Consider the following 54,931-nt stretch of genomic DNA (forward strand, 5'->3'; position numbering starts at 1 on the left):
GGATTTCTCCAAGGGCTGCAGCATTCACCCAGGATTCTGGACACCTCATAGCTTAAACATAGCTGAGGGAAACTGCAGTTCAAAGTATATGAATGTATTTTGGACAGACTTGTGTCGCTTCACATGCTGCCTGCAACCACAGTTGTTACTTTTCTTAGAGGAAACAGAGAGAGCAGAGACAAACTGCAGCAGCTCTAGGAGTGTGTGACACCAGTGCTAATCTTATCTGTGCTTCTTGCAGTTAGATATGTGCCTTTGATGTGTGCCATTGTCCAAGGTCCTATAGGTCACAGATTGAGTTTCTGTTATTGCTGTGTTAATTCATTGAAAGACTTTCCCTAAATAACCCTATGGCTTGCAAGCAGCATACTTTCCACAGAACCTGCTGATTGCAGAAAATTTAAAAAATTAAAACTGAAGCTGACATGTTAAAATCTAATGTTGATCAGCTTTTGCTTGCTTAATTGTATAGTGAGGAAAAGAGCCTTTACCTGAGTCTATCTTGTGTATTTTATAGGCAGGAACATCACATGAATCAATATTTCTACATGGAACAGTTTGTTCTGTTTCAGTAGGTAACAAAAGCTGTGGTTTTGCTGAGATCTGCATTAAGGTACTGATACATGACAGGGAAATACATAATTCCAAAATTAAAAGTTCTTTATTATGCTAGTCCATCATCATTATTAGTAATCTCTGTAAATTACCAATAAATATGTATTATTTCATTCAAGCAATGATTTTTGATTTAAATTCCCTGCATTTTCTGAGCATCCCAAAACATGTGGGTGTTTGGAGGGCTTTGCTGGCTGCTAAGTGTGGAAGTGGTCAGAGAAGCTGGCTAATCCGCCTCTCCTCCGGCTGCACTTCCAGCTGCAGGGTGCACGGTGAAACCTCTCAGAGGTTACAACATTTTTACCAAGTGCTGACTTTTCTGGGCAATCAAGAATCCTGGCAATCACACAGGGAATGAAAATTCACCACTGCCAATGATGCATAATATTTCTTCCCTTGTCCTACAGCTCTTTTTTCTGGGAAATGCTGGGTCTCCAGTGACAGGGTCTCCAATCCAGCCACTGGGGGGTTTCCCTGCAGTGGTTCTTGTTTCCTCTTCCCCAGGTCTGAGCTGCTCAAGCAGGCCCAGGGAATGGCTGATGTCCTCCTTCTCTGGGTAGTCTCCCACTGTCAGCACTGCCCATTGCAGTGGTGTTCCTCAGGAATCCTGGCATGCCATGGATTGGGCTGCTGTAGGACAGTCAGGATGGTCAAGACTTTGCTCCATCCACATGCGTGGGGCTGGGCTCTTTCCTGGCTGGACTCAGAACTGGGGGCAAAGCAGCACCAAGGGCTGGGTTCTGGCTCAGAAATGATTAACTGGAATGTCCCTGTCAGTGCTAAGCAGGGCTGTAACTGAATTCAGGTAACCACAACATTCTTATCTCTCGGTAGGGATGTTTTGCAACAGACTCTGCTGTGGTTCATTGACCTGCAGGTGCCTGTGAGCTCAGGGGACAGCCCAGGCTTTGATATTCAGTACAGCTCACCCTCTGCTGAAAATCACACAGGCAGTGATAGATGAATAATTTCCTATTCATTTTTAATTTACTACATCAGGCTTTATCATGTCAAGTTGTGACCATAGTAACCTTCCCTGAACTAATTGAAGATTATCAGGGAAAAGAGTGAAAGGCAATTTTAGAGAGGTACACTGGTATGTTTCTGCTGTGGGACTGTATAATTTTTGACATTGTAATTAAAAAGCAATTACTTTTAAACTGGCATGATTTGCCATGCTGCACATCCCGAGATCATCCTGATCATCTCCCAGTAAATTGTCTCTGCTCCTCTGAGACAGTATTGAGAGACTGTGAACACAAACAGTCCAAACCAAAAGGACATCAAATATTAAGCGATTTTGCTCCTCTTCTTTGAAATGTAGATCATCTCTTTTTGTCTTCAAAGTTCAATCCTATCCCACAGTCCATGTGCTGTGCCTTCCATTTAGCTTACTCATGGACATCTCTGTTTTACTGGAAAACTGAGTTAAAATGGCATACCCGGGAAAAATGTGTAGAGTTATGGCCAAAGGGAACACTTACAGACACAAGTGTGACACTGAGCAGGGTTGGAAAGTTAAATATGACTGTAGAGCATCATCAGGTCTACAGCTATGTTTCCATGTCTGTGCTTCAACTTAGTTTTCAAACCAGGAAATAACTCAGACATTGGTAAAGAGGTCTTTAATTTCCCAGGATTACTGTTCTTCTCCTGGTAAATTGAGACAGAGAAATGTTGATGCTGGTGAAATCTTTTAGCTCTAAGGAAAGCTAATGAGTAAAGCTTGATACATATAACTTGTACTTGAAGGTAGAATTCTTTTTCTCAAGAAAGATGGAGTGACAAAAGGTCTGGATTAGGAAAAATATCAACTTGTTATAGATCTCTTAAACTAGAATGTTTGGGCTAATAATTAAAGAGAAAGGTTATTTTGTAATCAATTAACCATGGTCAAATGATAAGAGGGTACTCTGCTGTAAGTTTGAAAAAAAGAAATCTTGCCTTCTACAATGTGTTAATTGATGCCATGATGTTACATTATGAACAATAATGTGTGAAATAGATAAAATGAAAGACACACTTGAAAGAGAGGTTCCCTGAAACATCCCTGCAGCCAAGTATTTTAACGTCAATGTCCACCCACTTTTGCTGGTTATTGTAGCAGCTGGGTTGGTTTTACATGGCAAAGAACCATGTGAACTGGGTTGGTTTTACATGGCCTCTCAACTTTGCCCCAGCAAACTTGTGAATACTTTTGTAATCATTTTATTATAACTCATTACTGATAAACACAGTAAAAGTAGGGAGTGGATTTCAGTCTAGCTGTGTCAGCCAGCAGGCCACAGGAAATACAAGATAAATCTTTATACTAAAAGAATAATAAAGAATGGGAGAGGGTGAAGAAAAAAGACACAGATTCTAGCAAATGTATCATCCTGAAAAATTTACAAAGGTTGATCTCTCTAATTCACCAGGAAAAGAGCAGGAGAAGTGCCTGGATTAAGAATTCCTGTCAGGAGGAAAAGCTGCCCTTCCCCACAGAAGAAATTATCTTTAACCCAGGATAAAAGAGGAAGTTGTTAACACCTGAGTACAATCACAGAATGAATCATGGAATGGCCTGAACTGGAAGTGACCTCAATGATCACCTAATTCCAGCTGCATGCCAGGACAGGGACACCTTTCACTAGCCCAGAGCTCTGCCCAACCAGGCCAATACAGCAAAGTATAAATTAATTTCAGTAATGGTGGAACAGCCTGTGGTGAAAAGTGCTTCACTTCCTCGTGTTATCAGAGAGCACGAGAGCAGAGCTGCTCTGCACAAGCTGTGTTACCTAGGGCACAATTTGTGGATGAAATAGAGGCATGACACAGGAGGAAACTAAAATGCTGTAATATTCATAAGAACAGTTTAGACATTATGATAACCCTTAGGATCTTAAAATATTGCAAAATATCAGCTTATCATGCCACCCATTCAGGCAGGAAATGTAAAATTTGAAGATTAAATTGTTTGCCCAGTGTCCCATAATAAGTCCCTAGTAGCCATAGAAGTTAATCCCTGGCTGCACAGTACATTCAGTACAGCTACAGCTCAAACAAAAATGTAGTTGATTAATGAAAAAAATATTTAAACATAACAGGACCTGCTTTAACTTCTCAAGACATGTATTATTATTTTACTCCCTCACATGAATCAGCCCCACATATCACAGTGTCTGATATTACTCAAGAAAATTTGGAACATAAAAAAATGTGGAGACTGTAACAGTATTCCTGCTTCCTATTTTTAGTAGCATTTTAACACAGGGAATGAGTAATCTGAATTACAACTGTGTTTATTTCTATAATTTACCTCTGTCTTGACCACTTAGTCTATGTTTCCCTGCTGTAACCCAAGCACATAACCACAGACTGATGTTGTTGAAAGGCTGCTGTAGGGAAGAAAAGCTGGCTCCTGGTCACCTGGGGCTGGATGTAGCCTATTAGAGCACAAAGTTATGCCCTGTGTAGGGTCTCACCATCAGGAAGTCCATCATCCATCCCAGTGTGGCTCCTGTTCAGTGAGTTACACACCCCTCTGTGCCTGACCCCCAGAGACCACAACTTTGCTGATGCCTTCACACAAGAGGCCTCTTGTCCATTCCCTGAAGGTTCAGAACTCAGCTGCAGAGGCCCCAGGTCTAATTGCAATGGAGAGCTATTGATTTGATTATTATTCCTAGAAAAGTAGGAATGGAAAAATGTTTTCCCCCAGAATTTCCCAGTCCTCTGCAAACCATTATTGTCACTCTCTTGTGTTGACTAATTTATAGATTCATCTAATAGATTTATAGATTCATCATTATAGATTCACTAATTCATAGAAACACTCCCTCACCCCCCATTTTTAAGCTACCCTTTAAGATATTTATAGTGTAAATATTAAGATATTTATAGTGTAAATATAATTTACACCTGTTGCATTTTTACTCCACTAGGCCATAGGAAAGAAATGGTAAGATTTTTTTCCATGGCAGTTCCATCAAGAAATTTTGGCTGTGCTCCTGTATACTAAAATGAGAAAAAAACCCCAAAAATCTAAGCAAGTATGGCATATGCAGCAAAAGAAAACCCTAAAGCAAGCAAAGATCTCAGTCTTGGAAATTCAGGCAGTCAATAGAAAACAAGATATGACCTAGAGTGAACAGATTAATAACAATTTATTTTTCTCTAGCAGAATGCAGATTTTCTAATTGACTGCATATGATGTGCTCCAAAGATTTCATTATCACACAGTCAGTTCCTGAAATCATCAGCAAATTTTAGGACTGTGGCTTTAGATGCTCAGAAAATGGATTGTGAAATTATAATTTTTAAATATTTTGCAGAAGCCTTTTATCTGCTGCATTTGAGAGGATCCTTAGATGTCCTTTCCTGCTTTATAATATTTCTCACAGGGAAATATATTTGAGGCTAATTTTACACAACTTTAACCACCTGGAAGCTAATTTTATGAATTTGAGCTGATAATCTGGGAAACTTTCACAGGCAGTGGAGAGAGATAAGGATCCTGTGCTGGAGTGCACATCATCCCTTCTGTGCTGCCCTCAGTGCTGCAGAGCAGGATGAGTGCTCTCAGGGGTCCTCGTTTGTCCCTCTGTTTATAGAGGAGGTCTGTGCAATCAGGTGACTGACCTCAAGTGATAAAAAGCCTATCTAAAATATTTAGCATGGATTTTAACCCTCTCTGCTCTACTCTCCCTCCATGCACACCCAAATCCCAGGAATTAAGTGCACTGGGGTAGAGCAGCTGCATTGCTGTGGCATATGCTGGTGTGGAGCACATGCTGCTCCATGTTCTTCATTAATAAACATGCTCTTCAAACTAAACCACTTTTTTCCCATTAGATATAAGATCTTTTTTTCTTTTCTAAGCAAGGAAAAATGTATTATCCCAGACTGTTTGCCTTTCTTGGTTCATCAGGAATTTAATGAGATTCCTGCTGGCAAAGCAGAGGGATAACCACTCAGACGTACTACTTGTTTTTAATCTTTTCACCAGCCTCCATATTTTACATTTTTTCTTTGAATCTGCTATTGCTCCTTTCAAGTTATTTAATAGGAAGGATCAGTTATTTATTGGGAAGGATCACTTAGTCCATTCAAGTGTCATTTTAAGCCTGTAAATGATACTGCTGTTAAGAGAAAGTTTCTGAGATTCAGCCTGTTCATCATGTTTCCTACCTGAACACTTGCTGGTCTCATTTTTCTCTTCTTTCTCCTGAGCTCTTTTATGCAAGACAATGGCTGAGGGTCACTCTTTTGAGTATCAGGGAGTCTTCCCAGGTACCTGCATGAAGGGTAGCCCAAAAAAAAAAAACTAAGGAGAAATTTCAGCCTCATACTGAGTGGTGCCACTACATCAGGTTCCATCCAAAACCACTCCCCTGCTGCCAGAGCCCAGGGGGACCCAGACCCACTGCACAATATGCTGCCAATACAAGATAAACAAATCAAAACCCCTCTCAAAGATTTTTCCCCATCTTACAGTGCTCAGGCCAGGCTGAATGGGGCTTTGAGCAAGCTGGTCTGGTGGAAGGTGTTCCTGCCCATGGCAGGGGGGTGGAACTATGTGAAATTTAGGGCCCCTCCCAACCAAAACAATTCTTTAATACATGAAATCAAACATGAGGCCAAGTGCTGGTTGCAAAGGAGAACAGATCTTTCTGTATTTCATTTGTTTCCTCATAAGTTTATTGATTGCTCTGGTCAGGTGGAGTACATCAAAGACCAGGGGAGCAGCAATGCTGTTGTGACAGGGTCAGAGAAGTGGCTTTTGCAGCTCTGTGTGGTTCTGGGAGTGATAACATTGGCATCACCCTGTCACACAGTAACTCAGACTCCTCTTGTGTTCCTGGGCAGCACTCAAGCAGTGTTTGATGTGGGCCTGAGGCACAAGCCAGCCTATTTACCTTGAGCAAATTATGAGTTAGCTTTTTCAGACTAAAAACGTATTTTCAAAACCCAACCTTTTCCAAACCATATCAAGAAACATTTTTTCCAAAGAGTGGGAAAAATGCATGGTTATTTTTCCTTTTATTTGTTTTCTGTGGGTTTGGAGCACTTTGTATTGGTTTGGAAGGGTTTTTTGCTTGATAAGTCTTTAGCAAAGCAATAGGATTTGCAAGTACACTTTTCTGGTAGGGCATGTCTGCACAGCATTTCAGATGTGTGATCATGCATAATAAAAATGTTTGTTGGAAATGAGCTGGCTCATGTTCTGCCATGTATGTGATCCAGGCAGCCCAGACTTGCCAGCCACCTGCATTTCAAAGCTATCACTTACTCCAGCACAGCTGCCCATATTAATTGTGCACCTCAGCTTCCAAAAGCACAGCTGGCTTCTTAGCATCCTACTACATAACCACTGACAAGAACAATCATCTTTGTTCACTGTTATGGCCAAGAACAATCTATGCTCAAGATAAGGACTCAGGATGCTTCACTTCCAGCCACCTACAAAGACAATGACTTCTCTGTATCAGATGGAGAACACGGGCTGGGGGGGATGTGCTCTGTTTCTCTGCTCTCCTGGGTGGTTGCATATAGTGTTTCATACATTGAACAGATTTCTGAGTTGTTTTTAGGAAGTGGCCTCTTTTGGTCTTCTGAGAATCTTTCTTTCTTAACTTTCTGAGGTTCTGTACAATGTGAAACTGAATTAAGAACATTTCTCATCAGCAATTTTATTATAGATCTTGATTTTACAGTCAATATTTTATATTGCAACAGAAGAGGTACAAAAGTGAGCAGTAAGAGAAACTTGTAACTGATAGTCAGAAATAACCTATTTGAATGTATTGGTTTGTGTCTATGTTGGTTCACCTAAGTAGTTACATAACACCTTGCAAATAAAAATACATTTCACTTAATGTAAACATAATGGGTGAGGTCTTGGGTTGGTCCAGCCAGGCTCAGTGCAGGCTTCTATTGCTATTGAAGAGATGAGGCTTATCTAGAGATGCTCACAATTACACCAGCTTGTGCAGTTCCATAATGATGCTTTGCACTCTGGGCACTCACTAAAACTTGTGGCAGTGCAACCTTGTCCCTGTGGGACCATGGAAACCCCAGTGTGCCTGAAGGTTTGGCAGCTGCTGCTCACACTGTCACCCCAGCACCTGGGAACATGTCTGCAGCAAAGCCTGCTCTGCTCTCTGGGTGTCAATGGCACTGACAGAGGCACTGCAGCCATGGCCACAGGCTGGCCTCAGACACTTGCTGTGCTATAAACACTGCACTTGAGACTGGTAAAATAGAAATCAAAGGAAACCAGTGAAAGCTGCTCTTTCAGTGCACCACAGCACGTCAGTGCTTGTGAATTCTACAACCCAAGGCATCACCTTTCACCGCAGAAACTGAGGTCAAGAGAGACTCCTTATTGTGGCAACCATTTGATGTTTGTTTCTATTCCAGTGCATGGCCAAGTAGTGGCCTGGGGGACCTTTTATGAAAGTTGGAAGGCTGCTGTTTACTGCTATATTAAGAACAAAATGTAATCTGACCAGCAATGGTGTATCCAGTAGGATTTTAATGGAGCTATCTGAGTCAGCCTCACTGTTTTCTCTCCCAGCTGCATACTAAGCAGTTTTTACAGGTGCAGGCAGCCCTCTGAGCAGGTTCTGGTTTTTTCTTAGCTCAGCTCAGCTGTTTACACCAGCTGCTTACTGTGATACCCATTAAAAGGCAAGAACTCCTCTGCCTATTCCATTGCTTGCTTTACCTGGTCAGAAGTGTCACAGTACCTGGGAAAGCCATGATTTATACCATGTGCCAATGGGCAACATTCCCCTCTGGGGAAATTTGCACTGGGATGCAGGGACAATGTAGCATGCCCTGGTCATTTCCTGCTTAACCGTTCAGCAGGAAGGAAGGTGAGCACTGATCTAGGCAAGTTCTGCCTATCCTGGAAAGTCTCTTTCTTCTCTGTGCATGCCCCAGGGAATCCCTGCTCTGTGCCAGTGGCAAGCTGTATAGGAGGGAGCAAACCAGGGCAAAGCATCTGCCTTCAATTGCTGACCACAGCCCCAGTCCATCTGAAACAGTGTCTGTGTGTGTGTGTGCACAGCATCACAGCTCAGGTACCATCTCCTGCTATTTGGCTGTTAGTATCACAGCAAGGATTTCTGGTTATGGACTCAGCACACACCATGCTACTGTTATCACTCTCAGCTATGCAGCCACATCTATCTTCTCCAGATTTGCACACAAGTCAGGGAATTCTTCAGTAGCACAGAGAACTCTGTTTCAGGGAATTGCTGAGCTGTTGGTGCAAAGCCTGCAGTCTGTGTGGTCTGGGTTATGCACACACTGAAGGAGCTGAACGGGCCTGAAATAAGACACAAAGACAAAGAAATATTTAATAATCAATTTGCAAGTAGAACAGAATTACTTCACAGTTACTGAATGCAATGTGAAAATCAAAGTGCATGGTACATCCATGCTTATTAGGCAGATGGATTTTCTTAGGGGATTTTTTTTTTGATCTTGCTGCAGAAAGGTGACTTTGGTGTTTTTAGGGACAAGGGCAAATCAGTACAAACCAAAGTAGGATCTGACCTCACAGCATGTCAGCTATGCTGAAATATAAAAAATAATTAAGAAAAAGAAGAAAGATCTCTTGCACAGACTGTGGAATTCCTGCCATGCTGGAAGTTCACCATCTGTCTTACTTACTGGCAAACCCTACTGCTACAACAGAAAGCTGTTGCTGTGAATGTCACATATGATGGGATTTTTTTCTAATGCATCCACTGAATCCATTTTTAAACTTACTTCTGGAAGATACTGTTGAGATGGACAAAAGCAAGAGACCATGACCAGCAGCAGTTGCCACATGGTATGCAAAGGCAGATGCTCAGCTGATACAGACCCACACAGCTCTGTTTGCCATAGACTTACACAGTCTATCCTGAACTTTGGCTTTACCTGTACATCTCTTATTTTATTATTATTCTGCATATAAAATAGAAAAATTAATTGTCTGTGTTGCTCAACCCAGTTGTTTACATATGTGTTAGTTGAACTTTGACAAAAAGCCCTACTTGTCACTTTACCTTCAGCCCTGAGTTGTGAGACACAGCAATGAGGGTCAGGTTCCTCCCTGTGCTGGGCCACAAGGGCTCTAAGCTGTGATATATTTCCCCTCCCCATCCTAGGCTGAAATAATCTGTACCTACTTACAGGTCCTGGGAGTATTGGTTAAAGGTTCCATTTACCCAAAGAGAAAGTAAGCACACACTTTGGCAGATTTATGCTCCACACCAGAGCTAATTTTTTCACAAAGTGCAGAGCACCCATTAATCAGGTTCAGCAATACCCAGACAGGAATATATTGCTCTGCCTTCAGACTTAAAGACCTATCATTTGTCTCCTTTGCAGACCAGTTTTTCCTTACTTAAACTATTGTCACAAACCCAGAAGTTCATAGAAATCTTTGTTTACTTTGGAAATGTTCTTATCCAAGTATGAGTCCTTGACACTGAAAAGCTCTTCCTGACAGATAAGATATTAGCAATATTGAATATTTGCCACTTTTCTAATGTCTCTAAAGAAAAAATTTGCTCAGTGTGAAGGTCTCTGAACCCACACATAGGGATAAAGGGTCTCTGGTTTTTGTATTTCCTCATCAGGAAGTTGGAGATTTCAGGCAAGTCAGGACTTTGGCTGCTGTTTCACAGACTTCTCTTTTTTACTCCTGACAATGGTAAATTACAGTAATTAGTAATGCTTATCATGTCTCATGCCTCAGTCTCTGACAAAGCAGCAGGACAGAAAGCATGCTCAAACCATGGTGAAGGAAGTAAGGACCACCCTTGGCACCCTGTGCTAGGCAGCAGGGAGGAAAGCTGCCTGTTTGGTTCAGAGTATTTTAGGTAAAAGCCCAGTCAGAAGAAAATCTGGTGGCTGGATTGCTGGATTGGTCCCTTCCTGAAAACAACTGAACCTGCTCAATGGGAGGAGAGCAAGCCCCAGCCCCAGCCAGCCTGGCTGGAGCCCCTGAGAAGGACCCAGCCCCACTGGAGGGATGTCATGGCAGTAAGGAGGAAGTCTGCTCTAGCTGGATGCAAACCTGCAGTATTAGCTTTATGTTAGCAAAGTCATCACCAATAAGAGAGGATAATTACCTGTAATTGTCTTCACAGATGATCTTAAAGTTTCGTTCTTCTAAAATGCTTATTAACCTCTGAATGGACTGGCCTGAGCAGGATTCACTGTGGAGAGAAGATTTCAGTTACTTGGTGTTCCTTGTGTGTACAAAATGCTCACCTGAATTCCACACTATGGCACTGCTTTATTATAGGGAAGATGCTTTAGAAGCTTGGTTGCTAATGTGCTGGGAAACCCAGTGGGGTTGTGGAGCTTTGGCCTTGTTGGCAGAAGCTCTGTGATGTCCATGTGATGTCCAGCTGTGCATCTTGCAGGAGAGCTTTGTGCAGCAGGACATCTGTGGGACATCACTCAGTCCCATTCCCAGTTCAGGGTGCTCCAGAACTGCTCCATTGCTGCTGGTGCTTCCACAGCAGCACAATACAAGGCTTACTGAAATCTGTCCAAGGGCAGAAGGGTCAAGTCCTCTGTGTGATGAGAAAAGGCCAACCATGAAAGCCAGCAGTGAAGTCCCAGGTAGGAAGTGAGACAGGAGGAAACTGATAAGAAAGCAGGGGATGGAGCAGGCTATGAGCACCTCCTGTATGTTTGACTCAGTTTACAGCTGCTGCTGCTGCTCTGTTTTGGAAAGTGGATGTTTCAACCATTTTTGCATTGGTAGGAGCCCTAACTTGTGTATTTCTTTCCCATCCAGATAAAGGTTTCAAGAAGCATGTAGCACTCATGACTTCAACATCTTTCTGTTTAATTTAACTAAATAGCCCAAGGGCCCCAAAGCTGTAGTGAGAGGTTTGACAAATGTCATAGGCACTGACAGAGACCCAGCAAAAGCCTTGTTACCTCAAGGTAAAAATCATCTCCTCATCCAGAGTATAGGACTCACTTCTACTACTGGGGACAAGTCCAGTTCCTAACATATGACATTAGCAGAGAGCACTGCCAGCTCTTTTTTGTTCACTAGACTTGACAAGTTATCAGTGATTCAACATGGAATGGAAATCAGAAGATACAAGGAATGCACACTACTGGGGCTACCCCCCACTCTCTCCTTAGAAGCAAGTAGAAAATGAAAAGGAAATTGCTCTGAACTTGTCACAGGAGGAGGATGTGCCCAGCAAGAGGGCTGGCAGGGCACTGCTTGTTGGAGCTGTTGATGGGGAGCACAGCAAAAATGTCTGATCTGGGAAATCATGGGACAAAGGATCCAGTGCCATGTGAGGGGAAACTGATGTAAAGATTACTCAGTGTCCTTTTCTCCAGCAAACCTTTATGCAAAGGACCACAAGAGCAAGGCTGGTGTGCTGACCCCAGGACAGATGCACACCGTGAACCATGGCAGGGGTGTCAGCTCACGGGGAAAGGGAACACTTCTGGCTGTCTGGGCTGAGGGAGGGGCTGCAACACGAGCTGGAGCTGTGTCAGAGAGTCAGGCAGGCTGAGCAAGGTCCACACTCCTTCCTGAGCTGCTCTGCACCATCACAGCCTCCTGATCCATGGCACCAAAGCTTCTGTTGTGGACATCATTAAGAATGGGAAAAACTGTGGCAGGGCATTATGGCCACAGAACTGGCTCTGAAAGGAGGGGTCAAAGGCACAGAGCCTCATGCTTAGTGTTTCAAATGTGGCAGATCTGCAAATGAATCTGAATGGGATGAAAAACATCACTCAGAAAAGCTCAGATGTGCTTTGAGGTTGCTGTTCTGGTATCAGTAATTCCATGGTAAGCATTTCAACTACAGATTTGTTATTAAAAATCACAGAATTATTTAGGTTAGAGGAGACTGCTTGAGATCAAACCAATATGAGCTGGAAAAGGTTGCTCAGGTCCCAGTTAGGTTTTGAGTATGTCCATAGATGGAGACTCCACAACCTGATCTGTCATTCAAAAATGGCTCAGCACAATTATACTACTCCTGTGGACAAACAAATCCATGCTTGGATGGATACCTGGACATGTTTATCCTTGCAGACATAGCCTGGTCTCTGACTGCAGTGCTGCACCCATAGCAAAGGTCTGTGGACCTCAATGGAGCTGAAAGGAACTTAAAGGTCATGAAAGCAATGAAAATGTCATTGTGTTTTACCTGTAACTGTTCAGCAGTACCTACGAAAAATACTAGGAGAAACAACAGTAAAAATGTCATTTTTTCCCTGCAAAGTAAGCACCTAGAAGTGAGTGTAAGGGAGATTTCATGAGTTTAAGGCAGTGTTGTTGCCAGACCTGAGCTGTGCCCTGTGCCTTCCCCACACTGCTCGTCACTGTGACTTACCTTTGAGGTCCACCAATGTTTTGCATGAGCCAAATGTGCACTTCAGTGACTTTATCTGGATCCAGGTTAAAGATCTCAATACTTCCAAAGATGCTAAAAATGAGAATGGAACATAAAACAGCAAAGCTCTCTTAGTTATCTCAGAAAGGTGTATGCTCCCTAAATACCAGTGCTTATTAGTGCTGCTGTTGCAGTCTGTGACAGAGAGAACATTCTCTTGCCAATGGATTGTCACAGACTATTTAATTGCCTTATGGTCAAATGTTGTCCCCTCGTTCTTATTTCACTTTCAGGAGAACTTTTGAAACTGCCTGCAGGCAGAAACAAGCTGAAGTTTTGGCATCTTTAGTGCCTCTTCTCCTGTTCAGTTTCCTGGCTGTTGGTGTGGTTTGGTGCCAGGAAAATAACCATGGCTGTCCCCCCAGAAAGAATATTCTTCATATTTTGATATTACTCATGACTGCACTTCCAGCCAGGTAGCCAAGCCTAGTGAAGTAAAATCAAAGAAACTGCAATAATCAATTGAGCAGTAAGAGCACCCTGCATATCCCCCCCACACCCTCTGAAGGATTTCAGGTACAGTCTCTGAACAGAAGGAGTGAAAAGAATCAGCTTTACAACATCCAGAGGTGTGTTCACCAAAATCCCTTCTGCTCTGGGACTCCCAGGCAGACAGGCACACGCAGCCCCACAGGAACATGAATGGTTTTGTGTTGAGTGAGTACCTGCTGCTCCTGAAAGCTCCAGCTTCTACTGATCCATTGAGCATCACTTGAACCACACCACATGCTGCTTCTGCAAACTGAACCACACCAAGGGACATTACACTCTGACACTACAGGCAGTGCCATGGCAGACTTGGGGCTGGTAGAATTCACTGATGTCCTCAGAACTGCCTAACACAAGCAGAGGATCTGGACAATATTTTTGCAGAATATTTCAGTGCCAAAAAAAAGAAACATCTCTGAAGCTATGGCAAAACTGTGTAAATCCTCATTAGTCAGCTATGAACTGGCAGTCTAAGGCTGCATGGGACTGGTACAGCAGCTTGTCTGGTTTCAGTTTTATGGGGCTTTCCAGAGCCCTACAGCTGCAGCTGTCTGTAGGAGCTCACAGTAATCCTCAGAGTGCTTTAGCTCAGAAAGTAAGGACAAGCCAGAGCAGAGGTGTCCCTAGTTTAAGGACACACAGACCACCACGTACTTGTTTCCTTGTGACTCATGCTCTGTGTTCTTTTGTGGCTTGGGATTTTTCTCTCTTGATATTTTAGTAAAATTATCACTGAGGTTTTTTTTAAATTTGATTTTTAATATACTGTATCATGTAATCACTGGTTTTTTATTCTTTGAAACCCATGTCCAAATATTTAAAGTCTACTGAGGTCTATAAAGTACCTATGCTAGATATATAAGCCATTGTTAAGGCAAAGAGTTTTTAAGAAGCTTAATGCAGGTGAGTGTGCTTATCAAATCTTTCATGTCCTCATAAACAATGCATCTCAAATTCAAATCTTGAGAGCTGCAAAGTTTCAGGAAGTTTCATTTTGTGTAACTTTGAAATGTATTAAGCATGAGTTTTAGTAGATCTTGAATTCACATGGCAAGGAAGCCTGCAGCTGAGCAAACCTGGGTCTGCATGTGGTTCTATCTCTCACAGATACTGGAACTCAACCATTTTCACTCCTAGTTTACTCACAAAACATCTTTTTTTTTAATATGATGAGTAGACTTTTTCTTACATACAAGAGAACTGGAGCATACAGGAATGCTTGTTTTCCACCTGGGTAGTCATCTGCTAATAATCATACCAAGGGTGAAATCTTGAGAGACAGGTGAAATTAAAGTAATACAGGACATCAGGTTTTTCTCTGGCAGCTTGTTCCTGTAAAGTGCTGATTCAACAAAGGCAGGCCAATTGCTTAACTGGGGCTAGCAGGATCTCATTCCTGTGATGGGAGTTGGATGTGTCTGTGGGTGGGGACATCACAGGAACCTTGCCAGGCACTGATGTGGGAGGATGTGCTCTCCAGGTTTATGCTGGGAAGTGCAAGGGGATTCTCAGCCTCTTGGAAAATGTCTGTGCCAATCTGGGTGCTGTTTTCCACACTGGCATGCTAAAATAGATTTTACTGTAGCAATTTATGTTCTGTGATTTAATTAAGGTGATTGCTATAATTGTGAGTATTACTTGCAGAGCTCCAGGTCTCTGCCAAGGGCTGTTCTAGTCACTGACACTCAGCCTCTGTCCACAAAAAGAATGCCTGAACTACAAGGGCATCAAATGTTGTAATAACATTTATAATAATAAAATATGGGACCTTGGATTCCAACACCATGATTTTTAACACCTGGAGCTAAAGCTTTTGTCAACTTCTACTATTCCATCTTTTAAGTCAATCTGCAAAATCATATTTTTTTGAATGTCTCAAACTTAGTGCCTTCCCTCACTTTTGGATTCAGGGAGATTTAGTCCAGATCTTACCATCTTGGATGCCATTTTCCAGAACACAGAGCCAGGGTTGCTCTCACATTCATTTCGTTTTGGACAAGATTCATAGTTGATTCCTGAGAAAAAATACATTTACAGAATAGCTAAGGTTAGAGTGAATATATTTGCAAGGCTCATGTGGCTTTGTGGGCAAAAAGATTTGCCCTGTACCAAAGCAAGAAAGCAAAATGGGGAGAGGGCTCTGAAAGGAAAAGGAATTTGCATCTGCTCAAAGGTCTTCCTGTTTGCTCACAGTATTTTCAGGGAGGCAGTTGCAGATCCCATATCACAAAGAATTCTCAGAAAACAGAGAAGGGAAAACACACAATCCCCAATGTGAGAAACAGGCTGGCTCTTGACAAGTACTGTCTGATTGCATTGAAAAATTAAACTTTGCCCAACATTTTCAGTAATTCCAGCCCAGTTTAAAGGTTCCTAGCCTTAAGCACCAACCCAGGAGCCACGAGGGCAGTGGTCCCCCCAAGGCACCTGCACACTGCCCCAGCACTTTGATGTGTCCAGGTCCTTCTTGAATGACATTCCTGCAGTTTGTCCCATAGGAACCACAGGGTAGAAGCAAGCAAACAAAGCACAGGGCAAAGGGGGATTGTGACCATTAGGTCAAGCAACAACTTGGTGTTAAAATAACATCCAAAGCTGTGAGAAATAGGTGCTATTTTCAGAATTCCAAAATATTGGACAGTTAAGATTTTAAAGTAAATCACTAGAAAATGATGTGAAAATGATTGTGTTTAGGTGTAGATTACCTGGGGCAGAGGGGTCTCCACACCATGAAACTCTATCAGCCATATAACCCAGCAAGGTGTCCTCCAAGGTAAGGAAATTTTGATTGGATTTTGTATAACGATGAACGAGGTCGCCTGTCTTGCTCCAAAACAGTGACTGTGAAATAAGGTACAATGTCTGGTGAGTGATAGCTATACTACAGCTGGTTAGAAAATTTTTCTGGAGAAACCCAGAAACTTAATGATAATGAAGGAGTTTTATTGAAATGCAGCAAGTTCACCTTAGTGGGTCAGTTCTTATTTGAACACTGTCGTTTGCAGAATATTTTGGGTGGGTTTTGCTTTTTTGGTGGCACGGGACATGGTCAGCTTTTAAGGGATTTTGAAAGAAAGGTTTGGCTAGTTTTCATAGGATATTTCCCAAATTTGTTGTTTGCTTTTGAGCTGCACATGTAAGAACAGCTTTCTGGAAGCAGTGTCCCTCCAACAGCATGGTGGAATGCTCCTTACAGAGACCCACGTGCTCAGGGAATGGGGACATCCCTGTCACTTCCCTGGATGACCCTGGCTTGAGGCAAGCCTTACACAGGGATGGGTTACTGGGGCCCAAAGGTGCAGCTGCAGGACTGTTGCAGTAAGTGCAAAAGTAAAATGCCATCCCTCAATCTCCAGACCCTCCCAGCTGTTAGGGGTGAGATCCCCTTGCCCAGACCTGGCTTCCCACCACAGCCCACCCTGCACTGGTGTTACCTTGTTGCAGGGTATGGGGTGACTTGCCAGCTCCATCAAAGGCTGGTAATCTTCTGGTGTGATGTTACAGGGGTTCTTGTAAATGAAGGCACCTTTTAATGATTCCCATATTTTTAGACAATCCTTATCTCTGCCAAAAGATTAAAACATTGTTAATAAATATTTATGAGTATTTGTGCCTGTGAAAGGCTCTCTCTCTGTTGTGGTCAAACACTCTGGATCAGATGCTAGAAGAATTCCAGCTATGCTCAGGCACCATGATCCATTACCAAAGCAGAGTAACTTCAGCAGATTAAGTATATACTGAGGAAAGAACAGCTCAAAATCACCTCTCTTCCTGCATTTCGAATTAGTTTACTGCAATATCTTAAAAAAATCTTTACCCCTTAAATGATCAATGCTGATTTTACATAACCAAAAGATCAAATGTCTTCATTATTCACATATTCTTGATTATTCAGGAGAAGTAAATAGCTTCTCAGACTATAGGTTGTACATTTTAAAAGTATGGTCAAAGGATACTGTCCCCTCAGCTACAGCAAGCCAAAAAGATGGCTTGTCCCTGCAGAGAGTTTGATCCGAGAGAAAAAAAATCTGTAATTTTATCTAAAACAAAAGTGGAGATTTAGCATTTTGGGACCTAAGATTATTTCTATTTATGCACTAATCTTCAGCTGTTGACTTGGGTGTATTAAATTTTCTCCTGGAGGACATTTCTCTGTCTGCAAAGCATAAATAGCCCAGAGACCGTACTCCAAACTTTGGTATTTTATTTAGAGGTTAGGCAGTTGTAAATACCTCTTGCTGCCACTAAGGATTACAACATGGACACACTGAATCATCCAAAAGAGAGGGCTCCTGCAGATGGAGGAGTGACATTAGAGAATAGGCAGCTGTCCCCTTTGCTCTGCACAGTCAATGGTATCATAAAGAAAATTTGTACAGCTTGGCTGTAAGCACAGACACATCTCATAAACATTTATATGGCTCACACTTTCTAATTTGTCAAATGACTCCAGGCAGACCTTTAATTTTCTTTTTTTTTTTTTTTTTAAGCTACTCCTGAAATCTGCTTTATGTAAAAGCATTAACAGCCCCAGGTGACAGCTGGGTGCTGCAGGGGGATACAGTATGGGTAAATGAAGGTGGTACAGAATGTAATCTTATCCCCTAAAGAGTGGCAGCTGCACCAATTACTAAAGATTAGGAGCAGGCCTGATGTTAACAGGCCACACCTGTAGCCAATGAGAACAGTGGTATAAAAGAGTGGATTGGTGGGCTCTGGAGTCAGATGGCTGCTGTAAGGACCAGGAACAGTCAGTGCTTAGAGGAGCTGCCTGTGAGAAACATTGAGGAGGTATGAAACTCTGGTGATATGGAATCCTTGCACTATAATGATAATAGAACTCTTGATAAATAAGACATCAGGGTACCTGGTGATCTATCCTTTCACATAGTAAAGTTTTTATGCTTGGTCTCAGAAGACAAAATATTTTTCAAGAAACTATAAAAAAAAAACCTTTTTTTTTTAATTTTTTTTTTTTTTTCCAAAGCAGAGAGCTAGGAGACAGACACAATATAAATCATTTCTGCTGCTAGACTCAAGCCATGGCCATCAAGGCACAAAGAAACCATCCAGGTGGTTTGTGATCATGCCAAGAGAGATTGCTGAGTCACTAACCCAAAGAACCAGTGTTCCATCCTTTCAAGGCACCAAACTTAGCAGTGCATGATGTGCGTTAACACCTCCAGTACATGAGAGAAGAGTCTTTATGTACAGTCCTGGCAGAACAGAGCAAAATTGCCTCTTTAATGTCACAAAAGCTGGTAGGTCTTAGCCTGCAAGTGGGGGAGGCTCTTCCACAGCTGCTGATCACTGTGGAACTGCCAGGTGTATCACAGGGAGGAATATAAGTCATGAAGATGGGCTTTTATAGAAACTAGGCAATTTCAAGCATTGATTAAGAAATAAAAATATAGATCATCAATGTAAAAAAAAACACATAAAAAGCTAAACGACCTTTTCTTTTTGCTGTCCTCACTTATAACATTTTTTATGAATGAATAATAAATCATTGGTTTGCCACTGGAAAGCTATTTCTTGGATATGAAGCACAAGTTTTGTCTCACACCCTAAAGAGATTACCAGGCACGTAGAACTGTAGTTTTGGTTTACATATGATAAGCAGTGAGAAGGCTTGAGGACCTGTAAGTCCCAGCTCCAGGAAGATGTGCCATTCTTCCCAGTCTCACTGTTGAGGTAGATTCTGTTAATAAATTTTCACCTGACCTTTTTCCAGCACAGAAAGAAAATACTTGTCTGGTGTGCAGCATTTAACTCACACTGAGCAGAGGAGAGGGCAGAGACTTTCTGTAGCTCTGGGCCTTCTGAAACAATATGAGAATTTGCTGGCATGTGGCAGGCTGAAAATTCCAGCAAGAACAGCTTCAGGTTGAAACAAGAACATGTGCCTTGCCAAAAGAACCCAAAAAACAAATGCCTGAGAAACAAACTTTTGCCTTAAAGTTGCTCCCAAGCCATAGAATGTGCTGATTTAGTGTTCCTTCTGGATTTACAGAAGAAAGAAAGGCCACAAAAGAGATCCTCACTCTACCAGTTAATTAAATTTACCTAATTCAGATAATTCTGGAGTCTATGGGGAATATACTCTTATGTCCCACACTGCTGTGGGCCTTGGCCTCTCTCTTTCTCTGGCATTTGTTTGTGTATTTTGGGTTGCATACAAACTAATTCTACATCCTATCTGCAAACACCATATTATCTCTTCAGGCATAATGGACTTCTTCCTTTGAGGCTAGCTTTGTTTATGCTGAAATAGCTAAAGCATGTTATTTTACTATAGACTCTGAAATATTGAATCCAAATTCAGTGATATGTAACATAAATATACTCTAAATTTGTGTTTAATTTTTTCAGTTTTATTTTTATGAATAGAGTTTGGGCAATACTGGTAAACAGGAAATAATAGCTAACAGAAAGAACACAGGAAATCTTCTGTGAACTTGAGAACGGCAACATTTCTCTGGAAAACAAGGACTGAAGAACTTGTCTTAAGATCTTTTTGAGCCAGAGATTCTACCCTGAACTCATTATAGGATACAATAGGGGTTGGGATACAAATAAACTTTTCCTTATTAAATTCAGATGTTATACACACTTCAAAGCATATCCTCCATTTGTCCTTACACTGGGGTAGAAGTTGTGTTTTCCAATAAATTTGAGCATTTCTATCCATTTGCCTTGTATATGAATATCACATTAATCTATCAAGTGAAAGCTGGGGCCAAGAATATTTCCATTAGTATCTATCCCAGCAGCCAAATTTTAATGTGCATATTAGAAAAATGGACAGCTTCTGCATCATTATTTCTTGCATATCCACACACTGGTCTGGCTAACCTTGAAAGAATATCCTTACACTGAAAGGCATGGGATAGCACTGAGTTATCTGGTAAATAACTGTTGCTATAGATTTTTTTTTTTTTTTTTTGCTTTACAATTTTTTTTTCTTTAACTGGACATGACAGAGCAAATTCATCCCCAGTTGAAACTGATTTAATTGGTATAATATCAAGGATAGGTTTCATCCCCTCTGATTTCAGTTACACCATGAACAAAGTCTTGCTTTCAGTTCAGCACTGGACTGACACTGAATGCTGAAAACATCTGAAGAAGGGCAGTGTTCCCTTGGGCTCTGCTGTCTCGTTTTCTACTCAAGAATTTGAGAGTGATGCTTAAAGTATGAGACCCATTTCAGATTTACAAGCAAATAATTACTTCCAGGTTTTGTTCTGGAGAACTCAATCCACTTGATTGTCCACGTTTTTAAATCACTCTGCCAGGTACAGACTTTGCTGGTGACACCTGTTCTCCCCTGCAATCAATATCAGATTTTCCAAGGTCCGGAATTTTATTTCTAAAACATTGCAATGTCTTCAGGCCACCCTGAGTTTTTAATTGAGGCCCTGTGGTGAAGCTCTGAAGTTACAGCTGGGAACAGTCCCCTGAGCCCATGAACCCAACCATGGAGTGATCAAATCTCTGCAATTGGTGTAATTCTCATTTGCTACCATCACCAGCCAAAGCTGTGATGAACCTGAGCACTCAGAAATCTGACTCTTTAAAAAGTCAGCAAGACATTTGTGGTTGTAACATAGCTCCTTAAAGACATAAAGCCAGTTTTCACTCTCTGGGGATCTAAGGCACGGTTTTAATCTGTCAAAACACAGATATCTCAGAAGGAAAATGTGTATCAAATGAGCTAAATGGTGTAGCAACATTTCTGCATCTAACAGACCCATCTTTGCCCGTGTCAATTTATCTGCTGCATTTTGATAAAATGTGATGGCTGTAGACAGCAGTAAAATTTATACATCTCTAGTCAATCTCTTTTTTTCGTGTGAGCTTATGTGTAGCTATGCCTTTATGTCAGAAATTATACAAGGACCAATTATACAATTGGTATACAATGATATGGTTATGCCTGTGTTGAGAGGAAGCCCTCTGTAACTCAGAATCCTTTTGCTACCTTTTCTGCCCTAAATATTTCTGGGGTTTTATTTCTTCAGCTTTCCCCTCCCTAATTCCAGCCTTGCCGTGTCTCCCTGCTGCTTTGGAGCAGTTTTTTTTTGGAGCTGCTGCCAAGCACAGCCCAGGCAGCTGTGATTCCCTGGAGTGAAGCTGGGAGCTAAAAGCAAGGAGAGCAGTGCCATCAGGTGGGAGAAGGAGCTCCTCGGGAGCAGCAGCCCCAAAGACGTGGGGCTCTTCCAGCACGACCCATCTGCAGGGCACGGAGCTGGAAATGGGGATGAGCACACAATGGATCGGCTCCCTTCTTGTTATTGCAGCACCCCAACCTCCCATCAGGTGTCTTTAGCCTAAAAGTGAGACAGATACGAATTAAGAGAGGTCAGCCACTGTTGTTGCTGAGGATTTGAGGACACTAATTAATGCCTGCTGGTTTCAGCATTAGGATAATGGAGAGGGAGAAAATTAGCAAGGAAAAAGATGAAAGAAGAAAATAAGATCTGCCAAGCTCAGTGTCTTCGATAAGCACAAGCCTTTCATTTTCCATTTAGTTTAATTTTTGCAAAGTGTCTGCCACCATAACACTCATGGTAACAGATTTTTTTGTCAACATGAAAATGACATGCTTGATTTTTTTGGCAGCCTGATTTGGTAAGTTTTGCTTTCTGCTAATTACATAGTTCAAAAGTCAGTACACAAAGCATTGGAGGAAGTGACTGGGCATAGAGAGGGAGATCCAGAGCCCTGCCTCACAGGAGCATCACTTCTGGAAAGGCTGCTTGTAGGCAGAGCAATTAAATTCAGCACAGCAAAGATGAGGAGCCTGGAGGTCTGGGAAAAGGAGTCCTAAATGAGATTGCTGCTGAGTGCAGCCCATGGCTTTGTGTGTTCCTGGACAGTGAATGACCTGGAGGAAGTGACAGCTCCTCAGCACACCAGTCCTTCACCTCTGGCAGCAATAAGAAGGTTTTAAGGGCAGGAGTATTTGTGGCTTTGGTTTATGGCTCCTGGAGTATTTTATGTGAGTGGGAAATTGCTGCTGCAGGACAACACTGAGCCTTGTCACCCTTCTGGGAAGGGCTGAGCCAAGAGGTGGCAGCTGTAACCAGTGAAGGGCTCATCCACACAAGCAGATTGTTTTGCTGCCTGGATTTCAGCCTCCCTGGGTGAAAAACAAGCTGCTAGAGCAGGTGATGTTTGCAGAGATGCTCGGTAAGTGGAACAGAGCCCCCAGAAGGGCAGAAGTCTCACCTGGACTACATTTTGACAGAGGGTCATAGTAGCTCTATAGTTTAAGCTTCCAAGTGAGGGCCACATCATCAGCAGACACAGAGGGAATAAATTTTAGCTGACATCTTACCCCTTGATCAGAAAGGGTATTGGCAGGAGAGTTTCAATGTTAATTAAACTTCTAAGAACACTTCTGTAACAGGGACCCAAATTAAGGTATGTACAGGGAAATACTCAATGGTTTAATGCACCTTCACTTTTTCCCACCCACAACAGGAACCTGCAGTACATTGTTGTGTTTTGTTTTGCTTCTTTATTTGTTTTTAATAGAACTAAAGCTGCTGGAATGTGGCATAAATGCAGTAATTTGGGAGAAGTTCCTGCTTCGAGGGTGGGCTCTATCAGCAGGACACAGACAAGGGAACAGCTTTGGCACATCTGTGAGTGAGTTTCTTCATAATTCCTTATTTTGTGGTCATCCCTGGGAAGACAGAATGCATCTTTAGCATGATTTTTCCCTTGGACACTTGAGACAGACTTTCATTTGACCCTAGAGGGAAAAAGGATCTATTCCTTCTATCCCTATGGATAAGCAGAGATCATTTCTTCATGGTACTCTGAGGTGTTAAACTGCTCTTGAGTTTTAACCATACCTTAGCAGCTGAATTATATCACTTCTGAGTGTGGGGTTTTTCTCACTGAGATCTCCACAGATGTTATAGAAGAACAGAAGCAGGGAATAGTGGGATGGAACAGTATTCCCCTTTACAGCAATCAGCTCATAAAAACATTTAATAATTTCAATCCGAGGGCAGTGCTATAATTTAGGCAGCCACCAGACATTGCCCTGTAGAGTCAACTCAAAAAAATCAATAAACAAGAGAAAATGTAAAGAGCAGGCAGCTAACTGATTGTGCATGACTAAATAGCTGCAAAGAGTTACAGTGGAAAACTAAGTTGAAAAGTTTTTCATCAGCAAATACTTCTGATTAACATGTAGAAGATCACCACAGACAGAATAATATTCTCTCTAGTATCTGGAATTAAAACCAAAGGACATTTTGACTGCGAGGATATTTTAATATAGTGATGCAATATGTGTAAACTAACCAAAATGTGAAAAATTATTTGAAATCCTATGGAATCTTGCAGCAAGAACCATTAAATATCTATACACTGTCAAATTAATGTAAAAAAGTTTGTGTAGATGAGAAATATGAAGTCATTTAATAACAATTTTATATGATAAAAACTCAGTATAGAAAACTGATAGGTGAGTTGACATTTGGCTGTCAAGTGAGAGATAAATTCAGATCTCAGATTTCTGTACCTTAGCAGTACACTGATGTTGGCCATGGACAAAAGACAAAGTATCTTTTGACATCTCCCCATTACCCTTGCTGGATGCCCAGACCTTGGGTTGTCTGTGGAGCTACAGCCTGGGAGGGAAGATTTTCAGCACAGAACTGAGCCTGAGCTTTGCACAGAACTCGATGGCTTTTCACAGCCCAGCAGAGGCATTTATACTCCAGAAGAACAGAAATAAATATGCTGGTGATTAATGATCTCAAGAACAAATAAATGAGAGCATCCCACTGCCCTATGAATTTGTCTCTTGCTAAAAGGAAGTTAATTCTTTCTAATGAGCTTCCTTTAGAAAGAGATGACAACAAAACCCAAACAGAGTCCTACCTTACAGCCCATAGTATGGAACTAGCTTTAAACAGCAGGAGGACTCTTTAGAGGGACGAGCTCCAGAGCCAGTAGCCCCACCTCTATATCCTCAAGTACTGATCACTGGCCATTTGTGCCCACTAAACATTTCATTCCAGTTCCCCATTGAAGCTCAGTACAGCATATTTCAATAGATGTGTACTTTGAAGTAGGACTCAAACAGTTGTTAATATTTATAATGAAATCTTTGCTCCCAAGAAAGTACAAGAACAGTCAAAGCCACTTGTATACAACTTAGGGAAAAATAGTTGTAAAAGAAAATATTGTTATAAACATTGAAGGATAGAATAAATAAAAAGCAGAGCAATGCAGGTTTCATATAATAAAGAGAATAATAAAAACACAGAGAAGGTATTAAAATCAGCACACAAGCACGTGAAATAGGGAGGGGAACTTTAACAGCATACACAAATGTTAGGATTTGGGTATTTTAATAAGCAGTGTGCTATTATGATGATACAGTGCCCATCTTAATGCTGAGAGACAAACCAGATGTAGGAACAAAATATCAAAACAATTTTCATTAGAGATGAGCCAAAACATTTCTTCATTGCTGTTTGTCCTAGTTTCCCAGTGGAGTTCTTACAAGTCTAAAAGCAATTCCTAAGAAATGAAGCAGCATGAGAAAGGAAGGCACTTCTGGTGATCATCTAGCCCAACCTCTGTCTCAGAGAAGGTTTCTCAGGACCAGGATCTGTCTTGTTTTGAATGTTTCCAAGGATGGAGCCTCCACAAAGTCTCCAGTCAAGTTCCACTCTTTGATCACCCTCATAGTAAAAAAACCTGTTTTTTCCCCTATGTTTAAATAGAATTTTCTGCACTTTAATGCCTCTTTAATGCCCATTGCCTCTTGTCCTGCAACTAATTATCACTGAGAAAAGCTTGACTCTCTCTTCTTTACTCCCCTCAGCTGGTATTTACCACCTTGAACCTTCCCTTCTCCAGGCTGGACAGTCTCAGGCTCTGAACCCCTCTCTGTATCTCAGACACTTCAGTCACCTTCATGGTCCCTCACTAGATGTGCTCCAGGTGTGTCCCTGACTCCCTTGTACTGACAAGGCCAGAACTGGCCCCAGCACTGCAGCCACATCTCCCCAGGGCTGAGCAGAGGGAAAGGTCCCCTCTGTCCCCCTCTGCCAATGCTCCTTCTGGTGCACCCAAGGCACTGCTGGCCCTTGGCACCAGGGCACAATGAGGGGTCACATCAGCTTGTCACCAGGCCCTGTGTCCTGTTCCACAGGCAGTGCAAACAAAGCCTTTTGTTTGCTCTGGGACCAAAAAAGATGGCACAGCAATGACAACAGATTTTTTTTAGGAAGTGTATTCTTACAAACAAAGAAACGCTGAGTCCTTTGCAGTTTGATGGATATCAAACTAGGGAGCTCTAGAAATCTGCTGAGCACTCTAAGAGGGTCTAATGCATTACAACTGGGTAGTAATTTGTACTTTTCAGAAGACTGGTTCAGTAATGGTTTCTCTCATGCAAGGCACATTTTCTCAATGAGAAAACAAACCTTAGGTAAGTTTCAGTATAATATCATGGCTATAAAAAGAAACCTAGGATTTTTGTGACACTGAATCAAATCATGGTTATTTAGTACCATGCTTGATGTGAAAGCATTAACAATCAGTGAACAAACACAAAGAAATTAGATTAAAAATGCCTAGTAAAGCATGAAGGCAAAATGCAAAAGTAAGCATACAACAAACCCCAGATTTCTTTCAGGAGGGAATTATGCTGTGAATGCAATAGTATCTCACATAAAACCATGGTCCATATATGTTCTTTCTCACAAAATATATCTCCATCTCCACAGGCTGCAAAGGAATGGGAAGGCAAAATGCATTCATGATTGTGCAGTCAAGAGACAGAGCTCTCCTGGACATGCACCAACTCTTACTAAATTTAATGGAATTACAGACTGTTAAAATTGGTTACAACAGAACTTGCCACTAACAATAAAAACAATATTGGTTGATCTAATTATATTTAAGGAGGAAATATATTCTGTGTCCATACAAGATTGCATGAAAACTGTACTGAAGTTTTACACTTTCAGCTTCATCATCAGGTTTTTGTATTGCTTAGTCAGGCACAGTGGCATTGTTTGGCCTGGCAGTGACATGTGTTATTGAAACTGCTCTCTGTCTGTGTCCTTGGTGCCCTCTTCCTGTCAGAAGTTAGACAAAAAATAAGCTGGTTTGACTTCAAACAATTTTTACATTTTTAAATAGTAGCTCCTTGCCAGCTTCTCTGGACACAGCCCTGGGTAATGTGCTCTAGGATGTTCCAGCTTGGGCATGGAGGCTGGAGCAGCTGACCCTCTGTAGTCCCTTCCAACCTGACCCATTCTGTGGTTCTGTGAATTAAAGACCACAAGTGACTGCAGCTGTCAGGGGGGAGCAGTCACTAGCTGAGAATGAAAATTCTCCTGAGCTGCCAATGTAAAATCAGTTATTTCTAGATCCAAAAAAAGCATATTTTATGCCTTGGGCATTAGTGACTATGACCTTTTAGATAACATGGCTTCTCCACTCCTTCCCCAGGTCACGAAGTGCTGCTGGTTCCTGACCTCAGCCTGCCAATTCAAATGTGCTGAAGAGGAAACCTAAGCCAGTTAATTAACTTAGGCTACAGCTGCTGCTGCTTTCTCTGCCCCAGCCCGTACAGAGGTGCCAAACAAACCACCAGAAGCAGCATCTTCGAGTGCTGGGTGAGTTATGGTGCCACCGCGAGTGGTCCCAGCAGGGATCTGCTGAACTCCCTGAGCTGTGCAGGTGAGCCTGCAGCGCTGAGCCCCTACCCCTGCCTATGCCAGGGATAAACTCTGGGAAACCTGGCGGGGTGTGGGACTGGAGGGGACACTTGCGAGCGGTGTGACAGCCACAAGAGGGAGTCCCTGGTACTGGGAAGGAGAGGAGGAGTCATTGGAGGTCAAATTGTTTCTTCAGACCAAACTGCTTTTGGCTTTATTCAGCCCAAACTACCATACAGGCTGATGGCCACATGGGATTTTTACAAGGCTAGTGAAATCAGAACTTCTAGCTTCTGTTAATGTAGAAAAAAAAGGTAAGACTACCAAGCTGTGACAAATTATTGCTTTGGAGCCAGTATTTTCCAGGGAACTCAAAAGAGAAATATGATTCTTTACTGTCAGTGTGTAGCTGTGTAACTCTGTGTGCAGGGAACAAACCCCCTAAAGCCTGCTGCTATACCATCCACATTTCTTCCTAAAAATAGGACTAATACTGAAAGTGCTTTATTGAGATGTTTGGTATTCTCTTCCTCTTCCTCATGAACTTTGTCATGACAAAGTTTATGCAGGAAGACTGAGGAAATTGCATGTGTACAAATATTGAGAGTCAGCCAGCAGCAGAAATAAATCTGAGGATTGTATGGCATGCAAGCAGTTGAACAAAATTATTTCCAGCAGATGCTGTAACACAGCACCAGAGAAATGTCCTTTTGTGAGCAAGTTCAATGCAGAGTTTTGATGAATTTGAAGAATAAACAAATCAACAGGATAAAATCTGATTGCATGAGGTGTTCACAAAGCTCAGCTGCAGACAGCAAGAGCCTTCCAGTGGCCTCTGTGGGCTTGGGTTCAGCCCAAAGATTGTCTTGGAAAAGAGAAGAGCATGACCAGAGTGAGCTGGCTGGGCGTGGCGAAAGGGCTCCAGGTAAGATGAGGGAGAATGCAAAGAGGTACCCTCTAGAATTAGAGTTGTGGTAGTGAAGGTGCACACTAGCATGTCAGAGGCCTTCTGAAATGATTTACAGCACACAGATGCAAAAGCAGAGCTAAATGGAGGCTGTAGAACTCTGTTAAAGCCATCGGTGATAGCCAGAAACAGAAAAATATCCATTGTCATGTCAACCACCCCCCTTTTCTTCAAAACCTGCCACCTATTCCAAGTTGAAATATGGCACTCCAAAATGTAGTAAATGTCACTAACTACCACAGGGAATAGATTTTATGTTCAGAAAATATCATCAAAGGTGGAACTTAGCGACTCTGCTATTAAAAAAAGGTAAAAATACATGGAAGTGTCCACGAGTTTATTAAAGGCAGATCTTTAAAAAAATATATAAATTAGTGCAAGATTAAAAGGGAAAGAACAAAATATAGACAAATTTATGAGAAAATGAAAAGATTTCCTACCAAGATAACGAAGTTCTCATGGTGGGAAGCAGTGGCAGCAAGTCCTGGCAGAGTACAGGGCACAGCTTGCCCAGCTCACAAGACTGCTCATGTTTCTGCAGTTCCCTGTTCCTACTCTTCTCTTTGATTAAGTGCACCACAGATCCCATACAACAGAGGATCCAAGGCCTACATTAATAATGAAAGAGAGAGGGATGATGATGAAAGATCCCACTCTCTGATGTGTCTAAAGGCACCCAGGTCATTATCAGAAAGTGCCACTGACAGAAGGGGTTGATTACACAAGCTGCACAGAGCTAAGCACAATCAGAAATGAGCAATCTTGGCTTTGATTTCCAGAAAAGCATCTGCATTTAATTCTTCATTCAGGAAACCTCTGAACATTTCAGATGTACATAAACAGGCATGTTTTTCCTTCTTCTGTGATATATGCTTCAGAAAAATCTGTCACTTAAATAAAATTAAAAAAAAAGGGTCCTACTATACAGAAGTAATTTAATCTGATTTAATCTGAAAGAAAGTGAGCTCACAGCTCACTTAATGCACAAAGTATTAAGCACTGTTGGATTATGAATAGGCCAAAATATTGTGCTTTGTACTAACAAACGTTTTAGAAAACTTGTGATCATGGATTTGTGATTTTTAAAAACTGTCCTTAAATTAATTGCCTAAACAAATCATTCCTAGAGATATTTGTGGCCCAGATTCAGACTGTGTTGTCAGTGAAAACACACGTGGCCGTCGCTGAAAGCACATTCACACAAAAGTGGTTTTCACATCTTCAGCACCCCAATTTCAATGAAACAAGCCCATGTAACAAAGGCTGTTAGGCCTGAAAACAGATTTCAGATTTAAATATTGAGTGTATAATTCTTTAATAAATTAATTTATGCTTTTAGAAACATGTATATGATTTTGCAAGTTTCGGGAGCTTTTTAATTTTATTTACAAAAGAATCCTCCTTGTCCTCACTAAAGCCACTGAAATATTTAACTAAAGAGTGAAAAAGTCTCTGTGTACTCAGGCCATGGTTTTCCACATGACCCTTCAAATACTGCAGATCAGCGTTTTCATACAGTGCAGGATATCCAAAGCCAAAAGAAACCCAAATGCAAGCAAACTATACACAGCTTTGTTCTCATCAGCCCAATGTCATGAAAACAAGAGGTTGCCTTTTTTAGGACAAAGACCAGGATGGTTCTGTCACCTGGCCAAGGTGTGGGGCAGCCCCACAGCACTCAGCCCAGGGCAATGGAAAATTCTGCCAGAGGCTCACTGCAGAGACAAAGCAGGGCAGCTGCTGCCACAGAAGGGATGGATGGGTCCCTGCTGAGAGACCCTGGCTGCCCTGGAGCCCATCCTGGGTCTCCCCAGTACCTGCTGGGGGGCCCGGGGAACTCCTTATTTCATATTTTGCCTTTCTCTGCAGCCAAGGGGATCAGCAAATCAGTTCTCAGCTCTAATACACTGTTGCAGACCTGGGCCCATGGAATTTCTTCTGCAGGAGATGAGGGATGGGATGCCAGGGGTGTTGCACTACCTGCTGTGATGAGCTGAGCAAGGCCACCTCTGGGGGAAGGTGTTTCCAGGGGCTGATGAGCTGGTATTGTGATCCACCTCTATTTCTCCACGCAACCTCTCTGATCTTTTCAAGAAGTCATATCCACACGCTAAAAACAGTTTTGGATAACCCCAAGGTACTTCTGCATGTTTTTCTAACATTTCTGTCTGCTTTATAAGTCTGTATTGAACCTTGTCCTTTCCCTCCCTCCTGTGTAGTCTCGGTTACAGGACTGCAGTGTCACATTACAGACTTTGGCAGATCAGCTTTAAAGCAAAGTGCTTCACCTCCGTGTACTCAAACCTGCTAGAATTCAGCTTTTATTTCAGCTGGCATTAGGGAAGTTGTAAAATCCATTTATAATTACGTTTTGATTAGTGTTACTTTTATTGCCCCCGCAGGTAGTTTCCTTAAAAAGCCGACACTGGGGCACCGAGTTTGTTGTACATTTTTCTACAAAAGAGAGTTCTGATTTCTCCCTGCCCCTGCAAACCCGGCCAGGTGGAGCTGGCACAGTTCTGCTCACCTGACACCTGACCCAGACCTCTACTCACCCCAGCTCTGGGTGCTGCGCCGTGATGTAGTTGTAGCATCTTCCCAGAATAACTTCTTGCAAGTTCTTCGTGGTCCCCCTGTCCTTCCACTTCAGCATTTCGGGGCTGACCTCGTGCCTTCCGTGGGTCAGCAGGGAGGCCAGCACGACGGCGAGGACGAGGGCGGCCAGCAGCACGGCGATGCCCACCAGGAGCACGGTGCGCTGCCGGGCCCGGGCAGAGCCCTGCGGCAGCGGCATCGCGCTGAGCGGCGGCGGCAGCTGCGGGACAGAGGGACAGCGGGAACAGCGGGGACAGAGGGAACAGCGGGGACAGGGGGAACAGCGGGGACAGGGGGAACAGCGGGGACAGGGGGAACAGCGGGAACAGCGGGGACAGGGGGAACAGCGGGGACAGGGGGAACAGCGGGGACGGCGGGGACAGCGGGACAGCGGCTCCTGCGGCCAAGCCGCGCCGCCCCCGCCCCGGCGGATGCCCGGGAGGCCGGGCTGACCCCCGCCTGCTCCGGGTCAGCGGCCGCCGGCGGAGCGCGGGGCTGAACGGGCAGCGCTGCGCCCTCCGGGGATCCCCGGGCTGTGCCGGGACCCCCGGGCTGTCCCTGGACCCCCGGGCTGTGCCGGGACCCCCGGGCTGTGCCGGGACCCCCGGGCTGTCCCTGGATCCTCGGGCCGTCCCTGGACCCCCGGGCTGTGCTGGGACCCCCGGGCTGTCCCTGGAGCCCCGGGCTGACCGAGGGGCCAGCGGCTCCCGCGGCCTCCGGGGCTCCGGAGGGGCAGGTCCCGTCCGCGGGGCCGCTCCCACCGGTCCCGTCCGCTCCGCAGGTTCTGGAGCCCAGCGAGGGCTTTTCGGGGCTGAGGCGGGAAGGCGAGAGCCTGGGTGCTGTCTGTGCTCTGTGCCGCACTTTGCCGTGACCTCCCCGAGTTAAACTTCGGGAAGTTATCGGCGGTAATGCACTCAAGTGAACCCCAGGAAATAACTTGTGAAGTTCTTGGAGTCCTCATTCAAATAATTGCAGTGACATGCTCCATCTAATGTGCGAGTAAAAGATGAATTCAAACCACCACAAGTCTGTTTGCTCGAAAATAATCGTTTTGGGCAGGACAGGTGTTGAATCTGACTTTACCTAAGGCAACTTTGCAGAATAGACTTTGCAGTGGTCATACAAACATAGTTTATCAGCACACAATAGGTTATTTTATTTCTCTCCCTTGCCCATAGGCTTGGATTAGTTGTCACATGAATTTCTAAGACAAGTGTGTAAATTATGGATGTTTGAGGCTGTGTGAAATCATCTAAGGAAGTATTAAGTGTTATCTGCAAGAGGGTTCGTTCTTTACTGTAATCTCCAAAGAGGGCAATTCTATTTCCTTAGTCAAAAAATCAAAACCGAATTAAGACTCAAATCTCTAAATCTTAACAAAAGAAGTGATGCAATTCAGAATGTTAACTATAAATTGTTCATAGATTTTTAATAATTGCTTACCAAGCATCTGTCTTTAACAGAGTGAATTTGAAAAAGGGAATTTGTGACAAATCTCAGCCAGCCCTAAGCAGTTCTGAAAAGAACCCTAGAAATGCCATGTTCTGACCAAAGCCTGCACTGGCAAGTGGTATTGTTAAACATATTTTTCTGATTATATTTTCCCAGAAATCATGGGAACTGTGCAGAAGTGAAACCTCAGTTTTAAAGCGACATATCAAGCCTCCAGACCTGAAGTGGCCAAGCAGTTATAACAATATCATCTCCTCATAAGAGAAACAATGGTGCTCTCTCTATTAAACTGCTTGTGGCCCCTGTGGTCCCCACTGCTGAGAGTGCACAAAGTGCAGGAAGGTCTGGAGGAGACAGTTCAGTAAGAATTAACTCACTGAGTAAGTTCTTCCCCATATTCCTTTCAATAAGCATGTGGGTTTTCCTTAACAGGCTCCATTCATTGCTCTTTATTTTCACCATCCTGTAAATGTGAATGCTAAGTATTCACAGCTGAACTGTGAACTATTTTATTATATACAAATACAAGGAAAGTTCTTGAATTTAATATTTTTGCTGTGTTGTTTTTTCTTTTTCCTGTGTTTTCTACTTGTGATTTTAGTTTCATTAACTAAGAAAATATGTGGGGAAAACCAGCTAGCTATCTTAAGCAGTTTATGCAGTAACATTGCAATATCTGCTTGCTCTGGGAATTGAAAATTCATAGCTTCAGTAAGTGTAAGAGTCACTTTAAGTGTGGAACGATGGAATAATTAATTCAAAGGCCTAAAACTTCACAAAATGCTATTTTTCAGTAGCCTGATTTGTGTAAACTTTTCTTCTTTTCAGATATGACAACGATTCACCAAGAATGAATAAGTAAATAAGGTGAGTGCAAACTCAGAGGCTCTGGAAGGTGTCCTTGCTGCTGATTTTGTAACACCTCAAACTACATAAGGACTGTCAAAGACAAGTAAATGTCAAGCCTTCTTTCATCAAGCCTTGGCAGCCTAATCAGGGTGAATAAATAGGACAAGCAGAGTTGAGCAGGCAGCACTAAAAACCAGTAAAAGCTCATACTCCCAGTGTTTCAGAAGGTGGCAGATTCTTTCCCAGCATGAATGCAAGCATGAAATCACTCCTTGCAAACTTTCTGGCCCTTGAGTATTTCCATGAGAGATGTGATTAAGATAATAAAAGTGCCTCAGCAAAGAAGAGATGAAACAGTGTCCCCTGAGTGGGATGGGAAGGAAGAACAGAAGATAAAGTGAAATGAGAAGGGATGAAGGGAGGTGAAAAGCAGTGCAAGGGCCTGGCACTCCCTTAGCTCTGTGGAGTGAGCTGGATTTCACTTCTTTCCTGAGAAGTTTTCCCAGTGCCAATGACCTCAAGCTGAATGACTTTATTCCACTGGAATTCAGTTCTCTAAACAGGACCCTACTGAAATCCAAACTTAGGATTTCCCCCGTGATTACAGTTAAGGGCTCATGGATCTCTATTTCTCTTGAACTGTTTTCCTAGTGCTTATTTTTCCATTCTAAAAGGAAAATGAGAGTTTCTGAAAGCACTGTATCTCATTAACTGATAGCCAGCTTCTGGAGTCCTCTGAGCTGTGTGAATTTCCAAGATATCAAATCTCAACAAATCTTTTCAAGGTGTATGCACTTTTTTAAAAGCCTTTACAATAAATCTTCAGGCAGGATGATTAGAAAGTGTTTGTAAAAGATCAGAATACAGAAATACTTCAGGAACCTAATTGCCAGCCTATGCCTTGACACCATGCATTGCAGCAGGGAACATGATAAAGATGATTCTGTATTAAGTCCAATTTATCCAACAGCATAGGAGCATTGTAAGACAAAAGCAGCAGGTTCCCACTGCTACCTGAGAGTTAGGTGGATGATATTTTTGAGGCAACTAGGGATAAAAGACTATCCTCCAGCTATTCCTAAGGCCTGATCAATCAAGCTTTTGATTGTCCTTTTCTTTTTTTAGATATCAATGTCAAATGTTGATTGTTCAGGCACCTCAGGTATGGCTGAGGAGAGAAAGAATCCTTCATGGTGGAAATTGCTGATAAAAGGTGGTGTGCAGCAGGTGTGACTGAATCTTTCCAAAACAACCACAATAGCCACCGTGCCACTAAACACTCCCAGTACTGTGGGCATCTGTAATTTCTGGATGTCACTTCTCAGCAGAACTTACAAATGAGAGAACTTGTTCTGAAAAGAGCAGAACCTGTTATAAAAATTAACGAAATTATATCTTTCCTGGATTTTGTTGGAATAGCAGTGACTGTAATCTCAGTGTTTCCCAATTTCACAGTGCTGTCATAACATTTGGAGAATATTTGAAAGGAACACTGAAAATTAAGTGATAACAGGGCTGGGACAAGAAAACCAGCTAGCAGAAAGAGACAGCTGTGAAGAAACATGTGCCATCTAATCACACACATCTCCTGCAAAAAAAGCCTTTGTAACTCAGTGTCTGGGCATCCAGTTTACTCTTCTTTCTTTCACCTCCTCTGCAGATGCTGCTAAAATGTAAATTTTCCTGGTGAGATGTGCTGTGGGCCCAGTGCATGACCTGCAGCATATAGGAATTATTTTACCTGTAAGCTGCTCTCTATTTTCCTGGTGGCAGCCCCCACTGGCAGAGAGACAATGGTGCCTTCTCTCTGTACCTGTGCTGGTGGCCATCTAAAGCACATGAAAAACACTGCATTTGTGTCCTCTGCAAAGCCACATCTGCTGCTGGGAGCACAGGACATGTGTACTCCTGTTCATCAGATGAGCTGCCTGGAGTTGGTCTGAGCATCAGCATTCCCTTCCCAACCCCAAATCCTTTTTGTTCACCTGGTTGATGTTACATAGCTTTCTTCTTCAGTATTGTCATATTGATCATTTTATGTTACTCCACACAGATTTCAACTTTATTTACACTTGCTTCTCCTGTAAATTCTTTAAGATTACTTCTGATGACAAAATGCTTCATTATATGTTCAACCCTAAGTATCAGATATTGGGGGGGGGGGGGTTACTCTCATCAGAACAGGATACTGTGGCTTCCATTCACAGAAATAACAAAAAGAAGGCTTCTGCAGCCCATTACATAAGATTCTGGTTGAAGTTGGTTAATTAGTGCACAAGAACTTGGGAGGAAAAAGGCTGACAGAGAGAGGAACAGAGAAGCAAACCAAGTGATTGTGTAGGACTTCTTTCTTTTGTAAACCAGGCTCAAAGGAAATTCTCTTCCCACTTGCAAGGCTGTAAACAGCAATGACACAAAGTTCTGTGCTGTGCTAAATAAGTGACACCACCTGCTGCAGGTGCAATATAAAATCTGCCTGATGGATGAGGTAACTGGCTGTCAGACCTTTGCCAGCTAATATAATACTACAATGTTCTATAGTACATTGAAAAGTTTTTTAACCTCTTCAGCATTTTCTCAGTTCTTTGAAAGGATATTCCTCCTTTTATCTCTGTGCCTGCTGCATAAAGAAGGTGTTTAAAAGTTCACAAGTCTTTCTGTGTTTCCTGTGTGGTTTGTAAACAAAGTGCAGGGCTCTGCTAGCACACAAGCGCCCTGCATCAAATTCTGTAGCAAGTGTAGAGATAGACACAGCTTCCTCCAAGCAACTAAAGCTGAGGGCTTGCTGCATTTACCTTATATCTTTGGACTATCATATTGAATCCCTGTTTCCTTCAGATGGAGATTTAATTTGTACCTGACCTGTGTCTAAGTAGCTCACTGGAGCAATCAGTAATGTAGATGTAAAATTGACCATTGAGTTTAAAGACACATAACTGTATTTTCACTGGGTTTTTTTAGACACTTTTGAAAAGGCAGCTTTTCAAATCTCTAAGATTTCAGTCCTGAACTCTTCTTCTAAGTATCCTGAAACATTGTAAAGAAATTAGTTGTGCACCAGTCCTCAAAACTAGAAATGCTTTCTGTGATTGTGAGGGCATTGTCTCACTGCTACTGAATTTTTGTGAGGAGTTCTGACCGTGTTCACAGGGGTCTCAGGCTGAGGGAAGAGACAAGGATCTGACTCCATGTTTCAGAAGGCTTGATTTATTATTTTATGATATATATTACATTAAAACTATACTAAAAGAATAGAAGAAAGGATTTCCTCAGAAGGCCAGCTAAAAATAGAGTAAGAAGGAATGGTAACAAAAGCTTCTGCCAGCTGACTGTGATTGGCCATTAATTCAAAACAACCAACATGGGCCAATCAAAGATCCACCTGTTGCATTCCACAGCAGCAGATAACCATTGTTTACATTTTGTTCCTGAGGCTCTCAGCTTCTCAGGAGGAAAAATCCTAAGGAAAGGATTTTTCATAAAAGATGTCTGCGACAAGGAGTTACTCCTGAACTTATTTGTTGGGAAAATTAGTAATTTCTTAATTGCTATCTGCCTCTGAGTGGACACTTGTGGACTTGCTCAGGACTTTTCAGTGCAAACAGAAACACTATTAGATCTTAGGCATCCTTGTATTTAAGAATTGCTGGATAGAAAATTGTATGAAACTACTTTCCCAAGTCCTCATACCTATATTAGTCACAAATGTGACCATGCACTCTCTGACTGTTCTCAATATTCTCTCACTTTATTCTTGTTTTTGCTGCAAGTAAGGCCATCATGATGAGTATTGCCCTTCCTTAGGAAGAAGGAGAGGTATGGGGCAGATCATGGCCATTACCTGCAGCTGTACACCACCACTTGGGCAGGAGAACACCAGCTCTCGTCTGTGTTATTGCTGCATCTGCTTGTGGGTGCACACACATTGCTCCATGCTGAGGTTACATTTTGGGGCTGGGACTGAGGGTTTGAACTGGGAATTCACCCAGGCTGCTTCATGCACAAGGTTTCCAAGGAATGCTGCAGGCAAGAGCAGACCCATCTGACCTGTTGGGTTAATGGTTGGACCCAATGATCTTAGAAGCCTTTCCAAGCTAAGTGACTCTGTGATTCTATGACCACAGAGCAACAGGCTCAAGCTGCTGGACCCAGGGCACAGAAATTCATCCTGGAAACTGGTCAGTCATTATTTGTAGTTTGCCCACTACAGGCTGCTGGGGCTTTCCATGTCTTTCACCTGTATCCCTTGTTAGCAGCCTGCTTTCCATGTGGAATCACAGAATCACAGAATTTCTAGGTTGGAAGAGACCTTTAAGATCACCGAGTCCAACCCATGTTCTAACACCTCAACTAGATCATGGCACCAAGTGCCACATTCAGTCTTTTTTTAAACACATTGAGGGATGGTGACTCCACCACCTCCCTGGGTAGATGATATTGTTTGAAGTTGATTTGTTTCATTTTGTGTGTTGCAGAGGGGTTTGGGTGGGGAAATGAGAGTGCTGGATCAGCCCGTGCTGATGAGTACAATGCCTGTGTCCTCTCAATAATGCACTCTGCTGTCCTCTCAATAATGCACTCTGCTGTCTCAACTGGAAGCAGTTGGTTCCAGGACAGTGTGGGAGGACCAAATGTCACCACTGTGCCTCACAGCTTTTGTTGGTGACCTTTCTGCTGTCCCACATGCAAGCCTGGCTAAACAGGATGTAGTTGCTTATTGAAACTTGAGCAGGAAGTTGAGGGTATAAGGAAAGAAAGAAGTAGCAATCTAACTAATCAAATCTAACAAATATGATAGTGCTTCTGCTTTCTGTTTTACTAATGTGGAGAAGTACATGCACAAAGAGCTTAATACTTCACTGCACCCCAAGGCTGATGCACCAGCTTTGAATTGGAGAACCAGAAAGAGCCAGCACAAGAGCATGTGACAAAGCAAAATCTAAAATGAGAACTTTTGATTCAAGACAAAACCAAACCCTCCTGTATTTGCACAGGCTCACATCAGTCTCCTTCCCCCATCCCTTTTCCCTCCCCTTTCTCAAATACAATGTGCACTGCTGAGGGGCATGGTGGGGGGTGACACAGGGCCACCAGCACAAATGTATTTTGTTCTGGTGTCAGTCACTGGATGAGCTGGTCCATCTGTCAATCACCTGTCAGATCTGCAAATGAGAAGAAGCTTACATGGGCCCAGTGGACCTGCTTGGGCTGCTCATAAAGGTCCTCCCTCAATGCTTGCAGCTTCTTTTGCCATCTTCTGCAGCCCTCTGCCTCAGCCCCACTTCTGCAGTTTGTGCAAAACCAACCTCTCAGGGCAGATCAGTGCTCTGGTGCTGGGCACCAGCTGAGACTGGGTTGTCTTTCAGTGACCTGGTACAGTAGAGAAGTTGTGCTCCCCTGTCTTGTATGGGAGATGAAATGATCTAGTAGTAGTTCTCTCAAAACTGATGGAGTCAGTGACCTATTTCAAGATGTCAATCAGCAGGATGGGAAATTTTGTGATCAGAACAGACTATCAGTCAAAAATTACTGCTTAGGGAATGTTGAAAAGTGGCTTTATGAAGGAGAACAGAACTTTAAATGGACTATTTGGTGTGATAGCAATATTTGTGACTGAATGACTGCAGTTTCTCCAGAGACCTGGGGGGTGTGACCCAGGATGTGGTGTTCAGGAGCCACTGAACATCAAAGGAGGCCAAGAGAACAAGTTGATTCAAGGACAATCTCAAAGCATGAGAGTAGCCTATTCCAAAGGGCAGGAAGTCAAAGCTGTGGCAGGAGTCCAGCTTCGCCAAAGCAGGAATTCCTGACCAAGCTCAAATGTTGGAAAAAGGAATAAGGGGAGAGCAGAAGCAGGGATGGACTATCTGGGAGGAATGTAGAAGCATTTCCCAGACTGTTAAATTATGTAGCAAAGCTTATCTGCACACCCACAAGGGACCTTGGAGAAACAATGGCAGAGTGGGGAAACCAAGTAATATTCTTCCTGGGATATATTGTAGGATGCAGGAGAAAAGCAGTTCATGATCACAGAAGACTTATACGAAGATGTTTAGGAGGGGAAGCAAAGGTGAGACAAGAGGGATTTGGGTAGATTGTGGGGAAGCAAAGGTGAGACAAGAGGGATTTGGGTAGATTGTAGGGAAGCAAAGGTGAGACAAGAGGGATTTGGTAAAATAGACAGGTAAGGGACTTAAAAGGGCAACTGCATATGAATAGTTGGCTGGTCAGTTTGCTTGGCTGTGCTCTGTGTCTGACTGGGCCAGTCTGCCCTGGCTTCTCCAGCTCCTTCCCAGCTCTTTCCTGGGTGATGGTTTTCCAGGGTGTGTGCCCAGGTGTGTGCTGGGTGTGAGTGCAGCAGGGGTTCTGTGTCCCTGGGGCTGATGCCTGCAGTGAATGTGGGTGTGGGAGTGATGGTGTGAGCTGGTGAGCAGCTGACATGACTTGGGAGAAGGGGGTGAATGTGTCTCTAAGGGTCCATTCTGGATGAAGCAACACCTGGATGTCTCTAAAGTCAGGAGCTATGGGACATGGGGAGTCCTAGCTGGTCCTGTGTGTGTGATAGACAAGCAGGGAAGAAATTAAGAAAGCCAAACCTAAAACAAAGCTAAAATTGGTGAGGGGTAGAAGGGTACCAGGAATGGCTCCACAGACAAAGCTGAACAAACACCAAGGAAAAGATGGAGCCACAGCCGAACAGGGTAGGTGACCCAGTATCAAAGAACACCAATAAAGCAGAGGTGACTCAGAAACTTCACATTCTCTTCACTGGCAAGGTCTGTTCTTGTGTCTCATGGGCTCTTTGTGCCTACAACACTCACACAGGAGTTTGGGGCAGAAAATGACCCCCCATAGCAAAGACTGATTTAAGCACATGTGTTGAATCCAAGTCCCAGAGGAGACACATCTGAGGGTCATAAGGATAAGCTTATGTGACTGCAAAGCTGCTCTTGTCCTTGAGAGTGCCTCAAGCTGTGACTCTCTGAAATTATCATTTCCTGATAATGATTTGCCGAATGTTTTCTAATGACCAACTAGTGGAACTAAAGAACTTTATCTGACAGGTCCCCAAAGATACTGGGATTGAGGGAATTGAAGACAGATGGAAAAATAGCTAATGTTTCCTTGAAGAAAATAGCTGAAGGCAATTACATATAAGAGAAACCTCCAGGTAGCTTAAGATTGACTGTGAATGCAACATGCTGTGGAATATTATTTGTGCTGCCTAAATTAGAATTTTAAGTGTTCTTGAGAAAACATGTTAGGCATCAGGTTTTAAAATAAATAAAAATAAAAATAGCAGTCATCCATTATGACTGCTAAAATTCTGTGTATGGCTAAGGATGCTATAAAAATAAAGCTGTCTTTCCAGTTAGGCAGTAGTGTGACAAAATAGAAAAAAGGACAATACTATGTGTGACAAGCCCTTCCAGAAAGAAGACATTTAATCATTGCCATTCTTAGAAAATGTAAAATATCACTGAATTATGTAGGGATGTCTGCAGATTATCTGGCCCCAGCAATTGCTCAAATCATGGCTAACTAGAAGGTTAAATTTGGTTATTCAGGGTGTTCTTCAGTTTTTTTCTTCCCCATCTGGGGATGAAGAGTCAAGAATTTCTTTGGGAAGCCACTCTCATGGTGATTTTTAAAAATGTTTAATCAGAATCTTCCTTGCTGCACAGTTTGACCATTATCCTTTGTCTTTTCACTGTGTACCCCTGAAAAAGGGTATAGCTTCATCTTCTTGACAGTGCTCTCTAGATACTAGAAGCAATTATCCTTTGTGGAGAACTTTCTGATATCCTTTTTTAAGATTTCTCGCTATAGCATACAGAAGTGTCTCATGGAGAGCTGTGGTGTTCAGACTTTCACAAGGTTCTGACTCCCATCCACATGATTTTGTAAAGATTTTAAAGAAATGCCTCCTCTTAGATCAGTATCTTTGGAAGAAATTGATGAGATTAAGGGAAGCTGGGGTTAAGAGTTTCAGCATGGCTGTGTCAGGAGCAATGAGGTTTTTTTTTCCCCCCAAAAGTTATTTCCATTAGGTATTTGGTAAAGCAGAAGTTGTGGACTCGGAGTCCTTGAGTCCTAAAATACAATCTCCATCTCACCTAATTTGTGTCCTTCTCAATGTGTTTACTTTCACATGGGAGATCACAACTAAAAGAAGATAGGAAGAAAACTATCTCTTCCCCTCTTCAAACACCATGTTAAAACATTGAGGAGAAATCTTTTATCAGTAAGTGCTCACTTTTCCTGTGATCAGTAAATTAACTTACAAAATCTTTCTGATTGCCTGGTAAGGTATGTTTATCTTCATATAGATGGTCACTCCTGTTTGCCTGTTTTCCTGTGAAGTTCTTCTTCAATTAATGGTTCAAGGATGTTTTGAAAAGCTTTTTAAATTTTGTGTTTATATATTAATTTCTCTAAAAATTTTCCCAATCAGGAAAGTCCTACCAGACATACCATAGAAAACTACCTCAAATTTTTGATATGACATTGTTTCACACCAGGCTATGGAGACAGCATAAGAAATAAGAGCTTTTCAAGGCCAGTAACAGAGCTTAAGATTCCTGAATTTATTTCCTGCTTTTTCCATTGGTGTTGTGCTCTGCTGAAATGGCACTGGAATTACACATTTTAAATAGTTTCCTTCTAGGATGTGATGTATGAACAGTCATATTATTTCAGCAGAGTCAAGCAACTGGTGAGATGCACTGACATGAACAGAGACGTACCCTGAGCAGTCTCAGAAGTGGTGACATCTGTCCTTCAGCTCTGGTGTTTCCAATTGCACTGCAGCTTTGAGTGCCCTACAAACTCATACAGTATGACTGGATGTGCATTCAAAGCTCATGCCCAGGGCAGGGCTGTTTGGAAACAGCTAGTCCTTGATCATTCTCCACACAGACATGCAGAGCCTGGCTCCTGTCCCCTGTCTGTCTGAGCAGCCCTGCCTCTCTGTGTGCTGGCTCTGGGAGCTCTCTGGCTTCCAGCTGGAGCCTGACAGCACTGACAGTGCTGCTCTCTGTCAGACAGGGTAACAGACACCAAGTACTGATTTTTTTTCTTTGTTCATTGTAAACAAAGATCCCAAAGGGTCCAAAAAATTCTTCCTCTTTGGACCAAGTGTCTTCCTCCCATTTCTGTGCTTGTTTCCCCTGCTGGCTCTCTTCAGTGTCATCCCATCTGCTCCTTCCCTTTCTCTTGGAGAGCCTGGCAATTCTACAGGTGTATCCTGAGCTTTGCTGTTCCTGAAGAATTTCCTGCTGCCACCACTGCTGCTTCTTGTATTTTGCAATTCCCAATTCCTTTTTTCTTTAGCCAAAGTGCTGGGTTTATAACAAAACAAAGTCATATCTGGGGTTTGCACATTGATTTTGTCAAGGAACGAGGCAACATGCCAAGAGATCTCCTACACACCAGCACACTGCTCCAGTGGGGAGAGATGTGGAGTTGCTCCAGAACAGTTTGGGGAAACAGGTTGCTTCATTCTTTTGTATCACCTTCACCACTTTTTGTTATGCCTTTCTATTATATATGTCAGAAAACGATGGCAAACTAGAAAAACACATTCCAAAGTATATTGTTTAAAGCCCAGCTCTGAAGAGTGGGAGGGCCATGTTTAATGACTCATTAATTCTACTTGAATCAGGATATGAAGAAAGTGTTTTTTACTCAAGACATATTTAATTTATAAAAAAATTTAAAGATCTATGATAGTTGAGTTTGCAAGTAAGTGAGAGCTGTACCAAAGCTACATCTTATCAGTGAGGGATCTCTGATGATTCTGGTGAAGTTGCTGTACTTTTCTTGGGCAAAGCATCTTTCAAGATTTAATTTAGTGCAGGGGAAAAGCACATGCAGTAATCCGACCAACTTTCATGAAACTGAGTGCTTGTTTTCTAGCCAGGACTAATTGTTATGCTGCTCACACATTCTGAAGAGAAATACCCATAAGGCTCCCATCTCACTGAGGCAGCCAAGGAAACAAAGTTGATACAGAATTAGGCTCTTCAACTCCAGGAGTGTGTAAATAGCACAATTACTCCTAAAAGAACTACACAGGGTAGGTAGGCCACTTGCAAAGGCTTTGTGTGATGGCTCAAAGGTCAAAACCCAAAAAACTTGACAAAGATCTTGTCTAGTTGACAGCTATGTAAAATATGCATTTGTACACATGTGTAGAAATATTTGTCTGGGATTTGATGCTGCATTTTACAAGACTATTGGTTATGCTTACTGTCCTTAACTGTTTTTGAAGTGATATATGTCAAGTGATATATGTCATACAACCCCCTGCTAATGTGCAGTGGTGACAGAAAGTTCTGGGTGAAAGCCCAGAGCATACATTCTGAGTTGTGGAAGCACCAGCTCTGGATCTTCTGGTACCTTTCATCAAAGCAAGAGATAAGTAAAAATGAACTCAGGCCAGCATTTCCTACAGTTGGAACTTGGTATCAGAAGATTAAAATTTCCATGGGATACTTATTTCTATTAATTTTCTTCTTTGTTTGCTGCTCTTCAGGATGGCACAAAGTGACCTAGGATCTTTTCCACATCTGTACCTTGACACAATGTAGCACATAGAACACCTGTCATTTCTTCAGCACTCTTTACTTTACCAGCTGCAAATAGGGAAAAAAAAAAAATCTTCCTGCAGTTTGGTAACTCAGAATTCACCACAGTCTTGACTTATAATTCTGGTTTCTGCCTATGGTACTTATATTCTTTGTTAATTATTTATTAAGTATTGTAACTAAGGGCATAAGATACTCCAGGCATACTGGAGGAATTCTGGGGATCATCTCTGTCTGCACTTATGGAATTTACCACTTTTACTGCCTCCACAGCCCACAGGTATTCCTTGTCAAATGGCCACAAGTGAGAGACCACTTACATCACTTCCACAGCACTGCCTGCTGCTGGAGGAAATGTACACTGCAATTTCCGCTTTTGTTTTCCTCTTACAGAATTTCCAACAGCATCACTTTCTGCTCACAGATTCTGCTAAAAATACAAAGTAACTCATCTGAATGGAGATCAGGTTCACCTTAGCTGCAGAGACAGGGAGAAGGTAGGAGGAGGGGGCTGCCAGCAGCACGGGCCCCCTGGCACAGGGTGAGGGTACATTCGTGCCACCCTCCCAGGCTCCAGTTTCCTGCACCAGCCTCCCTGCCAGCCTGCACTGGACCTGTGCTGCTGCTCCAAGGGACTGAGGATCTCTGAGCTTGCCTTCATAATTCTCAGGAAGCTAGGAAATCACATGCCTGCAGATTATAAACAAAATCTGACAGATTATATCTTTGCCTCTTACAGAAAATTGCATGCAAATTTAGACTGGGCAGAAGCTGGAATTAGGAAAAACCTGAAAATCAAAAAGAACTTGTGAAGTGTTTGAGCCACCCTGACATTTGGCTAAATTAAGATACTGTGCCTCCCCATACTGAGCTATTTTAAACCAAACTTCTTGGCTCTGCTAAAAGCACTCTTCTTCCACTTCACACTATTGTTGAAGCAAAATGCATCAGAATTATTTCTAGGTAAATCAGTTGAGAAGAACACTATATAAAAAAAGAGTTAGCTTTCATGGAACAAAAAGTATTCTTCAAATTCTTGAGGTTTCAGGTCACATTTCACTACACTTAAGATTGTTGATTGAAAACATAGTCATGTCAGCTGAATATCACATCGAGACCAATATGACAAAAATAAACACCGGCAGTATAAAAAGGGCAGAGAGGTGATCAAGTTGTCCTCGCTTTATTCTCATAACTTTTTACTCCAGAGCACTCAGGACTTTGCATTTAAAAATAGGCAGAGCAGGTGTGAGCAGATGTATATGTGTGCATGCATATACATGGTGGAAAAAAAACTACTCTGAATTAGAGCTCAGCTTCTGCCAGATACAATGACTGAAATGCATGTAGCAAAAAGAAAAAGTGGGTTAGTAGGAGGGGAGATTATATTAACTTCTATACAGGAATGAAGAATGTGAGATAACTGAGTTCCTACATGGTCCACAAAATGGGCACAGCAGGAAACACTGCCTTAGTCTCAGTAGCTTCCACAGGTCTGTCTGCAGAAATGCAGAAAACCTTGTAATGCTCCTGTACCTGATGTTTTCATTTGCCACAAGTAGTTGGATATGAATAGATTTACAAAGGATTTTGGCATCCAACAGGACTCAAAATTAAGTGATATACATATTGTTTTCATCTGAAACATTTTCTCCCTCAAATTCCCATCTGGAGACAGCTGTTTTTGTAGTACTGCTAGTACAAATATGAATGGTTGAAACATTTTGAATTTATATTTGTGAACTTCCCCAGGCTTGAATGAGTTTAAGGAAAAGGGCAGATGCCTTTTGGGCAGATTTGGCACAGCTCTTACCTTAGACATTGCTAATCAGAGCATTTTCTGAGTGTTCAAGACAGCACAGGCTCACCTGGCTGACAGTCACCACTTCAGTGCAATGTATATCTGCAAATAGTGCTATTCACACCCTTATAGATGTAGAAATAAAAAAAAAAAAAAAGTCATGTTCATGTCTCTCCCTCCCTCTGGGAGTAACAAATGGCCTTATTGTTTCTTGCTTTGCTGACACTCCTGCCCCTCAGCTTCTGAGACACCAGTCACACTGCTCTTTGCAGAGATTGAAACAATTATGTTAAACTCAGAACAAATGATTCACACTCAGCTTGAAATTTGCTGCCTCTAAAAGTCCCAGGAAACCTATGCATCTAGAACTTCTCCTTGTTGCCTTTTTTTTTACTAGCTATATTAGATGGTTAGCTGAAAATCCTTACAGACATTCCCAAGTTTTTTAAGCAAGTTTGAGACACTTTATTGAACGGGTATTAGAAAAGAAATTGCTGTCGTTGCTACTGAGTTGAAGTAATGGGAAAAGAGGAAAGAACATTAGAAATAAGAAAACACTGCAAGAGGTTCTGAGTGTGTTGTTTTTGACATAAGGCTATGCATTAAATAATCTCAATTGTTTAAACTTAAGTGATCCTACTTAATATTTTAATTTTTTTTTTCCAAAACAGAATTATCTAGCACTTTCTACAGAATGCTTGGTACCATGTGTAACTGCCAGCACTGACTGTGCTGCTGGAGTCAATTACATGCAGAGGCTGGAAAGCTTTCATAAGCTGGAAAGCAAAAGTTGGCCAGCTGGGATGCTTGGCTTGTGGCTGGAAGTTGCCTAAGAGGCACATGGCTGGTTAATGGGATTAAGGAGCTCTCTGGATCTCACACACAGGTCAGTAGGTAGCACACACCAGCCCTGATGATGGCTGGGACACCTGGGAGCCTCACACACATAATCTCTACAGCCTGTAGCCCAATATGTGTCTGATCTGATCTGCTGTGGGCAAACAGAAGATTGATCACAATTGCTTGGCTTTAGCTATCTGAGGTGTAACTCAGACCCCTTTAGCTATATGAGGTGTTACAGATACCTTTCTTACTACTCTGGTGGCTGCTGTAAACAATAAAACATGAAACAAATCAATAAAAAATGAACAGGATGTTCAAGGAACTAATTAAAGAACTGAAGTTACAGCACAGATAGGGAACAATTTTGAGGCATAATACAGCCCAGATTTTTAAAAGTCTGTAACTTCTGATTTCAGTACTTCTGTACTTTCAGTACTTTTTTGTGTCTGAAACAGATACAAAAATCCTTCAGGCTGGAGCCTAAACCCACCTGTGATGTAGGCAAACCCAAATATGTGTGCAATGTAAAGAGATTTGCATTTAAACCAAATTAAAGATTATTACCGGCAGGGAAGCAAGACAAATAAGCAACTACAACATATTTTAAATACTTTATCTTTCAAACATACAGCATGATACAGTTGCATCAGGGATTGGAAGGATGTAAATCACTATGGACCCTTAAATCAGATTCACTGAGATAACAGGAACATCCTCTCCAAGTTTCCTGGCAACCAGTCAATACAAACACAAATAAATAATACAGAAGCTAACACAAAATGTGCAAAAAATAGCTACATACAATTATTCTCTGTAGAATGATTATTTTTTCTGAAGATGTATGGGTCCTCCTGATAGCTGGATGTCCTGGTAGTTTAGAGGGGCCTCTAGCTGAAGCACTGGAATTCACACAAGTAACCCAAGAAACCTCCAGGATGGCATCTGCTCTCTCCTCAGTGTGTTCTGAACCCTGTATCCAAGTTCACTGCAAGCAGGCCAATGTCTGACTTGGCAGGTTCTTATCTGAATTTGATCTACCATAAATCACATTGTGCTGGAAAAACTGTGGAACTTTCTAGACCTGGTATTTCTGACTATTGCTATCCAGTGGCCAGGAAACAGCCAGCTGAGGAACAGCTGTGCAGATGATGAAGCAATTGATATTATGTAGTAAATTACTGCATGCAAGTATGCACCCAGAATCTTGCTGTACCCCAGTTTTTAAGTTTGGCCCAAGTACTGGACCACTTATGAAAATGAGTTTACTTTTCCACTGTCTTACCTATTGCATCTTGTATCAAGTGAGCAATTTAAGATCTCTCCCACTTAAATTTATATTTCACCTTCCCAAAACATGATAATCAGTCACTTAGTTTCCAAGGTCAGATGCTAGGATGGTTTTACAAACAAGTAATCTCTGTGGGTGATGTATGCATAGTATAATTTTTCTTTCTGAAATATGTGAACAGGAAGTATTAGTCTTGTTTAATTCTGGAGAATGAAGATAAGAGGAAATAGCAATGAATTTTTCTAGAAAAAGAAAATGAAGGGTGAGGCTTTCTAGCAGCAGTGGGATAATTTTTGATACGTAAACAAGCCAGTATCTAGTATGCAAGGTTTTAATATGCAGGTTTTGTAGTCCCAAAAGTAGGATGAAACTGCAGTTAGAAATCAGCTGAAGCAAAATTTATAGGCAAGGCAAAGCTAAGGCAAGCAGAGGATACGGATTCAGTTGATTAACTCAGTACACTAAAGCAAATCTGAACAAAAAGCCTGCAAAAGAAACAAACATGAGCTTGTTCCAGCTGCCTCCTCTGTCTGAAGATACAGGTCCTCTTTGTGCTGCTGGTGCAGATCTGAAGAAGAAAAAAACAAACAGGATGTTCACAGCACAGAGCTGAGTTAGGATTCTTTTAAATATCAGGGGTTTGTTGCCAAGGGTGAAGTTTGTGGCCCAAGTGCTAAACTAGAAGTTTCTTTATATGAGCCTGCCAACAGATTCCCTTTGGCTGTCATGATTCTATAAACAGAATATCTTTGCAAAACCCTGGGAACTCTTCTTTCTACCTTCACACAAGTGCCTTCTTGTCTCTCCACATCCATTTGCTGTCTCTGGCCTTATGCTTGTGATTTTATAGTGCTCTTCTAGCCAGCAGTGGTCCTGGAGGACTGTATTTTCAGAGCACTGGATGCAATAGTACCCAGATCCACTGCTATGTCTCCCTGACATTGCAGTAATGCAAATAATCCATGCCACCACTATCAGCTGGCATCTGGCTTCCCTCCTGCTTGCATTTGTAAGCCATCTCTGCCATCTAGTGGGTGTCTTTTTACTCACAAGTTTTTTCTAACGTCAGGGTGTCACCTTAAGAAGCCCAAGTCCAAATGTGACTCAGCAGGAACATCGTTCAAGTCTGGAGAGGGGTTAAGGGGCGGCACCACCATGCTAGAAGCCCCAGGTCCATTACAGCACCTTCTGGGCCATCCCTCTGCTACCCTGGCCCAGCTCTCTCCTTTGCTATGCCCATGTAACAGGAGTTTTGGTGACATAAAAAGTCACTTGTCCAACTGTGATGTTTTTGGGCTCAGGCCATTACTCTCTGGAGGCTGAGAGGGCGGCTATCAGCCTTGTTAGAGCAACCAGCCCTGGTGAAAGGGGATGCATGGACCCCTGCATGCCTGTCCCACTGTTTACTATGGAAACAGATACCTCTGCAATTAGTGATACCCCCACTGACCAGCCCCCAGCCAGTTAATGGAGCATCACAGAACACAGAAAACGTGCCTGAGAAGGCAATCAATCATCAAATCATTTATATGCATCTGCTTAAGGCTCTTTCTGAAAAGGCAGCTAGTTTCTGTGGAGGTGGTGTTATGTACTGCAGGGAATTGAGTGATTCTGGGAAGAATGTAAGTATTCATTGGCTTGTAGTATTTAAATTACTTAAATTTCAGGGAGAGGAAATGATAGTTTTGCATTCGGATTGGGAAGCTCTGTTGTGATTTGGAATAGATAAGAAATTAATCAAATTTATTACAGTGCCATGCATAGAGGATGGAATACAGTGCTCATGAAGGAAACAAGCAAGGGAACTTTTCCTAAGGAGGATGAGAACAGCTGAGTTGCTCTGGAGTTACCCCAGGAGAGGGCGAGGCTGGTGTTTCAAGTTCAACAGGGATTATGTTACTTGAGTAGCGACAAGGATGGGAGCGAAGGGGCGGCTGCTCCCCTGCTTGCACACTGCAAACGCCATGTGGCAATACTGCAGAACTGCATGCTCACCCTTAGCTGAAAGGAAAAACACATTAATGGTTTCCAAAAACCTTCTCATCTAGGCTTCCTCAGCACACACATCAGAAAACTTTGAGGAAAATTATTTAAAACCTGGGAGAGAAGAGAAATCTTCTGTCAAGAGCTCAATAAAATATTGTATTTTTCAAAGTCCTGTGCTCTTTCTTCCAGTTTGCTAATATTGTCACTATGTTCACAGCTATTATTTTGAAGGGGATAGCTGTATTTTCATTTGACACTTTGTCCTGGGGTGACCATTTAGTTGCAGAACAAGGAAATCCTATTTTAATCCACAGTGCAAGTGGCATTTTGTAAGCAAAGCCCTAACAGGAAGTCTGTTCTATGATCTACTGCCTAGAGGTCTGGAGCTATCAGTGGAATTTATAACCCCACCATTTTCATAACATTTACATGCTGGTGCTAGGATATAATTTGCATGCAGAAATACGTGTTGGATTGCAAGGTGAGTAAAAGTTTTCAGTGACCAGCAAGAACAGGGAATACTCACTTTCTCTGTGTGTACCAAGAACTGGGCATATGTTACAGAAGGTGCTGTCCACCTCCTTTTCTGTACTGCATGAAGCACTCCATGAATGCATGAAGCACTGCAGCCCCTCCCAGAGGCAGGCGAGCTGAGGTTGCACCTCTGCTGCCATAACCAGGGGCAGCAAATCAGGACTTTCACAGCAGAAGCTGTTGTTGCAATATCACACGGGTATTAACAAACAAAAATTTGCATGAGCTTGAATAGGGAAGAAAGGACAGTAAGAAATAAAGCATGGATTATCCATAAGAAGAATATAACCACAAATCAGTGTTTATGTACTGATACATTCTACAACATTCCAAACAGTGAGGAAGTTCTCATTCAGATGTTCAAGTCTCTCATGTGTACCTATATATGCAACGGCATATAGATTATGAAACATAGTCAGAACTGAAAACAGTAATCTTTACTGTAAATTCACTGAAATACATAATAAATTAATTTAATGCTCCTCATATAATATAGATAAATATGGGTAAGTAGGGAGTTTGGGAGCAGTGCTTGCTAATTACGAAGTTATGTCTTGGATGTAATCTGCATTCTTTGTAGATAACTCACTGGCCCAAGGTAAATACATCAAAATATAGAGATTAAGTCTCACACAAAATGGAAGATTAAAAGAAAACTTCCTCAAAATTTAGAACTGAAAATTCCAGTAGTGGGAGAAATGTCCTTTAGATATGTTGCCATTTGATCTATGTTTTGATTATTCAAGAAATTATATTAATGAAAGTAACTTCAAATTTGTAATAGATTTTATATCAGAACAGCGATACGTACAAACTTCACATCATCAATAATATACAAGGTTACTGTGTGATCAATGAGAACCCATTAACACCTAATTTTGAGAAGCAGGTGCTCACAGACAGCTGTGCACAATTTGTGAATAGAAACTGTTAATTCAATCCACAGTAACTAACAAATTCAAGACTACTGTGTATTGCATATGGAGAATATACAGCAGGTGGTAGAGGTGGGATCTGTTGACTTCTGTCTATTTTATTCAGTTGTAACGACACGGGGATGGGTTGAACTTCTTTTACTTACGATGCAAAGGCACACTTAGGATGATCAGGATTATCCAGGCAGAGTAAGAACATTACAGACCTGTGAAAATACCATTTTATTTATCACCTTTCAGGCAGGCAACTGAGAAAAAAAAACCATGAAAAAATGAAACAAATTCACAGTACTATCGTGTTTGAATCTTCATTAGATTTATCTTAAAATCTATGGGAATGACTAAAGCTGTGAAACCTATTGTGAATAACTGGTAATTCTGCAGACATTCAATAGTGTTTTTAACTATTGTTTAGATTTTAAATCCAAGTACATGAGGATTCTGTGTCTGGCATTGAGTAAGTACAATGTTCCACTCAATCATACAAGAAGATGTAGTGTTTTACTCAATAAACAGCCAAAAAATGTCAAATCTGAAAAATGTGACATCAACCCTCCAACATATCTGTCCCTCCTGAAGACATGACATGAATGGCACTTCAGTATTGCACAGTAAGAATCAAAATAGGTAAGGTGCTTCTGCAAATACAGCATAATAATAAAAGGTTTTCACTTACTTGTAATTGTCAGTGCAAGTGACATCAAATCCAAGAGTTTTCAGCCTGGTTTCCAGTGTCTTTACACTATTAGTTCCACAGGAATCTCTGTGAGGAAGGATTTCAATTTTATTGCAAATCTTTTGTTATATAATTTTTTTTCACTGAACTTGATGGAATTAGTAAAGTAAATCCCCATTACTTTGCCTCTTCTATATTGCATAACACCACTAGAAAAATGGTGTACATTGCTCTTTATGCTTCATTTGCTTACATTACTGTTGTTTCACAATTTATCCTTTTCACAGTTTACAGAGTCTGGAAGATTAGCTTCAGCCAGTGTAGCATTTTCAGATTCTATTCACTAATAATCCCATGTTTAATATTTGATTAGACAGAAAAAGACCTAAATAACTTTGCAAAATAGTGTTATGTTTGTAATATTCTTTGGCAACTATTTAGGTAGTGATAATGTCGATGCTGTCTTTACAGAATAAGTTTGTTATAATAAATGAGGATTATACTTGTTGTTTGAAGCTTGTTCTCTCTCTTGAATATTGAATAATAGAAAAATACAGAGAGAAAAAACTCAGAAACATTCCTAGACACAGCTCCTGTTTCTAGCACTGATTTTTTAATTTGTAGTCCAATTAGTATAAGAAAGTTTACAGAACCAACTGAGACCTCTAAATCTGCACCAACATAAAATATTAAGGCCAGTGCTACTTATTTGCTGGTCAGTAAATACCCATGACTAAAGAAAGCATATGGAGACTAACAAAGTGATTGTAGAAAACAATTAATAAAAATATACAATTACTCCCATGCATCCATTTACTGAAACATAAACTAAGATTCAGTTCTTGTCTTAGCTTTTCTTTGTAAAAAGGGCAATTTTTGCAAGGATTAGCTGTATGTTTTTTCACTCCCAGAGGGTGTGATTCTTTGATTTAGAGAGACAGGCTGAAAAATGCTAATCTGAACTATGCTATTTTACCACAGCACTGTGGTAAAATACACAACAGACAGCCCAAACTGTTTGGACTGATCAGTTTTGTTATATTTGTTTATTATTTGTTTGCTTTATTTAAATTACCAAAATTAGCAAAATTAGGCCCTTTTAAAGCCTACATTTTATTACTGGATTAATTATTGAGAGAAAAAGAGCCACCAGTTGGTATTTGCCTGCTTCTACAAATTTTCAAACAGTTAAGATAGGTGAAAATGAAAAGAATGCATATGGCAAGGTGAAAGAAGTATCACTCATCAGCACTTAATCTGAAATTCAGATTGACTCTTAGTAAAACTGTTCATGCTCTATCTTCATTCAGGGTCTAAGATCCACACACACATCTAACCAAGAGTTGGCTCCAGATCTAATATTAGAATTTATTTATATTTTCTCTAATTCTGGTATTTCTCTACTCTCTAGGAATGGCAGGTTGTGTCTCCTGTGTTCATGAAAGCATCTAAAATACTTTGTTTTAAGTAGTATGCAAATACAATCAAACAGAAAGATAAGGTGAAATTTTAAAGACAGGTCCAAAAGGAAGAAACTAATTTTTATTTTGAAGACATAACTTACCTATCTGGTCCTTCAATATCATCCACAACCCAAATGACAACCTGTGAGATTTTGTCTTTCTGGAAATTAGGTATTTCATAATCTGCAAAAAAACTGATTCAAGAAAAAAAAATTGAATTATAAAGAGCATGAAAATTAAGTAATCCTTTTAGCAAGATTTAGTGAAATGATGTGCAAGGCGTAGTGTAATCTTTTAGGGTTTTTTTCACTCAGAAGGATTTCAAGGGCTGAATGCCTGGTCTAAGTCTGGGCCTAGGTCTCTCTAATTTGCTATCATGTGTCTTCTTAAATGTCTATACCAGCACTACAGTGTCTCTGAGCCCATTTAAATGTTCTGAGACCTCCACAGGGAAGAAGGGACCATCAGCTGCCACTTCCTGGGTGGGACCAGCAGTGACAATGTGGGTCTGTCCTCCCAGGCCTTCAGGCTCTGCCATGCAAGCACAGGACATGTGCTGCTTGCCAGTGGCTGGTAGTTCATGAAGTCAGCAAATTATTTCAAATTTCTGGAGAAGTGAAACAGGAGGAGAGGTAGCAAGAGTTGCTTTCTCTGGTCCAGTCTGGTATGGTGGTAGCTGACCAGAGACCAGCAGCAGCAACAGCACGTTTGCCTTTCTGTCCAAGGTGTCCAAGCCTGTCCAACACATAGTCAAAATATAATAAAAAATAGATTCCAATTCATTTACTCAGTCATGCATAGGCTATTATCAGAAAAAAAGAAGCTTGCTCCCAAATTTGGAGAAATCTTTAACTAGAGGTGTCAGAAACCGTGGAGGAACAATGTACAACTGACTTCAGTAAAACCAATTTTGGAACTGGCTTTTATTATTAAAGAAATCTGCCAACTAAATTCATACTGTGTGAATGAGCAAAGTTATTTTTCCATGGAATGAGAAATAAATCTTAACTGAAATGATATCAGGTGACTTAATGGTGATTTAAGTGTACAAACTTTAAAACTGAATAAAGGGGGCTTTGAAATACTTGAAAACAGACCAGAGAGATGGTTAGGAAGACAGGTAGATCTTTCAGATTACTTTCTGCTATTAATATTTCACTGCCAGCTTTTTTCAAACATGATCTCTTAAACAAATTCAGTCATAAATGGACCAGAAAGATACAGAGCAAAGAAAACATATGGAGTAACTGGCTTTGTTTTCTCCTTGGCAGGCTGAGTTCCAGGGGTGATTTCACTGGGTAAACTATCACCAGACTGGCAACCCAGGGAGCTGGTGGAATTAATGTGTGTGTGAGATGTTTTTTGAAATAAAGAATCTGTAAATTAACAGAAATAAGGAATGAATTTCTAAAATATTCAATCTATAATAGATTCTGGGTATTGGCCTGCTGTCAGGTATTACCATCTGCAGAAGATTTGTTCCCAGCTGACCATCTGACCAACCCAAGAAGTCTGTTTAAGTCTTTGTGACTAGCTGAAAGCTGTGTACAGAAATGGACATTTTGGGGGACAGAGGCAAGTAGTTAGGAGGTGTTTTGGAAAAGGTGGTTCTTCTTTCTCTCCTATCCAGAGATAAAATTGTCTTTTCAATGGTTACCTTTAGTCCTCATGAATACACAGGAGGAGAGTCTCTCCTATGGGTTTTTAAAAGATGTAATTTT

The 54,931-nt window shown here is 41.8% G+C and overlaps 2 protein-coding genes across 2 annotated transcripts in view; both read right to left on the reverse strand.

Annotated features, from left to right (window-relative positions):
- Positions 1-7,261: 7,261 nt before the first annotated feature.
- LOC136555687 (ADP-ribosyl cyclase/cyclic ADP-ribose hydrolase 1-like) lies at positions 7,262-31,065 on the reverse strand. Its single transcript, XM_066548602.1, has 8 exons — positions 30,755-31,065; positions 16,964-17,093; positions 16,235-16,370; positions 15,462-15,544; positions 13,706-13,782; positions 12,981-13,073; positions 10,728-10,814; positions 7,262-8,929 (listed from the first exon to the last, which is right to left on the reverse strand). Exons 1-8 carry the CDS (start codon positions 30,991-30,993, stop codon positions 8,848-8,850), a joined length of 927 nt encoding a protein of 308 aa, XP_066404699.1. The 5' UTR covers positions 30,994-31,065; the 3' UTR covers positions 7,262-8,847.
- Positions 31,066-46,927: 15,862 nt separating this feature from the next.
- Positions 46,928-54,931, reverse strand: part of LOC136555688 (ADP-ribosyl cyclase/cyclic ADP-ribose hydrolase 2-like) — a 15,180-nt gene continuing 7,176 nt past the window's right edge. Inside the window, exons 6-9 of the mRNA XM_066548603.1 lie at positions 53,312-53,404; positions 51,748-51,834; positions 51,218-51,277; positions 46,928-48,184 (exon numbers count right to left, since the gene is read on the reverse strand). Of these exons, the coding sequence (XP_066404700.1) occupies positions 48,070-48,184; positions 51,218-51,277; positions 51,748-51,834; positions 53,312-53,404 (355 nt within the window). The 3' untranslated portion in view covers positions 46,928-48,069. The remainder of the gene's footprint in view (positions 48,185-51,217; positions 51,278-51,747; positions 51,835-53,311; positions 53,405-54,931) is intronic.

Source organism: Molothrus aeneus, chromosome 4 (genome assembly GCF_037042795.1).
Source record: "Molothrus aeneus isolate 106 chromosome 4, BPBGC_Maene_1.0, whole genome shotgun sequence".
NCBI classification, from domain to species: domain Eukaryota; kingdom Metazoa; phylum Chordata; class Aves; order Passeriformes; family Icteridae; genus Molothrus; species Molothrus aeneus.

What these genes read in the sequence shown, in the direction of transcription:
- LOC136555687 (XM_066548602.1), bottom strand. Translation starts at nt 30,993, where the DNA reads ATGCCGCTGCCGCAGGGCTCTGCCCGGGCCCGGCAGCGCACCGTGCTC. An exon ending in ACCCCATACCCTGCAACAAG is followed by an intron (nt 16,371 to 16,963) that starts GTAACACCAGTG and finishes CTTATTTCACAG; the next exon opens with TCACTGTTTTGGAGCAAGAC. An exon ending in GGAGCTTTCAGGAGCAGCAG is followed by an intron (nt 13,074 to 13,705) that starts GTACTCACTCAA and finishes TCTCATTTTTAG; the next exon opens with CATCTTTGGAAGTATTGAGA.